This window comes from Chiroxiphia lanceolata, chromosome 1 (assembly GCF_009829145.1).
Source record: "Chiroxiphia lanceolata isolate bChiLan1 chromosome 1, bChiLan1.pri, whole genome shotgun sequence".
NCBI lineage: Eukaryota > Metazoa > Chordata > Aves > Passeriformes > Pipridae > Chiroxiphia > Chiroxiphia lanceolata.
The window spans coordinates 16,226,012-16,298,100 of NC_045637.1; the positions used below are offsets into that span (position 1 = coordinate 16,226,012).

At 36.6% G+C, this 72,089-nt stretch overlaps 1 non-coding gene across 1 annotated transcript; it reads right to left on the reverse strand.

Moving 5' to 3' along the window:
* Nucleotides 1–36,916: 36,916 nt before the first annotated feature.
* On the reverse strand, nt 36,917–36,988 carry TRNAE-UUC. The gene has a single exon. It is a non-coding gene; the product is annotated as a tRNA-Glu (tRNA).
* Nucleotides 36,989–72,089: the final 35,101 nt, after the last annotated feature.

Here is a 72,089-nt window from a genome sequence, read left to right on the forward strand (position 1 = left end):
GCAAAGATGGGAAACCGTGTCCAGTCAGGAGAGATGACAGAAGAATATGCAAGAACAAGTTTACAGTCTCACACTGAGGAAACTGAGGACAATGGCAAGAGCTTTTAATGCCGTAAACAATGGCATAATACATTTTTACTTAAGCATAGGTGAGTAGACTCACTAAAGGAAACTCAGCCCAGAGCAGTCATCTTTGCAGAAGGCAAACAAAATCAAAAATCAACATTAAGAGACACCTATCTCCATCTAGTTTCTAAACAGTGAGAAAACAGTCAAGGAAACCCAGGGAACTCATAGCAAAAACAAGACAAAGAGGAAGGAACCTTCCTGTACCCTAAGTTGCAAACTCAATGGTAGTCTGTTGCTATCTATCAGAAGAACACAGGGAAAACAATCATTTAAGAAAATGTGAGAACACATGAAAAAAGAAGCCAAAGATCAGGCCACGTACACACAAATAAGTAGGTCTGATTCAGATGAGTACCACACGAAATATGAACCAACAGAACAGTAAGCATTGCAGTGGAACCTAAGCCTTATGAGGTATTAACAGGCTCAAGATAGCAGAAACACAAAGACCCTGTAGACCAATAGCCATTAATTAAGACACAGCTACAGGTGAGATGGGGTAAAAGGTAACTTCCAGTAGAATAGTATAATGGAGTTTGCTTAAGAACCGAGGGTATAAGAGCTTTTTCCTTACTGGATTATGTCTCACACTTAGTTCCCCAACAGTGCTCTCAGTAGATCTTTGCTTTCTTGCACGTCTCCTGGTGTGTGAATACTGGCACAAAGTCATGTTTGGTAACTTTCCTCCAGCCAGAATCTTCACCTTCTTTTTTCCAAGACTGACTTTTGTTTCCACAGCCTTCCAAGAACTCTTCTTTTAGGACCCAAGCCCTCAGTTTTCCTAGGCTAAATAGTCTACATGCAGAAGTCCAACATATGATCACCTTCCTAATTTTTGCTTCTATCTCATTGTCCTTCATTGACTGGAGGATTCAGGATGTGCCACTTTTGTTTCCTCCAAGTTTTATCAGAATTAAGTGCAGCCTATATTGGTTGCAGATAGGAAGTAGCAGTCTTCTCCTTAAGGGTTCAATAGTTCATTTCCAGTCATTTACCCACACACATACTCAACATTATCTGCTATCTGTTTGGATTTGCAATTTAAGCGATTTTGTCACCTACAAAGTACACCCAATCAGATTTAAGGTGATAAGCATCAGCCATAAGCTGATTTCATGCAGGGAAAAAGCTTAACAATATATTCAAGATGAAGAAGTTATTACTCCAAGGAAAGAAAACAGCAGTAGTAATACAATAAGTTCTCTACTGTTAGACAAAGTATACTGAAGTGCAATACTGGGTTGGAAGCCAATACACACATTTCTTGTTTGGATAACCACCATATTTATAAGGAAAAAACCCAAACATGGTCTGCTGAAAAGACTACTTCTCTAGTGCTGACTACATATTAACAATGTCTACTGCAAGCAAGCTGGTAAATACTCACTAAAGCAACCTAAAAAGTACTACAAAAAGACAGTTGTTACCTAAATGGGGAACCTCGGAGAACAGAAATATTTGGAGTCAGATCGTCCAGTGTGCTAACCTTCTGTAAATAAACATGCATTTTTTTGGTTTTAATGATTCTTATGACGTGAAACAATAAGAAGTTGAAGTTGCTAACAGAGATATGTTCAATTCTCCCCAATTAGATGGTGAGAGGTAACTAAGATATTGTTTATGATGCACTGAAATTTTGTCAAGGGTACATAGATCATGTCGATAGAGATTCAATTTTATTCTGCATTTTAATAAATCAAAATTATAGAGGTAGGCTTTTTTATTTTTGAAATTTCTGGAGATCTGACATTACTCTTGCTGAATTCAATCTTGTCCCTGAAAAGGATAAAACCATTATATTATATTATGTGTGTATATAATTACTTATACTCATAATTTCATATCATCAGAATATAATCCTACTTATGTTTTGCATTTTATCGTGGCTTCAGCATTCCAAAGACCAAACATTTTATACAAAGAAAATTTGCCAACATAGACAGGAAAGATGCTCATGTGAGAGAGGGAGAGAAAGAGAAGACAAAGAGTGAGCTGTCTTCAATAAAATTTTTTTAACCAATTTCACTGACAGAATGGTATATAGCTATTAGCAATCTTCATGTGAGCTTTTATCTCTGGTTCCATGCCTCAAGGAGTGATAGCACCGTAGCAGTTCTCATTAGTTTTGAAAATGGATTTTGTTTTATTCCCTCAGTAACTTCACAGAGTGCCTGTCTCTGGCTTATTTCAGGTTTTACATTCCTTTCTCTGTTGTACATGACCCTCTCTTCTCATTTCTTCTGTTTGCCAGGATTCAATTGTACTATTTTTTCTGTAGCTGTCTAACATTACACTAATGGGAAAGGTGCTGACAAGGTACGGTAGTATAACAAAGCCCAATATTTTTTTTAACAATGTATACAATTTTTAAGAACATTGAAAAGCATCAGGTAGAGGTAATAACTAAATCTCAGACAGCTGTTGATGGTGAAGTTTCTTTATTTCGTACAGAAAATTACAGAAAGCCAATTTACCTGACATGGAGATAGATGAGATAGGAGTAGTAGTAAGTCTGGGACTCTCATTAAAAACTCCATTGGAGAGTTTCGTGTCTGCTTGTAACACACTTCATTTTGATAAGGAGTAACATTATTATAGACATTTTATTCTGTGCTCAAGTGTAAAGATGTATACACAGAAATAAGAAAATACAAATACAATAAAGCCAGGTTTTTGTAGATTTTATAGATTTGACTTGAATATTTAAGAGAGATCGGAGTAAAATTACAGGGGATGATACTAAACTTGATTAAAATTTCTATATTCAAAATTATTTAAAATTACTTTGCAAAGGATGACCTCACACGTAATTTTTCTGAGTTCCCTCATACACAGTTAAACACATGATGTAATTCTGTAAGACTGGGTCACTTCTCGTTTCAGTTCAGGCATTTGTTGTTTCAACCTCTCCCTTAATTCCTAGGTCAATTCCATGAGTTTTTAACATTCAGACCAGAAATATTTACATTTATAAATGTCTGAATCATGAATAAGAATGGGTCTAAAGTACAGCCTAAGCCTATAATTAAGCATATCCACATTTTTAATTTGGCAGAAGTTCAGAAGAAGTATTATGTCTGTTCCCCAAACAAATATCTGAAATTTCTCCCAAATTTGTCTTAGGTTTGCCATCCATTCAGGATGCTTCTGCTACCTGCTTTTTGCTTAGGTGCTTAACGAACCCTTGATTATAATTTTTGTAGTTTAAGTTTGAATCAAACCATTATCGAATGCCTTCCACATTCACTGGATAACTTTAGGAAGAAAGAAGGCAGGAAAGATGGCAGAGTCACTGGCCTCTTACTAGATGTTCTGCCACTGATGGTCCCCCTCCAAGCCTGACTGTTCAGGCAGTTTTCAGACCATTACTGTTCACTCACCTGGCTCATTTGTCATCATTTTCTCTATAAGGATCTTCTGGGAGACAGTGTCAAAAGCCTTAGTGAATTCCAGGTAGACAATATCCACTGCTCCCCTCTCATCTTCCAGGTCAGTCATTTCATTGTAGAAGTTTATCAAGTTGGTCAAGCATGAGTTCCCCTTGATGAATCCATTATGACTTTTTTTTCTTCTTCTTCTTCTGCATGTGTTTGGAAAAGTTTCCCAGGATTAGTTGTTCTATCACCTTCCCAGGAACACAGGTGAGATTGACCGGCCTGTAGTTCCCTGCATACTTCTTCTTGCCCTTCTTGATGGGAGGAGTGACATTCACTTTCCTCTGGTCCTCAGATACCTCTCCCAGTTGCCAAATCATTCAAAGATTATTGAGAGTGGTCTCAAAGTTATATGAGTCTGATCTCTCAGAAATTGTGGGTGTGTTCTACCAGGATCCACGGACTTACCTAAGTCCAGTTTGTTTAAGTAGTCCCTGTCCTGATCCTCTTCTGTCATGGGTCAGTCCTTCTCGCTCCAGAACTTTCACATGTTCTCTGGGGCCTGCTAGTAAAGACTGAGGTAAAGAATGGACCCAGCACTTCAGCTTTCTCCAAGTCCTGTGTCACCACGTCCCCTACCTGTTCAGCAGTGGGCCCACATTTTCCCTAGTCTTCCTTTTGTCCTGTATGGAATTATAGAATACTTTCTTGTCCTTCACTTCACTGGACAGATTCAATTCCATTTGGCTTTGTCTTTGCAAACCTTATCTCTCTATGTTCAGGCAGCATCTCTGTATTCTTTCCAGGATACTTGTCCACACTTCTGCCTTCTGTTCACTTCCTTTTTATGGTTAAGTTTGGCCAGGATCATCTTATTCTTCTGTGAAGATCACCTGTCATTTTTACTTGATTTCCTAGCTGATGGGATGGAATGCCCTTGATTTGAGGATGATCCTTGAATCATTCCAGTTTTCTTGGGTCTCTCTTCCCTACAGGACCTTTTTCTATGGGCCTCTTTCAAGCCAATCTTTAAAGTGACCAAAGCCTGTTCTCCTGCAGTCCAGTGCTGCCAACCTTCGACTCTCATGCTCACTGCAGCCAAGGCTGCCTTCAGTCTTCTCATTTTCAATAAGTTCTTCCTGTGTGAGGAAATTCAGCCTCACACAGCTGCTCACTCCTTCTCTACAGTAGGAATAGAGGAGAGAATTGGAAGTGTGAAAGTGAGAAAATTCACATGTTGAAATAAAGACAGCACAATAGGTAAAGCAAAACTGCACACAAGCAAAGGGAAAATAAGGAATTCCTTTACTACTCACCATTGGAGGCAGATGTTCAGTCATCTCTAGGAAAACAGGACTTTATGCCTGAAAGTTTCTTGGGAAGACAAACACCATCACACCAAAGTTCCCTCTTCCTTCTTCTTTACATCAGTTTTATCACTGACCACAGTGCCTAGTTATGATATATAGCTTCAGTCACTGCTGGAGCAGCTTGAGAGACTGGGAAGACCTTGATAGTGTGTAGGCACTGATCAGCAATAACTAAATCACTGGTATATTATCAACACTGTTTTGATCACATATCCAAAACATAATACACTTAATACCATACAAACCATGAAAAAAAAGCAACTCTCAGCCAAAATTAGTGCAGAATATTACCATATCCATATGCTTATTTTGTACTTATCCACTGGTCAGTGTAGTGGACTTCTAGTGCACATTATATACACTATTTGTGTGGAAACATGCTATTACTTCTAGCTACAGTGAACAACATGTAAGTGAAGTCTTTGTGCAGGGCTTAGCACAGTAGTGCCTAAATTCTAACTGATTTTAGGTGGATAAACAGAAATATCATCTCCTAATTTTTACCTTTTTTCCAATAAACACAAGTACTCCAGAACAGAGATTTATTTTTAGAGGTGTTTGAAATGTTTTTTTTAACCACATTACCAATTTTTTGGACAGTACCGTGAAGCTGAGTATCAAAGTGACAATAGTCCATATGAAATCTATTGGCAAAGAATATGGGCTGCTGACAACAGTTATCATTTACAACGAATCACAGTTTCAGAAGCAAAATTAAAAGATTTCCATCAACTTTTTAATTAATATATGGCACTGTTACTTCCAAACAAATGGCAGCACGCACACATACACACACAAAAAAAAATATAAGGGGGAAAAGGAGGCTGGAAAAAAGTGATCAGCAAAAACTCAAACTCACAATTTACTGAATTACTGAGAACTTTTTTCATCGAAAATGGTAACATGCCAACCTATTCATGAAATGCATATTTTTCAAAAGATTTTCCACAGTTGTAAACAATAATGTCAAGTTCAGCAATGTCATGTTGCATGCAAACATGAAGTTAAAAATTTGATCTTTACACAAAAAACTACAACAAATAAATTGAAAAACAGAAGAAGAAATCTATTGTAAATGAGGGAAGTGGAATTTTGGAGCCAAAAGCTACAACTTTGACTAAAATAGCATCTAGATTATGTAATGTCAGCGGTGCAAATTGACAAAATTATGTAAGTAATGGAGACATCTTGGGAAACGAATGGAACACTTGAACTGCATCCAAGATAGGACATAATTATGGTATAATTAACTGGTTTTGAAAACTAGTTTATTACATAGGGAATCATACCAGGATAGAAGGTGACAGCAAAATATTCTACAAATGTAAAGGCATGTAAATTAAAATAGATATACTATATTGGATATATACTTCTGCAAACACTTTGGTGAAATTATAGGATCCTTAAAATTCTTCGGATTTGTACAGCCAAATGGGGATATGCATGACTGGTACTATTCACAATGTAACCAATTATTTTCAAGGTGCTTCAAATTATGCTTTAGGATCTAGATTCTCAATTATGAAATGCAAATATTCTAAATACATATGCATTATCTCTGCCTCACACCTTCACAACTTGCTCATGGCTAATCTCTTATAGGAATCAAGGAAACAGTCACTCTAATAAAGACAATAAAAGTAGTATCTTATAGATAGATTTGCCTAAAAATGGGAATTCCTGACATTTCAACAGGTCCAATATTTGCTTGTTTCTTTCCATCTAGAGTGAGAAGGCTTTTGGAATATTAAAGGCTTTTTGTGGATAAAAATTGTAAAAGTGTACATGAAATAAAGAGTTCGACATTTTAGATGGAAACGAAATGTTTTGGCTGCTGAATTTAAACTCTTTACCTCTGATAATTGAAAAAGAAATTTCTCTTGTTTTAAGCTACAAAGCCACTCCTAACCATTGTAACTTATCTTACAATGATTTTCTCTCTTTTCGTTGATAATAGCATTTCTTAGGATTTCTTTGAAATTATCAACCACTCAATAGTCAAAGAATATTAAATTAGTTAATTCTAATTGATGTCATGTATCACTCTGGTGTATCAGTACTTTCCAACTATTTTGTTTGCATGCTTTTCTCCTTTTTACACTCTAAGTAAGTCAGTACCTAGAAGTTTGATTTTTAGGTGACTATAATCTGACAGTGAATCCTTTCAGCACTAAGCAGACCACAATATACTTTATATAACCCCATAAACAAAGCTATACAGAATATTGGTATTGTTTTCAGAAGCAGGACTATATGCCTTTTTAGGCATCCTCATGAGAGTTTGTTCACTGTTGCAACTCAGTTATCTCTGCAGGCAATATGGCTTGGCAGTAATGCATGATAGAGCTTTCAGTGAAGTTTGAGGTAATAAAAAAATATTTAAATAGAGGAAATTGATGGATTGATGGAAATCAGTGCAGAGCCAGCTGTGAATATTTAGATTAAGGGTGTTTAAAACTGTATTTACAAAAATGATTGCATGGAAATGTAACTTTTTTCTCAATACATCTTTAAGTATATGCACATAGAAGGACATTTCCATCAATAAGTGACAGAGAGAACACAGCTAATAGCTCAGTGACTAGGGCACTCACCTACAAAGAACAACAACGATATTCAAATCCTTGAAGTGACTCCCACGGAGCAGTAATTTAAAAGCCTAATTTCCTCTTTCCTAGGGGAGTGACCTAACTATAACAGCCTTCATTATTCTAGGAGCTTCTATTCTGCCCAAGTGTATTCTGTCTACTTTTGTTTTTAAAATCCAGCCTAGTCTGAAATATTTTTCTATATGAAAACTTACTCGAAACTGGGAGATTAAAAAAAAAAAAAGAAAAAGGATGTTTTAGTTTGCTGTTGTTTCCCCACTGGGTTGGTATTTTGTGTTGAGAAGTATTACACACCCATTTCTATAAAGAAAGTTGTCAACAGCAATATGAAAAGCTATTCAAACTTCTACTTACAAAATATAAACAAATCTAGATTTAGTCTAAATCTAAATCTTCCTGGGGATAATTTCTGAAAGAATGGCAAAGAGCCAATTCCTATAACTTTTGGTACTGTTTCTATGTCCTATTGATCTTCTATTTTCATCATAGGAGGGAAATGATTGGAACACATCAGTTAATGATTATTTTGATATTATGAGAAGTAAGAGAATATCTTTGCTTATGCTCTCTTATTTTCCCTCAAAATCCACGTAATCAAAATCAATATAATGGGTATGTATTCAATGATAGGATGTGCCAGTTAGTGAAAGAGTTATGTCACATTAGTGTAACTTATTTGGATTCTGAGCTAACCTAAACATCACCTAGACTGACATAATTAAGGCAACAAAAATCCACTTTTACTCTCCTCTTCAGGGAATAAATATTATTACTTTTTTTTCCTACTCATAGAATTTGTGATTTGGGTGGAAAAAACTTGATCTTCAGATATAAAGACTATGAACATACACGTATAAACCTATTAGTGTACTCAGTGTTAATGCTTTAAAACATCATACCGTATTTATCCTAGAGAGGATGTTCTTGCCAAAAAGCAGCATGAGTAATGCTGTGATAAAACTGGAATACAGGACTAAGAAGGATGCTGTAGAACTGTAAGACTGTAATTCTGTTCTCTTAGAAGCTCCTTGAACTGCTGATGACCTAGTCTATCTTGGCTCTTCCCCTAGGCTAGTGCCCAAGAATGCAATCTTAGGTCTGTATGTCTTTCAGTCTGTTCTCCCAACAGGTTTTGATCCACCTGACCACTTTTAGTCATACTTTAAAGAAAGGCAGAGTCTAAAATGATAAAAACTTTAGATGCTATGAAAACGTAAGGACGAGCCAGGGACTTGCCCACAGCTGAAACCACTGAGGTAACAGTAGGTAGAATTCAGCCAACAAATATGCAGCCAATTGGCATATAGTTTAGGCTAGAAATAGTCTAGTAGACTGTTTAGTAGAAGTAGTCTAGTAGAGGCAAGATAATGTGTAGAGTTAGAGCTACTCAAGTGATAGAATCAAGATAGAAAGAATTTATATCCGAATGAAAGTTACTTTCACTGGTTTCATTCCACTGAAGCAACAATTTGTTTCTGTGTGTGGTGCAGCTTCTGTAGGGATTGTAGTTGTTCCTGGTAGATGTGCACTGCACTTTGGTGATCATTTCCTGTCTGGTTTAACCTTAACCACTGTATGAGATGCTGCTTTCACTTTAACTATCTAAATTTAACTCTTTGGAGTAAGGGCAGGTCATGTTGTACCAAACTTCATATTGTGCAATATCTGACAGCATGTTATAAAGTTTTGTTGATAAATAGTAGCCATATCTATTTCCCAATCCCTGAATGAAGTAATGAAGGTTATGTTCCATTTTTCTTGTCTAGTCTTTCTCTATACCAAACCCACCAATTTGGAATTAACTTTGAACTCGTTGACTTAAAAGTTTGTGGGAATGGAGAATTCTTGTCATTAAAGTGTTAATATTTTAGAAGAAAAAAATGTAACAAATCAGGTTTTGATAGCCTTAAAGACCGTAGTTAATTAATCTGCAAAATTTATCTATTGCTTGATGGCATTTTTGGTCTATGATCTACAAAATTCATAAGCAATAAATCTACCTTCCAGACAACATTAATTCATCCTCACTAAAAAAAGAAGTAGACTGGTCTGATCACTGAAATTTACTAAGATTTTTTAGAAAAATTCTTGATAAATTGCAGACTGAGATTCTGCTGAAAGTAATAACATTTACATTTCGTAACTTTCAGATCTTAAAGGGTTGGCTTGGAAAAGAGATCCATAAGAGTGATATACCTCAGTGGGGTAGATACGCTTCCTGGCTCATTCCTGGGAAGAAACATGACTACTCGATCCTTTCTTTATCCCCATGGTAGTTCTGACTGATCTCATGATATCATCGATGTTAAATATCTTGTCCAAAGAAGGACTAGGAGGTCAGAGTGGGATCCTCAGGACTTTTTCTATCTAGACTTGAAAATCAAGGATGGATGAAACTCACACTTTAAACATTTTTTTTTTCCCTCTCACACTAGGATGTAGGCAAAGACATAGATCTTATATGGCATCGCAGGAAATTGAAACTGGTCCCAGAGGGGACTTAAGAAGATTAAGAATTCTGTTCTTAGTAAGAACAGAAGAGGTCTCTTCACTTCTTTTGTCTAAATATTTCTCCTTTAAAATCTTAAATTCTTCTTCATGTAATTTCTCTGACTGTCTGTTGTCTATTATATCTTGCATAAATATTTTATGTTCAGCTTTGAGATCTTTCTTTTCCGACCCCATGTTGCCTATCATCTCTCTCCTACCATTGAGAATCTGGCCTCTCTTCCACTGTGACATTTCTCCACTGGCAAAAATCTATTTTTTTTCCCCAAAAAAAGACTTTGTACTTTGTTTCTTGCTACCTCTGGATGCCTAGGAAGTGTTCCCACAGTGCCACTTCATTATTCACTTCCAAAACACCACTTAAAATTCTCCTTTTCCATGATGCCTACAAAAAATGTAACTGTGGTTAGACCACTGATGTTCCTAGATGCCAGACTGAGTGCAGTCTCATTTTCTTGAAGTCTCATACTGTCTGAAGTGCTGCAGGATGCCAGTAAAAATATTTAACTTCATCAAGCTTTTAGATCAAGATGAAGTTTGTACAGTCTAAGTAAAAGAAGGCTTTAGCTGTTAATTTTAACTGCATAACAGTTCTTTCTTTAGCTATATTGTCAAACAAGGTTGAATTCCTTCGTTTCTCCAGTCTGGCATTTCCACCGACTTAATGGCAACAGAAAGCACCGATACAGTTCAGACATTTCATGGCTTTACAGCACATAGGAAGATTTAGATTTATTGTTGATAGGATCCTTTCAAATGGCAGTTCAACCAGAATGAAAACAGAGATCCGAAGTTTGTTCATTGTTCCAAAAAGGATTATTTTAATAATTTATTTTAAAATAAACAGAAATCCCTGCAATTTTCTATTCAGGTGTTGTGCAAGCAACATGGAAGACCAAGAGGTGAATCAATTTGCAACAGGAAAAGGTAGAATGAAATAACATCAGAAATTACCTTACTGACAGCTTCCCATACGAATTTCAAAAGGTTTTGGGCTTAAAGAAGAAAGCATAAATCCTCAAACCCTAACATTTACACTTTAACCTATGGTTGTGATCATTAAAAACCCAGTGGATATCTTAACACCTACAGAAGCAAACAAAAAAGCAAAATTCTAGAGGTTAAATTCAGTGCTTTATATCAAATCCACTACAACATTCAGGTTTGCCATGGTTTTTCAAAATATTCATGAAAAGTTTCCAGTGAAGAAAACAGCTAATTCTGGTGGGCATACTGTAACATCATTCCCAGTAGTGTCCTATTTATATTACAGTCAATCTTTGGCCTTTCACAAGACGCCATTATTGCAGGAAGTATCAAATACTGCTTATAATTCTGAATTTCATGTATGTATAAAAATAAAGATTTTGGTAATAAGCATGAATGTTATAATGGGAAAATGTCATGTTAATTTTGAGCTGAAAAAACCCCCAGACTTGCCAATCTTCAAACTATTGTTGGCTTACTATTATATGAGCCATTTTGAGGGACGACTGAGCCTGCAATCTTGAACTAAGATGGGATTTGCTTCTGTGTTCCATACTCTTTAGCACAATCCACCAAATACATTAATTGGTAGCATTTGGAAGTGCTTAGTGACCAACAACCTTTCACTCTTCTGAGCACTAAAATTCGATTGTTTATTCCCCCTGAGAATAAGGCTTTGACTTTCACACACTTTGTGGCCCCAGGGAACAGCAGTAGCAGAGGGATCCACAGGAAAAGCAGCAGAGAAAAATCAGGCAGAAACTTTGTCACAGCAGAAACACGACATTCAAAAAAAGCAATACATCCCTTGAAAGCCTAAAATTTTATTGTGGAATTTATAGTTTTATTCTCCTTTAACTTTTACCTGAAGCACGTAAGTACTGCTTATATGGTTAAATGTACAGGATGTGAATAGAGTTACTAAATTTTCATAGGCAATTGCAAGCTTGATCTCTGGGTTTTATTCAAATCACCTTATACCTGTTATGTTCATCCCTTGTCTAATATCTTTTCATGATTTAGAAACAAGCAGTTACATTCTACTTCATTAAGGTGAACATTAAAATTGATTAATTATTAACTTTTTTTCATGAGATGAGATCAAGGAGAAGGATAAAATCACTAATACTTTGTAGCTCTTTTTTATTTTGTAATATTATGACTGGTTATTTTGAGTCAAAACATATTTTAAAGATAAGAAACCTGTTTTCTTTTTTAATTAGTGTATTCTTTAGTAAATGTCTTGTTAAATTTGTAATTGCTAAGCAGAAATACTAATTGCACTTTTTACTTGCCTTGGTAAGAACTCTTCCAGTGATCTTCCACTGTAAGTTACTTTTGTCAAGCCTTCATGGCTTTCAGGAATGTTCTTATCAAAGATCTGCTTTGTCAGCCACTGGTAGATACTGGGGTAGCTATATCTATCTTTCTACTTGAAATTTACAAAAGAGATAGAAGAGAAGAAAAGATGCCTAGCCAAAATAGTCCGAAGCTAATGGAAAGTTTCTCAGCAGATGGAATTTCACTGCTTTGCCACTCATGAATTTCTACATTGAAACAACTTTCACAAGGAAAGTAGATTTAATGATCTCTCTTTTGAATCACAAGATTAAGAAAACCAAACCAAAACTAAAACAAAATCAAAAAATCTCAAACAAACCAAAACAGCAAGTGAGAGTCTCATTACTTGACATTATATTTTCCAATTAATATTTGTATATTATTTGTATTTGATGGATTGAGAACTGACTGAACAGCAGATCCCAGAGGGTCATAATCAGTGGCGTGGGATCTACTTGGAGGCCTGTCACTAATGGTGTCCCCTGGGGTTCAATATTGAGCCCAGTATTGTTTAAATTATTCATCACTGACTTGGATGAAGGGACAGATGCTTCCTCAGCAAGTTCACTGTCAGCACAAAGCTGGGAGGAGCGGCTGATACTGCAGTGTGCTGTGCAGTCCTTCAGAGGGACCTCAGCAGGTTGGAGAGATGGGCACTCTGAAAGTGTCTGAAATTCAACAAAGGCAAATGGAAGGTCCTGCATCTGGGTAGGAATAACCCCATGCACCAGTACAGGTTGAAGGCTGACCTGTTGGAAAGCAGCTCTGCAGAGAAGGACCTATTCATGACCTAGCAGCACCCTCATGGCCAAGAAGGCCAATGGTATCCTGGGGAGCATTAGGAAAAGTATTGCCAGCAGTTTGAGATAAGTGATCCCGCCCTTCTACTCAGCCCTTGTGAGGCTCATCTGGAGTACTGTGTCCGGTTCTGGGCTCCTCAATACAAGAGAGACATGGCGCTCCTGGAGCAGGTCTGGTGGAGGGTGACAAAGACAACTAAGGAACTGGAGCATCTCTCTTACAAAGAAAGGCTGAGGGAGCTAGGCCTGTTCAGCCTCAAGAAGTAGTGACTGAGAAGGGACCTCATCAACGTCTATCAGTATCTGAAGGGAGGATGTCAAGAGGATGGAGCCAGGCTTTTCTTGATGGTGCCAAGCACAGAAGTTCCTTCTGAATACAAAGAACTTCTTTGTTGTGTGGGTGATGGTGCATTGGAGCAGACTGCCTAGAGAAGTTGTGGAGTCTCCCTCACTGGAGATATCCAAGAACTGTCTGAATGTAATCCTGAGTAATATGCTATAAGATGACTCTTCTTGACTCTTCCAACCTTACCCATTCTGTGATTCTGTGATTCTGCTACGTAAATTTATGTAAAATCTCAGCCTGTAAGAAAAAGCAAAGCAGATGCTATTGAGTCAGTTACACCACTTTTTGTTTCAAATATATTTTCTTATTAATAGAATTATATATATATAAATTGAGAAGTTCTGCCAGTGCAGAGAATCTTTGTAACTTCACAAAGGATGATGCTAGAAAATGAGTAAAGCTGTTTGTAAGTCAGAGGATCAGAAAACTTGTTAGTATGTGAGGTGATTTCCAACTCAGTAGATTAATGATAATTGGCTCTTACTGAATGGAAAATGAGGACGCTTGTAACATACTCAATGAAGCTGATCATTGCAGATGAGGGATGAGGTTTGTTTTTGTCAGGTTTTTTTTTTAATTTTCCTGGACCTGAATAGTTCAGTGTGACAAAACTTTATGCATGACCTCTGTGACTTAGAAATACTGCAGGTAAAATACTTCCTCAGAGATAGGGAACTAAAACCATTTGTGATTCCAAGAACGGACACACGCAGTAGTGCTCTTTTCACCAAAATGTCTTCAGGCTATTTGAAATAATAAACAGTGTGGAAATGTAGTAATGAAGAGGGAGATTACCTAAGTGGACTCTGAATGAACACTCTAGTAGAACGCAAAAGAGAAGGGAAGACTTAAAGCAGTAGCTTGCATTAGCTGGATTGCCAAGAGAGGAATGCTTTTTGAATCCTGTGGTTTTCATGTCCAAGATTATCTTCAGATGTATAGTCAATCATTTGACTCAATTATAACACCTTGCAAAGTGTGAATAAGAGTTAGATGAGTTAGCTGTGCAGTAAAGTTTAAAAAAAAAAAAAAGGATATTCTTTCTGAGAATTGTTCCTACCCTGCCATTACAATAACTATGACTACCAAGCTGTGAAACATAAACAAAACTATATTATTCTTTCCATACACACTGTAACAATGAGATCAGTGATACCAGAAGAATATAACAGCAAGAACTGTGAATATAACTAGAAATTTAGCAGTGTTGGACCAGCGCTGAATACAACATAAATAGAGTTGGCAAATCTGATCAAATGCAATCCAAGACATATTAAAGGCAGGGAAGCTAATCACTGTCAGTACACAACTGCTATTTTCAAGTTGGTTTAGAGTTATTTACATCTTCAGACATTGTTATTATAGTATGCTGCTGAAATGCAAGATAAATGTTACCTATATTGCAAAAGCAAATGCCCCCATACTAACTCCAAATAGCTGCAAATCAGCCCTCTGCTCATCAGTGATCTGTTTTGCAACTCCTTATCCTTGCATCATTTATACAGCATTTCTTAAGATTATGAGTCAAATAGTCCTTATATAATGATGTTAGGGTCTAGGTTATGATGCTTGACAATTTTCACAGGAGATGGGAAAAAACAAGATAGTATAAGATTTTTACATTGCAATTCCTATGTGGCAGGAGAAGAGACCAGGTAAATAAGAGAATGGGCAGTAGTTTCTTTCCATTGGCTACTCAAATAATCTGTGATCCAAAAAACCAATTCCCTGTTCTGCAAGAGCTACTCATGTTGTCCCTGTGAGCAGTGGTGAAATCATGGCTATTTTTTTTTCCATTCAACCCCATATAGAGGCTGCAGCAGCTGCCTGCAGCCTCTTTCTTCAGGTCCCTCAATCTCAGGAGCAGAATTTGCCACTTCTGTCCCCTTTTACATCTCTTTCTTTTCTGCTCAGTTAGAGTAGATTTTACTCTTGCTTTCTACATGTGGTCTTTTTGTGTTATGTAGAAAGTAAAGGAAGGTGTGGTGAATAAAAGGCTATTTCCAAGAGAGAGAGAAAGAAAACTCTACATTTTCCTTGAAAGTCCTTTTGTTGTTTGCTAGTTTTCCCTCACCTTACTAGAAACACAAATAACTCCTTTCAGCTCTCTGTCAGGACTCCTGATTTGTGTATGAATTCTCACAATCCTATGGTCTTCCGTTTCTTTCAGTCCTTGCTCTACTATTTCCACAAAATTTAATTTTGTCTGTACTTCTGAGAAGCTGAGAACTCTGATCCTGGAGCAGCTTCCAAAGTCCTGGAAGATTCAGAGAGATTTACAAGAACATATCTGCACCTCAGGGATATTACCTGGAAGTTAATTTTTCCTTCAGGGATCAAGCATTCATCATTCTTTTTCTCCGGCAGACAAAGCTAAGCTTAAAAACTGCAGATAGTACACAACAAAGTCAAGATTCATGAGTGTGTTTTAGGACTGATTACACTAATAGTTATTGTCAGGGCTGCTTCGGCTAAGATCGTATTATGCCTTAAGTGAGTTAGGTTGCACTTAAGGTCTTTGCCAGACATCTCAAGGCCATAAGAGTCGACTGAACGGACCAGAAATTCTACACGTAGAGTGAGGCTCAATTGGACTGTCAAAAAAATATACCAGAGATACTCTATGTACTATGCATGAATAAAACAATATGTTTCTTAAAAAGAAAACAAACGGGTAACATTACATAAAATGAGTCATGAAGTCTGTTAAAAATCAACTGACTATTGCTTAATGGGATGAAACAAAAACACAGCAAAATTTAAGTAGAAGAAATGATTGAAATTTGGGGCTAGTAGTTACAGGGCTTGGTAAGTACTTATTCTGTAGGGAGAAGCAGAGTACATAGCCCTATATCTGGACCTAATTCCACTGTGGCAACTGGATACAACTGAGCAATCTGTGCACTCAAAGTGTTGAGCACAAACTGAAAGAAAGCATTTTAAAGCATGCCAAACTTAGACCTCATTCATCAAGAGTCATATCTCTGGTGCTGTTTCAGCATGGCTACTTTATACCATACACACATCAAGATGGGCCCCAGGTTTATGAATTCACATGTTCCCTGCCTTAGAAAAAATTCAAGTGAGAGCATAAATAAATGATGTTTTATAGCATTATACCTGTGAGGTATACCTTTTCCAAACCACAGTTATTCTAGGGAAATAGAAATTCAGAAGGAATGTATACTTAAAAATATTCCTTGGAATTTTAATTCCAGGGACAAGGTCAGAATATGCAAATGGCAGCTAAAAAAATTGTAGGGTCTATTATGTTAACAGTGGCATCAAATCAACAGCAGAGAGAGGAAAGTTCCATTCTACATTACCAAGCAGTGACTGTATCTGGACTACCACTTCTCATTCTGGTCTTGTCCTTACCTAGAAAACAAAATCAAAACCAACCAACCAACCAACCAAAACCCAACCAACAAAACCCAACAAATAAAACTCAACAGAAATTAAACTAAACAAAAATGAAATTAAAAAAAAAGTTAGAAATATTAAAACCATCAGGAAAATAGCTGCAAGAGGACAGAGATCTGTAGAGACTAAGCTGTGTGGAAAAATTTAAAACAATTGATTTAGTAGACATAAAGAGTCAGATACTCATCTGGTTTAAATCAGCCTGGCTTCCGTGAGGATTTGATCTAAGCAATCTAGATATTTGCCAAATATGTACAAAAAAGAGAAGGTATACTGTGGAGGGATGTATCCAACAGCAATAGGATCAAATTAATTAAAAATGTATAGGTTGGATATTAGGAAAATTTTAAGAGTGCAATATGTATTGGTTTAGGAATGTGTCTCCTGAAGGAAATGAGAAAACTCTATTTCAGGAGCTATTTCATATAAGACAGACATAAAGAACTAAATGTATATCATGGAAAACAGTCCTACATTAGCTAAAATGAGTTAGCTATGTTGTCTCTATTATCTACTCAGTGTGATTTTCTGAAATATTTGCAATCTGTGTACTTATAGGATTGGTGGCATACTAGGAAGACATCTGGACATATTTTTTATATACTGTTTGAAATAGAACTGAGCTAAACCAGAAAGAAGCAATGAGGAAAAAGAAAGGCTGTGACTAATGGATAAGGCTGTCTACGGGCAAACAAAGTTAGAGCTGAGAAAACTCTGCAAAACCATTCTTTTAAACACACTTGTCCTTCTTTTATTTACTTTACAGACAACTCAGATATGTGAGAAGGTGATTAAAGAAAGGCAACAATTTTGGACCTTCAAGAAAAACTTGATCATGTTTCAAAAGCAACTAGACAGAGCTGATGGAAACTATGGACTGTGTAAAAGGTGGTTGACTGAGAGGAACGACCTTCAGCAACAAAGAATTACTACAAGAGCCACCCACATCTCACACTGGAAATTTTCACACTATATGTTGCAATTCTTCCAAGTGATAAGTTTACTGATAACAAAAAAAGCTACTGGTTATAATTCATATTGTTAGTCTGACGGGTCTTCCAGTTTTTGGCTTGAAAACTAAAAAGACCTGACTCACACGCTAATGAGAGGAAACAGATGAAGCAATAGGTGTGCCTTTTTACAAATCAGACTCGATGCACATCACAGGGTAGGCCTTCAACTGGTATTTTAAATATTTCAGTACACTGAGGTCAGTGACTTGCATACACATAAACAGAGATTTCTGTCCCAGTGACTTGAAATTTCGGCTAACTGCTGACCTCTCTCCATACTCCAGATTACACTAAAAGGAGATATTTGATTTTCAGAAATATTTGTATGACACCCAGGGATCTGTTATTTCAGCCTGTAGCACTCAGGAGAACTGGTGTTCTATTAGGTACAAAGAAAGAATATGCTTACATGCTCAATGTGCTTGCCAATTCACATAGTTGGGTTTATTTTTATGTATGGAAGAGGAGAAACAATGAAAGATGAGGGCACTTCTTCATGTCATTCCCTGCCTCTTGTTCAGTTTTAGTCAACACCCCGTAAGTAATGTGTTCTATGATGCTGTGAGATTCCTTTGTTTTGACTTTCACTCTATTCATTTTGAGCTGATACTTTATGTTACTCATTACTGTCACTATTGGAAAGAATAATAAGCATTTGGACATCATTATTTGAACATCAGCCCACTTAATAATTTTCCCTTATCATGCTTAATAAAAAATATATTGTTTTATGTTTCTTATGTTCTACCTAGCTTACTGTTTTAACAGCTACAAAGAAAATGTGTTTTGTTTCAGTAAATCAGTTTCCAATTAAAAAAACAAGGAGGTACCTGAATAAGTGGGTTGACATTATCAACACAAGTAAAAATGGACTGAATCTCATTTTGATCTTGATCTGCAGGGTCTGTAATTTGAGTAATTTCAATACTGTTGCATTTAATTATATCAAAGTATGTGGGATTAAGAATCATCCTATGAGATTTTTTTTCTTTTATTTCCCTTGGAGGAAAAGTATGAAACACCTCCTGAATGGCTTTTATTTTGTCATCTTCTCTAGGAATTTCCCTTGAAAGGGAATACTAGAGAGTGGGTTGTAAAGATAGTTTATATACTGTCAAGATAATGTTTCTTAAGTAAAGCCCAGATCATAGTATATTTGATGTTTGCCAGCTGCTTACCTCCTCTTAAGGAGGCATGAATTCTCCTGATATAGTGTCCAACGTTCCCCTGTGGGTTTTTGCCAGCCATGAAAATCATGACTCTAACCTGCCAATTGTATACACTTGCAAAACAGCTGGAATTAACTCTATTTTGAAGCAAGAATATAGTTTGCACGGTGAACATGACACGATGCCTGTTCTTCCTTTATTATCTGTTCTTCTAAACACACTGAAAATGTTGTGTGGCAAGGAAACTTTGAAAAAAGTTGTTGGTCAGGAATGACCAGGGATTTCGCTTAACAGGCCATTTGCCATATTTGGGATTCCCACAGGTACTGTGTGAAAAGGGAAGAAACACCACTTCAATCCTATTTGCCTCTTAGATACATAATTAATTTCTATTATATACCTGGATCATGAAAATTTGTGAATATTATAATAAAATTGAAATTCTAAAAAAGAAGGACTATTCATTTGTTCAAAGGTTACCAATCAGACTAGAAATCCTTATTTTAGATTTTTATTTTTTTCACACCTAATCTTTCATTTTATGACTAAAAATGGGGTAAAAGAAATAATCAAGACATAAAGGAGAGAAGTAGAAGAAAACAACCAATAAATCTAAGTTAATCACAATCTTTCATATATCATTTTCTTAACAAAAAAATCAAGAATGTGGAAATTAAACCCTGATAATTTGTTACTCTGGTTTTGACATATAAATTTCAGAAACAGCACCTCTCCTGCTGAACACTATTTTAATCAATATAGGTCTTATGGGCCTTGAATTTTAGGAGTTATTTATTGATTAAGTAAGTAAAGAAATAGTTAAAATAAGTAGCTAATTTTCTCTGGAGAAGGGGTTAAGGAAACGTATTTCTTAGCTCAATTAATCCCATAATTTGTAGTCTGAGATGGAGTTGAGATTTGGAAGACATCTTTCTGTTGCTATTCCTGTAATACCTGACCTCCTCAAATTAATTTGCTTATTTGGCATAACACTGTATATAGTGACTAAACCTAACTCTAATTCCTCTTTGACTATTAAAATGTCAGACTGCATCTCTGTATTACAAGTGAGTGCTTGTTACTGGTTAAACTATGAGGTACAATTGCTGAACAATATTTACTTCAAAGATGCTCATGGACCAGGAAACCTTTCAGAAGGAATAAGTATGTCTATTGCTCAAGGTATAATTGTCTTCTTTCAAGGTAACTTATTTTTTAATTTGAAATAAGTACTTCAAAGAGATTCAAAGTGGACTATCAATCCTTTGAAGCTGTCAAGAGGTAATGATTTAGGATTTCCATTTCAAAGAATTTTACATCTCAGATAAAATGGAACAATTCCATTGAAAACCAGAAGATCCAGGCCTGAAATGACGACAACAAGACAGCTTCTAAAAGACCAGCTAACAGAAGTGACATGCTTTTATTGCTCCTTGGTGAGTATTTTGACCTACATATGCCTGGATTATATGAATCTATGGGTTTATGACTAAGTAAACTCAACTACCCTTTAGAAGTTAGGCTAAATAAAATTATTTCTACTGGTCCTTAACACAAACTGCTTCCTTTGAATATTATGTTTGGGGAAAAATATTTTTTTTCATTCCTTTTGGCCTATTTTTTTAAGAAAGGTCAGATTAAAACATCTATCTGTTTGAATGTATATATGGACATGTACTACATAAACAATGAATAACTTCTAGGTAGTGAAAAAAGACTGAGATTATGACAATTACTTTGAAATGCATTTGCTTGTTTGAAAATGGAGGAAATTTAAATTTTATTTGGCCAAGGTTAATTCCAGGCAGAAACAAAGAGACAGCTTCCCCAGGAAGCAGATTGCTGGTAGCAGTGAAGCTGCTCTGGTCAAACAGCCTACTTCACCTGCATCAAGGCTCTGAGGCATCAAGTTAAGTATTACTCCTGCCATTAAATGAGGAGTTGTGAGGTACTGGCTAATATTTGTCACAGTTATCCTTCCCAGCAGCAGCACTGGTTGTGACTTTCAATGTTTCCCAGCCTCTGGATGTTAAAAAGAAAAGACCTGTTCTCCATGGTCTTCCAAGCAACTGAATACCTTTTCATATCTACAGCAGAAATTACATAACCAAAGCCTAGCATAGTTTCTTGGTCTTGAGGTTCCTCTGTAATAATGAGAAGGCTTAAACTGTTTTTAGATCCAGAAGAAGAGTGAATTTAATTAACATAGAGGATACCAAATCTAATTAAAATTACGATTGCATTTATAGAGATGTAAAAACATAGAAATACTTCAATCGTATTTAGAAATCTAAAGTTTAACTGGGTCATTGTCTCCTGTTATATTATATATATAATATAATGTATATATATGTATATATAATATACATATTTCAGAAAACTTTTCTGGCACAGAAATCTTACCAGTAGGATAGACTGTGAGCAGGATTTGTAGAGACAAATTACCCCAGAGGAATGTGCTTTGATGTAGAAAACAGGATCAATCCCCTCACTCTGTAGTATACTAAAAGAAAATTTACTTAAGATATAGTTTCACTTCGCAAAACTCAGTCTTATACATAAAGAAGAATACTAGAGAAATTGAGGTGACAAGAAGATTTTATGGATTTTGCAGACATAACTAAATGCAAAGAGACTGAGATAGTGTCTGAAAACAAGCAGTAGAGATTGTTGCATGTTGTTCTTTCTAGCAAAACGGTCACACTTGACTCTAGATTTATTTTTCATTTGTTAGTAACCACTAAAGTACTGGACAGTTTCTCATTAAGAATGAAGAAAAATAATCTCACGCAGGAATAGCTCCAGAAAATAGGGGACACAGTAAATATTTAAACTCATCAAATATATATTTAGAAATGTACAAGAAATAACATGAATCTAATTTTTTGCAGTGTAGCTTTAGCTTAATAAACATGAACATGTACATTTAAATCACTTAAGCAGCCAACAGCATATATGATGTAAGAGACTTATCAAGTCAAATTACCAAATCTTGAGAGCATAATATATTACTAACTATTTTTCAATCAAAAGAAAGCAAAATAAAAAGTTTCTGTGATTATTTTGTTGTTGATATTCATGTGACAGTGATCTACAACTTCATTTGATATTCTAGATGGTTATTAAAATTTCCTTTATCTTTAGGAAACAATAATTAATTGTTAAATAAAATGTTGTCATTTCTCTGGTTTAATCTCTTTTCTAAGATGAAAATTTACCTGATCAAATTCTTTCAGTGGTTGAAAAGTCAAATCACTGAAAAAGAAAAAAAGATTGGAAAGCCTGTAAGAGTACACAGTAAACAAAGAGAAGAATAAGAGGAACAAAACACAAAGAAGATCATCCTAGAATCATAGAATGATTTGGGCTGCAAGAGACCTTAAAGGTCATTTAGTTTGAACCTCCCTGTTGTGGGCAGGGACACCTTCCACTAGACCGTGTTGCTCAGAGCTCCATAATATGTGGTCTTGAACACCATTGTTACTGATGTTCTTGGATTCTGTATTTCTCTAGTATTTGAACTTTTGATTTAGTATTTATTAGGAAGCTGACACCTAGGGAAGATTGTACATGGTCAATTAACAATAGCTTAGTAAGTAAGTTCTGTATTTATTTATTTTGTGTCAAATCTCTTCCATGCTACATCAGTGCCCATGTGAAGAAATATGTTTTAATTTCAGTGGTGTTATATTTGATTGATGAGGGTATATAATTTTATTCAAGATTTTTATGAGTTGGTATTGGATATAAATGGTAGCAGATTTGGCCAACAGCCTTTTATTTTTGATATAATATGCTGACTTTATACCAGACATTCAACTGTAATACATAGCTAAACAGAAAGCACTGCAAGACTCTTTTCCCTTTGCCTAAATTCCCTGCTGTCCTGAATCTACTTATTTTAGACCCTAGCCAGTATTTTTCATGTGATTCTCATGTTTAAATGGAAAGCAAAAAATAACATCCCAGACCACAAGCTATTTTCATTTCTTATGAAAGATGAACACTTAATACTTTTTAACATGGTGAAATTAATTTCATAGAGACAAAGAAAATTATAGACTCAAAATCAGTTGAAGTGATTGAGGCTGATTCTGTAAACTTCTATTAAATCTGCTGAGAGCTATGGCAAGGGGAGACAGAGGTGAAAATACAAACACCAATATTCTGGAAACGCTTTGAACATTGGCCACTGCCAGCAGGAGTATGATGCCAGAGCAGCATTTCTGTAGAGAGTAAACTCTAAGCTAATTTGTGATTTTTACTCCAGCGTGGTTTACCTTCCCTGACTGCTGCACTTTTTCAAAAACAGAGTTTGATTATTAGCTTTTGATAGTGGCAGTCTTTACTGAGCAAGGGCTCAAACCATGACTCTTGTTCCAAAGAGCAGGAGGGACCGAAAGCAAGCTTACAAGTAGAAACCATTAAATTTGGAGACAACTCAAACAGTGGTAGTTCCAGCTCCATGTCTAGTTTGGCAGCTGGAGTAGATGCTATGATGCGCAACATTCATATGAGTATGTCAAAGAAATCACTTTAGAAGACAGTTGAAGAAGGGAGGGCAAAACAAGCAAAAAGTAGTATTTCTTTTCCCAAAGAAAAGAAGTTGCAGGAAAGACTGGAAGAAATTGCTTTTTCCCTGGGTAACTGTGTACTATCTCTTCCTGACAGCACAACACATTGCTAAGGTTACAGTTTAGTCTGTGGAGTTTGTTCCTGTTTCCTAGAATTTTTAATGGGTGTGGGCAGCCCTAGTTTGTCTTGTTTAGGAGTGGTGGTTTTCCACTACATCCCCCAGTTTTATACTGCCTGTGTCATCATTTCAGGCACAAGAAATAATTAGCCCTGGAAAACATTTTTTTTCTGTGTTTTTTCGGTTTGCTATTTTTTTTTCTTCACAGGAGCTGAGCTAATTCATTTTAAAATGAAAATGTCTCCATTTAGGTTCCCATATTGAAAGTGTCACAAATTATGTCGATTCACCAAATTGGTGGCTGCCAGCAAACGGCTGAGAATTGCCAGATTCAGTTAAACACTTTGGCTCTGTTAACATCCTCCCATGGAAAAAAGTCATGGGGTGGCCAAAAATCAGGCAGAACGATCTGCAGGCTCGAGCCACAGTTTCCACTGCATCATGTGCTGAGGAATGTTGGGGGGTTGGGTCCGGACACCCACAGAGCCAGCAGGGATCGCAGTCCTGCGAACCAACAGGGACTTCTGGGGGATGTTTTTCCCGTGGATTCTTTGACCTTGAGATATGCTTGAAAAACCATCTCACCCGCATATAGGCCCTGACTGTGCCCATGTGTAGTCCCTGGATGTTCATCCCCTAAGGTTTCAAATGTGCCTTGGGGGAATTTACAGGTGTGGAGTGGGAATTGTGCAAGGCACGTCTGCCAGTGTCAACAGTAACCACGTAAAGAAAATGCCTGTGGCTTTTAGTGAGGAGGAACATTTCTCCATTCTAGCAATGCCCTCTCCTCTCTTTCAAAACCTAAAGACATCTGTTTGCAGGCAGCTTGCATACAGTGCCTTTCATGGCACTAAAGGGATAGATAAGACAACGTTACTTCATCCCTTCCTCCTGTCAACATTTGGACCTAAAGTTTGGATTTTTTTCTTCCTTTCAGCCCCACTATGGGAGGAGTTGGAGAAGATTATGCAGTTATTTATCATGTGTAATTCACAGTCCTCTATGACTAGAAATTCTTCTCACAGCATGAGTTTTCCAAAGGCTGCACGGAAATGAAAGGATGCAGCTTTCTTTTAATTATTCTGGATCATTCCTCCCAGCTTAATGTAGAATTTTATTCTTGTGTTGTCAAGGACATCAATATGCAGTTCAAGGTTTGGGGGAGGGAGGGTGGTGAGGAAAGTAATGAAAGATGTTTGTTCCCTTCTTTTGAAGATAAAATAGACATCTACAAATGAAAGTTTATCAGAGTTAATGCACAAAAATAATTTTACATTGAATAAGAAAGTATAGCTTCTCAACAGTGATGTATTGGACATGCATATTCTGAAAGAAAAATAGATCTGCAATATCACCAGATCGTTGCTAACACTTTTAAACATTATTTTGTGTTTGCAATGTGTGACTGTGATTGATCGCCCAGTTGCAGATGTGCTGTTACATCCCTCTCTTTCTGATTCTCCTGTCTACAGCAGGCAGATTCGGACAGCCAAAATAAACAAGGATGTTTCTTTAAACTAGCTACCCAAAAAAGAAAGAAGTTGCCAGGGAGAGAGATTCTCAACCCATTTCCCAGCCAGAAAAAAACATTACCAGCAAAAATGATTCCCGGTCCAACCAAGTACAAAGTTCTTCATATAACAAGCCAAGGACAACCAGATTCTCTCTCTCCTTTTCTCAATTCCATATCCCTTTCTCCTTTTTCTTTTCTCCCCCCCCCTCCTTTTATCTGGTAAAATGTTTGGAGTCCTGTTTCTTTTTTTTTTTCCATTTTAGTATGTCTAATTCATTAATGTTGAGAATTGTTAAGTATGTCGCCACTGTAATATAAAGCTTAACAAAATTAACATTTTTTTCAGGAGAAATTTTCTCTTCTGTCTATATTTTTTAATCTGTAACTATGAGCCTAAACCAATTCCTATAGAAGTTCATGGGAGCAGGATCCAGCCCTTATAGGACAGTGCAGTAAACAGTATTGATTTCTGTTGATTCACCCCTATTTTATAGAACAGTAACAGACAAAATCCAGCCCCTTGTCTGAACATTTTCTAAAAATTAAGCTAATTGAAAAAGCCAAATAAAGTTAACAATCAACAATTATCCAGTTAAAGCAGGCAAGATCAAATAAATAAATAAGATTAAAGCTCTAGTGTCTATTATTAGCAGACTAGCAGAACGGAATTGAAAAATTCATCAGCCTCAGACAGTAGGTTGACAAGGTCTTCTTGCAGCTAGGAATTCAGTTGTTGCTTTGCATCAACAAAGTCATAGGAATAGAAGTTCCTTCCTGTCCAAGTATATCTGAATTTCTGTAGTTTAAAGAGGTATACATTTCAACATCAATTGGACAGAAATCATTCCTGTCATTGGCTCTGAATGACAGTCTGCATGCGTGACAGTGGGAAGACTAGCTCTGTCTGAAGTTTACAAGCAATTACAAGCTGTACTACTGTGAAGCCACAGCCACTGCAAAGCATTTTCAGCTAACAATTAAAGAAGTGTAAGACTCTAAAATGTACATAGTTTTATGTTGTTCTTCCTGTAACACAGATGATGCAGAATTCATAACAGATGTTGAATATGATATCAAAGTCATATGAAAGGGAAGAGACATTGATCTTTGACCTCAGTAGTGTTTGAGAAAATGTCACTACTTTCCCATTGGTTTTTTTTACAATCTACTCTTCTATTCCATATAGGTTTGTTACGTGAATAGATGCCATACTATAAAAATGACAGTGAGAAACATAGGAGGGACTACAGTGATGAGAATATAAAACATTCATAAGGTAGTGCCTGGAATGAAAAACATTTACACAAGTCTAAACCTGTCAGTCTGTGTCAAAGTTTTACACAGTTAATAAAAATCCTTCTGCAACCTTCTTCTGGAGTCTCAGATCGTGGACCATTACAGTCAATAGGAACTTTGCCATTTGTTTCTTTAAGCCTAAGACCAAGGTCTGAATGCTGGTGTCATATTTTCCATATCATCTCTTTTCTTCTGAGCTAAAAAGCTCAGGATATAATTAGTGTTTTAATTTAATCACATTTAGGTGAGAATTAGACCCTATTTATGTATAAGTAACACTGCAGTATCCAAGATATTAACGTGCAGCGTGTACCCTCTTTTTAAGGCAGAAGTTATAACTGAAAAAATATTACTGAAAACAATTTTCTTCTATTTTTAGAAAAACTTTGGAATGACTATGACCTTCCAAACTTAATCAAAACAATAAAGAGAGCTTCTTTATGGAAGGAAAACTGATCATGAACATTGTTTAGTTCCTCAGTTTTAGCCAAACTTGATAGCAGAAGATCTAAGCAGTGGTCGGGGAGAATAAAAACCTTAAGCACCATCAAAGAATATTTCTGAAAACTGAAAGTAAAGAAGGAAATTGTGAATAAAACTTATCCCTCAAGCTGTTGATGGTGAAAGAAAAACTGTGAAGGCTACTGGCACTAACACTGTAGCTGATGAGACAGAATCGTGACGCATGATTTTATGAAAGCATTTACTGGTAGCCTGGGAAAATTTAATTTTACAAATGATATCCAAACCCATCATGTCTGTTAATTTAATTAAATTTCAGAACTGTAATCAGCTTTGGAATTTCAACACTGAGTTTAGCGATTTCACAGTAACACCACATGAAGGAGATTCTGCATATAATAATTGGAATTTTCAAATTTTAAGCCAGGAAAATTAATTTTACTTCACAGAATAAATTATTTTCTAAAATTTCAGGAAAAAGAATTATGAACTTTCCGTTAGTAATCTAGTGACATTCTATAAATCTTTCTCAGGTTTATAGTTTCTTGCAAGAAACTCGGTATAAATTCCTGAGCACTTTTAAGACCCTTGAAAAAATATCCAGCAAATGAATCTCACAAGCTAATTTATGACTAGAGTGCTGTTTAGAACTTTTTAAAGTTTGGGAAAATATGAGGCATTGAATTTTCAAATGCGCCATGGATACTGAAATTTTATTCCAAATAACAAAGCAGTAAAATCCTCAGAAAGCTGAAGATCTTTAACCTCCCTGAAGAACGATCTTTCAGTCTTGATCCCAAGCATGTCACCTGCAGCCTGAATATCACAAGAGTCCTTGTACGCTTGGTAGCTGTAGGTCCAGCAAGTGACTTGTCATGAAGTAGCCTGAAATCTGAAAGCTATCCCTGTGCTTGTTATAAGATTGGATTGTATCAATAGTCCTATGAAACAAGCCTTGGTGGGGTTCTTTTGTTTGTTTGTTTTTTTGGTGGTTGTTGGTTTTGAAAGTTACCATGTTTGCAGTGAAAACTTTAATAGTTGAAAAGTGCAGTAGGAGCTATAGTAACAACAGACTGCTGATTGTAATAGAAAAACACTGCTGAGGTACATATTTTATATCTGATATTCCTTTTGGCATTGCTGTAAATTCTACCAGTCTTCATAAACCCACCTCACTCAAACCAAAATTAATTATGAAATGTTGACGTTTGACTAAATGTTGATCACTTTAAAACAGCATCTGAATTAGAAATGTACTCTATTTTACAGTCAATGAAAAGAAAAAAAGAAAGAAAGAAAGAAACAAAGAAAGAAAGAAAGAAAAGAAAGAAAGGGAGAAAGAAAAAGAAAGAGAGAAAGGCAGAAAGAAAGAAAGAAAGAAAAATGTCAAGAACTTTTATGGCACATTTAATCTTACCTAAGAGTTGACATCTAAAATAGATCAGCCATTCTTGCCCTAAAAATGCTGATTTCTCAGTACTAAATAAAAGAGGAATCTGGGGTATCTATGTAAGCGTTTACAATGTAGATGTCTACTTTTTAGTAGTATGAACTGCATTATTCTTTTTGGATGTTCCATCTTTTTCATTAATGTTTTTGCAGATCCTTCAAAGAACATTTTTTTTTTATTTTATTAGAGAAGATGTTGAACACCTCATGTCTTATTTTTGGAAGACATAGAGGAAGTTACAGATAGAGATGTAAAGAACCCACACCTGAACTTCTCCACAAGTACTCAGCATTCTCCGAATGTATAAGGAAAAAGACACTAAAATTCACTGAGGTCTGAGGTTCCTGTGTTGTCCTCCTATTCTCATTGAAAAAGATAAACTGCACCTTATTAAACATCACCTCTGTTTTTAAAAGCAATCTGAGTCTGCATTTTCTTGTTTAGTGTCTAATTTTTACTCTCCTCTTTGCATAGAGAATTCTTCATAGAGGAGTCTAATACTACAGTGCTATCAGTAATTAGCCTGAGCAGAGTAGAATAGGAATGATACAAGCACAGAAAATTGTAGCTTACAGTAAGAAACAAAATTATTATTATATTCAAAATGGATCCAGGAAAGCAATCTGAATTCCACGAAGGCCACTTGGGATAAAAATGCAAGTCCAATATATTGTAATAACATTTTAAAGTTTCATTTTAAATAGATTATGTTCTTACTGGTATTGTAAGTAGCTATTAGGCAATATGGTCCAAATTCTACTGATGCAACTCTATAACTCACTACATCACAGAAATATAAAGAACATTTGGTCAGTTCAACTCTCTTCAACATGGACTAGTTTCCCTCTATTAGTTTCTGACTAACTGTCTCTTAAAACTGCTAATCTTTCTATTCATATTTTGCATTCACTCTCTCTGCATCTGCATCTGTTTTCTTTTACTGAACTTTAATAAACAACAAGTCTCTTTCCATCTCTACACAAGCAAAAAAGGCTCTTCCAACCCCTCCCTCCTGCCAAACTTCTGCAGGACCCTGGTTGTCTGTGAGTCTCCTTTCCCTTCTGTGCTATGAAGGGCATATGTGCCAGCAGCAGCCCTGCAACGGCACACCAGAGCAGGGTACACACCACAGCTGGAAGGAAACTGCACTCTCTCAGTTCTTTTACTATGTTTGTGGGGTAATCTCCAGCTGCTAACCAGCACTTGGGATGCCCCTGCATGTTTTTGTCCTTTCTGCTTTCTTGTACCTTTTTGAAATACTACCTACAATACAGCAACAAAAATAGTATGCTTGATATATAATTCCAAGAATCCAGTGTATCTGCTCTTGAAAACAGATTAATCTCTTCACAGTTCCTTACTTTCTGTGTATAATAAGTTTTAGAGGGGACAGACTTGCAGGTTTCCAACTGCTCCTCAAAGTTAAATATTTAGAATAAAAAGGATTTAATTTTTCATCTTGTTTAAATTTTTTGCGGTAAATGCTAAAGAAGTCTCAGACAAATCTCTGACCTGTGCGGGTGTTCTTCTGTCTGTTTTTTAACCAGTTCTCCTGTGATCTTAAGCTTCATGGTTTTGCAAAGATAGACGTAAAATATGAAGTGAACACATATTTGGTTTAAAATAATTGCTTACCCTAGGCACAATATAGCATAGAAGAACACTTCCTGCTAGTGGTAACACAGCTCCTCTCGGTAACTGGAGAGTGTGGAGACTCAGAGTGTGAACTGAGCTCTTCTGTAAGAAAATGTACATGAAAGGAGTCAGAGGACATCAGAGAGAGAGAATGTGAGAAAACTCTATACTTAATTTCAGAGAAAAAGTTGTACAGGCAGATCATCTGGGAGTAAAATATACTCTTTTTAAGATTCAGCATCTTGCCCTGTATTGTCATTAAATCACCAACACATTCAAAAACAATAGACTTGGGAGTCTAAAAATAGATTGAGATTGCTGACACTTCTTTTTCTAAGTATTCCAATTCAGATACATAAATATAAGTCCTTCATGTTCAAATACTATAATTTTTAGCAAAATTGAAATTGTATTAAAATAAAAATGTGCTATATTCATCCAATAAAACAATTCCTAGGCTTTAGAAATGGGACCAGACATGCCAAAAAGGAAGTCTGCTGACTCTTTTCTTTGTCATGATATTTTTGTGGCATAATACTATTAATGTTCACGCTTAATTAATATTATGCAAGACAGCTTAAGTTGAAAGCTCACTATGACATTTACAACCCACTTTTCCGAATACATTTGCTTAAGAATGCCCTCGCTAACGAGAGACTTTTCAGAAAGTGAAGTGTCATATTAAATATATTAGAAGCTTTGAAAAGTATAACATCACTACTCTGCTGAAAACCTCCCTTGCTCTTTTTTCAAAGGCAGATTATTCATGTGCAATAGTACGACCTTTCATGTAAGTTTTTCATAATAAATGCAGTAGTTTTGAAATAAAATTACTTCTTTCACAGTAATGTTTTACTGAATATGTATTCATAACTGCATGCATTCATGAAAGATAGAACAAAATGTTCTAGTATCTGGTTGTGACACAATTGAAATTCTCATTTTAAATTAGGTCAAAACATATAAGAAAAGGCTTCAGTGTGTGTAAGTTGATGCAGTAATTGCTATATGACTCATTCAAATCCTACCTTGAAGGGTAATTGTTATAACCATTCATGATGAGAAAGTCTATCATCTGCTTTTCAATAGTTTAAGAGGTTTGTGAAAATTATTTTTCTTAATAAGTTCTTTTTTATTTCTGTAGAATATCAATTAAGGACAAAGAACTACTTAAAAAGAGTAATGTTGTTATCCTTAGACTGCAAAAGACACTTTTTCTCCATTTTTACTCCAATTCATCACTAAAAATAATTAAGATATTTATTTATTCCCACATTTTTTCAGTGTTATAATAATGATGTGCAATCACAATATTTCAAAATGTCAAATAGGATACTTTAAATTGTTACTATAAATTTGTTCAAATACTGGCATACAGTTTAAAAATATTTTTATTCCCTCTTTAAAAAAGAAAGAAAAATGCTAAAGATCTTAAAAATCCTCTGAAGTGAAATGTGCACTTGTGGCTGTAGCTGCACTACCTGCAGATATTTTTTGCCTCCAGCCTGTATCTCAACTCTCAGGGTAATTTCCCTGTTGCTTTGCAGGATAGAGAAAGTGTGTGGGGGCTTTCAAGCCTGTACCAGATAAAGTCAGCCGGGTGCACTCCAAACACCTTTGTCCTCTGTGTAACCTGCCTGCCTGACTGCAAAGGGTTTGAAAGAGCACATACCTGATCTCTTTTGCAGGGAGAGGTGAAGAGATGGTAACCTGTGACTGAAAAGAAGCAACAAATTGCTGTGGGGAGGAGGGGAGGGAAAACAACAGCAGTATGCACATCAGGCAGGAGCACTAGTGAAGGGAAAGCCGTGCCCCGACCATAGGCTCCCAGGTCTAAAGCTGAATAACCAAAAACAAATGTGCAGTAATTGGTTTCAGTGAGAATTGTTTAGCACGGTGCACTTTAAAATAGACTATGTGTAAGTAGGGTGGAAATAATATAATCCAACATCAGCTGTCTAAATCTAGTCAATGTAACATACAGCCTAAACTGCACATGATCCAAGTTACTCAACTAGGCTTCTCCTACTGTCCATGAAGAGAAAGGGACACCTTGAGAAGTGCAATTCATCCTTGTGACAGGTTTCTAACATAGGTGATTCAACCTTTGGAGCTACCTTTCTCTCCAGAGACCTCAAAGTCAGCACAGAATTCTTAATATTTGAAGGACTTAAGTTTGATGAAAGGAATCCCCCACAAATTTGTCATGAGTAGCTGCTATTTCAGTTTTGAATAACATATTTACCAGGTAAATGTATCTTGGATGAAAATGGCAAGTTATTTTCCATATTGCTGCGTATCTCAAAATCAAGTGCATATTTTAAGAAAAAAAGTTCTGAAAAACTTTCTTTGGATAATCTCTTTAAGAAGCCTTACAAAGACATCTAAGAACTTGAGTACTAAAACTTACTTTTTAAAAAAAACATAGGCAGGACTTTTGGTAAATTCTTGACCTGAGGATGGAGTTTTTCCTTTCTTTTTCTCTAGCACAATTGTGTATGTCAATAAGACTTTGATCGTTCAGCTAAGGATTTTGCCTTACTCAACCCAGTTCTCTACTATAGTGTAATAATTTAAATCTTGGCAAAGATGATATAATGCACAGATAGTACTGTGAAGATCTGATCAAGAATTCACTGCCAGTAATGAGAGATTTTTTGGGCAGTAATACAAGCCCTGTGTAAGCACATAGTGTCTGATTCCATTTTACACTTGATGTGGATGTGCATACAGAAGAAAGAGAAAAAGAAGCCTACCTGTGATGGACTGTGGCCCTGAGAGAAGCAGCAGAAGAACAGGATTGGATTTAAAACAATGGACTTTACTTATTTGAAGAGTTAACTGAGTACAACTATGAGTTAATGTTAATGTTAATGTTTGCAAGTTGAATGGTAAATTCCTATCCCTGTCCTCGTAATGGTTTGTTCCTAGACAAGAGTTTCACCTCTTCTCTCTCATCCATATTGCATTGTAATTCTATTGTGTTCTGTGTCCAATTGCAACCCTTTCATTAACAAACTCCTCCCACTGTTTGTAATACCCTAGGAAGTTCTCTGAGCTCCCTTATATAAGGGAGAACCATTTTAATAAAGTGGTTCACTCCCTCACTACCTACAACCTGTGTCAAACCCAGAGTGGACTTTCCCTTCTTCCCAAGCCAGACTGCGTTAACCTGTGAATGATTTTCTAAGGTACAGAAAACCAGTGAACAGTCAGCCTCTCCATGGCATGTTTTAGCATTGTCAGCTGCACAACTTCTTTGTCTAATTAATGTCTACAGATGACTCTTTTACAGATTTACTTGATAGTTTCAGAGCGATCTGATTAAATACTAGGCACTGAGATAAGATTTGATATATTAGTTTAAGTAGCCACTGCATCTTCCTAAATCACCTACAGTTTTGACTGATGACTGCATACCTACCCCCTTGATGAAAAAACTTCATGCTCTGGTCATGTGATGAATTTTTGTAATCTGTAAAATTCAACACATCAATTAATCACTTAAATAGCTCTTTTGTATCAACATCCAGGAGTGTTTTCTACAAAGTATGGATAATGTGCTTTTAAGTGAGACTAAGACATAAGCCATGGCAACTTCTGGGGAAAAAAAAGACTTTTAGCAGATTCTTGCTCAGTTAGTTTTCTACAAAGTTTAAGTAAGAATGTTCAGAAGAATGGATGACCTCTGAACTGAGGATGCAAACTATTTTCCATTGTCTGCTTGAGCACTTCTCTTTACCTCACTGAAAGAATGGTCTAGAAAGACACTTAGAATTAGTGAAAGCAATTCTTAGATGTCTTTCAACATATACTCGCATAGAACCATGGCCCTATTGAAGTAAATACCAAATATCCATCAACTGCAAGAAACCCAGGCTTCCATCTCAGCAATTTTAAACTAAATTTTTCTTTATGAGACTCTCAGGGGCCATTTATATTGTATGGGTCTTGATCTACACATCAAATAGCTCAATAGCTGTCAGATAGATTATGCTTATGATACTCCTCTTCAAACTGAAAAGAAAAAAGAGAGGGACTTTTCTAGAGGAGTTAAAAAGCAAATAACTCTTCCATGATGCAGAAAGAACCCATACAAAAAGTAGTGCCTTGAAAAAAACCATCATTATGTGAAATGATGGGTCCCTCCAACTCAACATATTCTGTAATTCTGTGATTCTGTGATGGCAAATTGATGGCAAAGCAAAAGAGAAAATTGGACTGTTGACTAGTGACATCTTAGATCCAGTAGCAAAGTGCAGAACTCAAGGGTATCACGAGAGGGAGATCCAAGATGCAAAAGATTTATACTTTCACTTGCCAGGTTCTTATCAACATTTGAGAGATGATAAACTAGTCTACTTTCACTATTACTGTCAGTTATATTCTCTGTAGGTAATTTGAAATGTTTGTGAACTTTTCTGCAAGTAGTTCAAAGATTATGATGGGGAAGATGCTGATGAGAGCCTAGTTTTGTTTCTCTTATTTAACTAAATTATTGAAATATGTTCACTTGGAGGTTTCTTCCACATAGGCTAATAGACTCGTATTAATAAAGAAGACCATGGTTTACAGGGAAAAGTGATATTCTTTATTAGTACTATTCTTTATTCTAATACAGTAGGAGGGGGAAAGAAAAAGAGCTCTTTCATTTTTTCTTGAGCTACCAAGTGGTCCAATAAAAGTTATTCCTTACTCTAACACCATCAAAAATTTAGCCACAATCATAAAGAAGTATGTTTCATTCCTGAGACAGGAATATAAAAGAAAAATTAAAAATAAATTCTTAGTTTCTCAAGTACTTTCGGAAACAACCGAGTTATTTTTAAAATGTTTTGTTTAGTTGCAAAAATGTAAAAAAATGAAAATATTTGCTGCCCATGTAGGATTATATTTCCCTGTTTTCGCTACACTATTTCAATTCTGCATTGCCAAGTGTATTAAAAAATACAGAGCATTATTTATCTCTTTTCAATAAAGTCTGATTCAGCAGTACTCACTCATGGCTGAGCTTCGCAAACGAAGATTTGGGAAGGCTTTATCCACATTTGTTACAGGCACGTTGGTGACTTATGAGGCCAATACGTGACAGACATATCCGATTGCAAAAGGCACAACAGAAAGACTCCTTAGATGGTGTATTCCACAAGACACGGTTCTTCCTGCGTTGCCTTTTCTCCTCGAGAGTGATCCTGCGTGTGTTCTCAAAGGCTTCCGCAGCGTTATAGATGCTGTGCCCCCAGGCCTCCCAATTTGAGGCCAGAGTGGACCAATTATGGTGATCAATAAGGCCAAGGCTGAGATGTTGTTTCAGGGAGTCCTTGAATCTTTTCTTCGGGGCTCCTCTCTTGCGGCAGCCAGTGGCAAGTTCACCATAGAGCAAGATCTTGCTCTATGGTGAACTTGCCACTGATTCAGCAGTACACACAAGCATAAAAGTGTATACCAGACTTTGTTAGGGTATTACATTAAAGTATGACAGCATTATTTCACTATTAATGAGGTAAATAAACCTTTACTAGTTTCTCTCCAAATCAAGTTACCTTCTTCAGCAATGGCCAAGGACTGGCAGTTGTATAGCTGCTTATGCTAAATGTCTTATCGGTCAAGTTCTTTCAAAAGTTTCTATTTATTTTCCTGCTACTGTTTTTAAAATTTATATATTTAAGTGTGTCTGTAACAGCATTTGAACACTTTTGTTTGCATTGATCAATTTTTGTTTAAGGAATTTGCAATTCATCAGCTTCATTTTTCTATGTCATAACTGGGATGAAATTTCTGAAACGTCTGAAATATAGCAAATTTCAAAAAGTAAGTTAAATATAATTTACAGCTCTCAGCCTGACCTAGAATCCAAACTTGTCTTTTTTTCACTTATGAAAGGACTTCTCTCTTTTTCCTGTTGCTATAAAAATTCACACAAAACAGGGATAAAATGCCTGGACTTTGATCCTGCCATTCAGCCCATGTGGGCACCACTGATCCAATTGCCGGATCATGGCCCAACCGAATAAGCACAGGAAACAATGAACTAACTGAACACAAAAGGCTGTCACTGATCTCTGTGGGTGTTTTGCCTCAATAAAAATAGGTCCTTAAGTAATAGAATCAGAGAGCTAAAGCTGCAATAAAGATGCATGTCTGAGGTTGTTAATTGTTTTCTGTTTTCAATATTTGAAAAGTATAATTTTTTTTTTTTTAAGCTACAGAAAGGAAAGAACAAAGGAGAAGCAAAAACTTTTGTTCCAAGAGGAGGAGACCATTTAATTTGTTGATGAATCATTTTTCCCATCTAGACTCATTATTTTCAATGTCTTGTGCAATACTAATTTTAAGACTCAAAGAAAAAGCATAGGGTATAATACTGCGTAGGGGTAGAATAGTATTAAACAATAACAAAATTACAAATTATAATGGCTAGGGCTAAGATTAAAGAGTTTGGGCTTCCTTATGATTTTTGATTGCTCAATCTGCTAGCAATGTGTTTTGCAACTTTTTGTCCAGTATAACTTCCATGCTTCACTTTACTGATTTGTTTGTATAAAAAGTGGTATGGCCAGTCTTCGCGAACGAAGATTTGGGAAAGGTCTTTGCCCTTCGAGCCTGCGCAGTGGATTTTTTAGGTGAGACACAGCGTGCGCTGAGCTGAGCCCACCCTTTAATCCTAAGGTTCATCTGCCGGGGCCGAGCAAGCTTGGACGGTGGCAGTGAGGTCCTCAGGACGTAGGTTTGTTTAGAGTGACCTTCTCTTAGATGGATGGCCTTACAGGGCTAACGAGCTCCATCTGCCCGGGGGACTCCTCTGACCGGGACTCGAACCCGGGCCGCGGCGGTGAAAGCGCCGCATCCTAACCACTAGACCACCAGAGGGCCCCATAAAAAGTGGTATCAATGCAATTAATGGAAACCTGTACACCCATAAGTTTGATGGTAATATTTACAGAGTGTTCTGAGACCATTTCATTGAAAGAGTTCTTTTACACATGATTTCAATGGCCAACCAATAGGGCTGTTTACTTGGAAAGAATTACTTTCAGCAGTATTATTGATTTCACTCCTTTAGAGGTGGTTAAGAAGCACACAAAGTAAATTCCTCGGGACATTTGATTTTTTTGGTGATATAACACATTCAAACCCAGGAACTGAAACTTCCTGTTACTTCAAAGAAAGAAAAAAGACTTTCCACAGAAAATTCCATCCCCTTTCAGAAAAGCTGACTTCTTTCTTCTGACTCTGATTAAAGATTATGGCCTCAATCATCCTTAGTAATGTTTTCGGCACTTCTGCTTACCTTCTCCTTTTTCCAATTTTGTAATGTAATGGGTCCCATTATGACAGCTTTGCCATCAGCCTTGGACAACTCTGCTCATGTAAAAACATGGTTGTTTGTGTGGATTTGTATTATTATAATTTTTAATACAGTAGTAGAATTTACAGTGGAATTGTAAAGGAATTTTGCAATCGGATATGTCTGTCATGTATTGACCTCATAAGCCACCAGCGTGCCTGTAACAAACGTGGATAGAGCCTTCCCACATCTTTGTTCACGAAGCCCAGCCATGATGTAAAGGAATTTATAGAAGGTTATAGAGGAAGCCTAAGCATGCATTTTGGATTGCATGCTTAACTTGAAGATGTGTAATGTTTGTCCAGCTTCTGCTTGGAAAGCAGCCTGTTTCAAGTGAAATATGTATGAATGAAACATTGTTTATGTAGCAACAGCTTGTTTAGACTGGGTGTAAAAAAAATTAGATATGAAAGAGAAAAAACTCATCGTTGTGAATTCCGGCTGAGATCCACTACTATGTATGTGGGAATGAAGGAATCCTTATTGAAGAAAGCATCTAGAAATCCACAATCCATGGAAAAAAAGATAACACAAGCAATAATCTTCAGTTCTGCTTGTGCTATTACATACTATTAAGTCATGCAAACAACTTTATGTTCTACCTCATCACAGCAGCATTTCTTTTATAACCTCACTGCAGATGAATAATTCTCATCATTGCTGATGCCTCAGAGCTTTTTGGGTTTTTTAACTTTTGTAGATTTTAGAAGTAGTTGTGTAGTGAATGTAGATTTTAATGTAGATGTGTTATACCCCTTACCTTTAGCATAGTTGTTACACATACCCAACCCTATTACCCCCTTTCGTATCTAACTTTCTAAATTCCTTAGCTTGTTTAGACTTCCCTCAAGATGGGCCTTCTTTCTGTTTAAGAACATTTGCACTCTGGCTTGAACAACAACATACATCATAGTCAAAGCATCCTTCAAAACCCAGAACTTTGGAGGAGCTCCAGGGACTGGATGTGCTGTGACGAAGAGGAAGATGAGGAAGAAGGGGTACCAAAGCCCCCAAACCCAATTCCCTAAGGGGTGTATCGAGGGGTAGAACTGGTGGTGGACAAATCTGGGGTTGGATGAACCTTATTATAAAATCACAGAACCACTGTCTGAATGGGGAGGTGGCATGTGTATTCCCTGGGCCTCAGGCCTGAGATTAAAGGACCTACTCTCTTTACCTTATCTCCTAAACTAAGTTGGCCTGGAGTTTTTTTTCTCTGGGGTCTCTTAAGGCAACAAGGCCAAGATGCAAATGAGCAGGTTCAGTGGTTAGTAATATGACAAAAATAAAGAAACTCGAGAGTCGTTTCTGTGGTGGTCTTACTCCATCACAAATGGAAGTGGCAATCTCACTTTTCTAATTGCTCCTGTTGTGTTTTCCCAGTTTTTCTTCACTATTCCTATTTGTAACTCTGAGGCAGACAGAAGAACCCTTTATGTTGAGAATGAATCTTACAAAAGAAAAAAAAAGGGGTTTCATATGTTCCTCAGGTACCTCTGTAAATGTTAGTGCCAAGAAGGTGACAGGACTTTCAGCTGCACTCTCTGTTTCCATCTATTTAAGGTAAGAGCAAAATCCTTTAAAAGTGTCCTTTTAGTGAATTTACTGCAGGTGTCTGTGGGACAACAGATGCAAAAACTATGGCTTAGTGAGTAATCACACATTTGGAAATACTGCAGGTATATAATTTACTTGTTTGCCCATTAGAAGTTGTTTTGATATTTAGGCATACTATATTGTTGTATCACATGTGATGATGTGTTCATTTTGTTACCAAGGTTGCTTCCTTGAGGGTAAATCACTGGAAAAGTTAAAAAATGCAGAATTGCTTTAATTTTCTTTGACTCACTTTCATCTGAGCTTTATCAAGTTTGCTAATTAGCAAAAAGCTTTTTTTCCTTCTTGCATACAGTAATAAAAGCTGAATTCTTCACCTGCTGTCTTCTCTTTTAATATGGACTTTCCTCTTGTAGTTTTAGAAATTTATTTTAAGCTAATCTGTTTATGTGTGTTTCATTGTATGCATGGACTGTTAACAGTTTCTGACATGGTAAGGCCATCAGACAGGAGAAAAGGCTGACACACTCATGGACAAGAATTCCCTAACTTGACAAAATTAATGAATTACGTCAAAGTTCATACAGCACTTTGATTTTGTAAAGCATCACATATCTCTCTATGCTTGATATATAGACACTCTGTCCATATATCTATAGAAAGTTCTTACAAACTAAAAATAAAAAAGCTGGAAAATGTTGCTGGTATATGTGATGCAAAAAAAAAAAAATAATAGGGGCTTGGCCTTTAGTTGTAATTCTGAGCCAGTTGCTGTACCCTATGGAGAACTCTGAAAGACTGTGCAACACAGACACTATCCAAACCATAACAGAGAAACATAATTCTAAAATTGCCCTTATTAACCTGGTTATCAGTTTTAGAAAACCTGAAGGAGGAAATCTCACTTCAGTGAAGGTTAAAGGAACTCTGTGTTGATGCTGTCATCTGAAACAAATGCATGGGTTGCCATCAGATGACTCATAGAAGCTAGTTTTTCACATAACGTGGCATTGAACCATTTGCCATCGTCAGTGAAATGTTAGAAACATTAACACTATACTTATAAAAAATTGGTTTAGATTTTAAATAGATGTTTGCTCTTTTTGCAGTCTCCATTATGTGATAGTAATGCTTCTCAATAACATTTTAAGCAGCTACCAAGTAGTTCAATTGAAAAAATAGGGGATCTATCTCATTGTTCTGAATAACTGGTTTTTTCATCCTTCTACAAAGAAAAAGCAGCAAAGATATGGAAAGAAACTGATTTTCTTAACTCTTTTTTACTTCAAGTTTTATAGATATGCATAGAATTTTCAAGTTCAAATTCATTTTATACTACTCTTACCCACATACAGTGTCCAAGTGCATAAGCATAAATATGAATCCTTGTCCATTTATTCTATTCATAAAAATAGTCTGCAAAAAGCCTTGGACAAAATAAGAGAGCCAGCCACAAAATTACTGTTTATTAGACTTTATTTAGCAATAAATGACTGCTACTTGTGAGTTAAGAGAAACCAGTAGAGTAAATCCAGGGAGGACTTTGAGGTGCATTTCTTTCTTGACTATTGCACATTCCTCCCTCGAAGGTAAAATAGAGTGGAATCCAGTTTCTTACTGAAAACATAGGTTAGACCACAAAAGAAGGAAAAGGTGGAAGGTAATTGAGTAATAAGGTGAGAACAGAATAGAAAAATGAAAACTGGAAATTAATGATAGATAAAAACACTAATAATAAACAAAGAAACATCCTTTGGGAAGAAATCAAGTTGTACTGCATGTCTAGCAAGGACACAAAAGTGTTACGTCAATAACATCTTTTTATGACTCTATGTTTTCATTTAACAGCAGCTGGCAATTCAGCCCCACACAGCTTCTTGTTCACTTCCTCCATTGGGATGGGGATGAGAATTGAAAGGCTAAAAGGGAAAAAACGCATGGGTTGAGTTAAAGGCAGTTTAATAGGTGAATTGAAAGCCACACACACGAGCAAAGCAAAACAAGGAGTTAATTTACCACTTCCCATGGGCAGGCAGGTTTTCAGCCATCCCCAGGAAAGGAGGGCTCCAGTACCCGTAACAGTGACTTGGGAAGATAAACACCATCACCCTAATGTCCCCCACCTCGCACTTCTTCCCTCATTTTATATGCTGAGAATGATGCTATATGGTGTGGAATATCCCTTGGGTCAGCTGGGATCAGCTGTCCTGGCTGTATCCCCTTCCAACTCCTTGTGCACTCCCAGCCTCCCCGCTGGTGGGGTGGGGTAAGAAGAAGAAAAGGCCTTGACTCTGTGTAAGCACTGCTCAACAATAACAAAAATATCCCTGTGATATCAACACTGCTTCCAGCACCAATCCAAAACATATTATCCCGTTCTACCTACTGTAAAGAAACCCTGTAAAGATCTCTTCAGATAAGTGCATGAAAGACTGTACATTCATTCTCCTTTAAAGAAAATCATCTGGGACGTGTAAAAAGATGTTTTTGGGAGGCAAAACAAATATTGTTAGAGTTGTCATCTGGTAGAATAACAGCTGATCAAAAAAAGGTAGCAAACAGCATGAAGAAGTAGCACTGATTTACAGGCAAAGGCAACTCTCAGAGTTGCAGGACAATATTGCTCTTGTTGGAAGTGAAAACTTTATCCCACAAAGTGAATTGAATTTCAAAGATTTCACATCCCTTTTTCAATAAGCATTAACAGTTGCCTACAATAAATGATAATCACTTCGATTTTCCTTCACTGTTAAAAAGTCATGTTCAAAAGGCATGGTTTTACTCTATGTCAAAACACATAGCTTGCTAGCATACAGAAGATTTAAGAGGTCTTTTTAGCTTGGTTAACATTACTGTGAATCCCTGCACATAAATTTTACAACTGATGAATAACGAATCAGTGAAAATATTTGAAACCCCAACACATTAGGGGGTTACGAATCATTAAAACTCTGGATCCAGATTAACTCCTGTAAGTATGTTACCATCAGTGGAGTTAATGTTGATGAATTTGCACTTCTGCTGCAAGAGCTAAGAACTGCTAGAAATGTTGGAAAGGAAGGGATTGGAGGCCATGTTTATCCTATTGCTCTCATTAGTACATCTGTGATGGTCAAGATACAAATAGGGATCAAGACACGCTGAGAACAGGTGATAAGTGGCCAAAATATTAGTGCTATAAAAACATACATCAGGGAGAGAAATTTACACTGCAAAACTGCATTTACCACAAATGGTTCTCCTAATGCATGAGGAATGGATTAAACCCTATGGCTTTCCCATGTCAACATCAGCATTACATGAGAGCATCAATAGTAGTAGGACAAGAATAACCTTACATTTACGGATGAAAAGAATCCTTTTTGCAGAGGAAAATTGAAAGAGCTATTTGTCATTTAAATGTTCAAAATATATAGTAACAAATGCATTTCATTCTCTTAGCATAACTATGATGGTTCACTAACATTTCATTTTAAAACCCTTTTTCCATTTTACTGGGAAAGAACCCTTTTTTTGACTATCTTACTGTTTTGTAGCTGTTAGAACAAAAGAATGGACGAATACAGAATGAAGAGTTACAGAATTTAAGGTTATTTTACACATGCTGCATTTAGAGTAACAATTTGTCATTTTATGAAATGTTTTTTGAAACATCTAAGTACCACAAATGTATGGCTTATTGATCATAAAATTGATAAATGTGTTAATATTTTAAAGGAGAAAGCTAATGTATCTTGCAAATGACAACAGGACAGGCTGTCAGCTGAGGCTTTTATAGTTGCAGTGGAGCATTGGTTTTGCTGTTGGACCCTGCTGTTTGAAAGATTAAATGTTTTACAGGCACACAACGCAGCTTCTTTCAGATTGTGCTATCACTGATCATATTTAACACTCCTTCAGCATGTTCTGGATGAAGCTCACAATATATATTTGATTGCTGTTGTCATATGTTGAATGTTTGTGGAAAATCTTAGCTCAGATACTTGTGAAGATGCCAGGTAAAAACTACTGAAGGAAATCCAAGACATTTCAAGTGGAATAAACAAAAAGCATGAGGGTAATTAAAGTGCATCTAACAATTAATTTATGAATCAGAATGTAGAGATACAGAAAACAATGTAAATCATTTATCACCCTATTATTATAGTAAGCACACGAAAGGCAATAGAGACATGAATCAAGATTTCTGACTGAAAAAGCTTATAGTATAAATTTTAAAAGAGGTATTTTAAGTGATGACGAACAGCTTGGAGGGGTTGAGTAAGGGTTACACTCGATCAATCACATGTTCATCCTATTTAGACTTTTCAAGACTGTGAATATTCTTTTTATAAAATATAAAATACGAGGGATATAAAGAAGCTAATACCTACTCTTAACTTCTCTGTTGTGAAACATTGAGGATAAGTAAATTTCCCATGGACTTAAACAAAAAGACCAGAGCAGCAACTCTGTGGACACAAATGAATACTGGTGAAAGCATTTTCCCTTTGAAACAAAGCAGACTATGAGAATATATTACACTTGAAGTAAGAGCACTCATAAAGTGATTAAACAACATTTTACTTAGTTTGATTTCTATTTATTTTTTACCTTTTTTTTTCTTTTTTTTTTTTTTTATTGTGAGACTCCTGGTGAGGGGGAATTTTTAGTGCAGCTGGAAGCAAAGACAAAACTCCTCTTGTTTTCCATAAGGCCACACATAACCACTCTGACCTTGTTTTAGTTATAAAAATATCCTTCAAAAATGAGAAGAAATCTGACTAGGAGGCCATTATGTTTACAGGACTGTCGTACAAGATCTCTTTCAAAAACTTTGGCAGACATTTCCTTTTTTAGCTGTCCTGGGGTTGTCATTGCCTCCCAGTTCCCTGACCCCATGGTGGAGCACCTGCGTCTTGCTACTCCTTGGTTCTCCTCCTGAAAGGAGCACATAAAACTCTGCAGACAGAACCAGGCAGAGGTGTGCAGCAGAAAGCAAAGAGACAACAGTCAAGGAGAAAAAAAAAAAAACAAAACCAAAACCTTTAGAGTTAGCAAGCATCAGAACAGACTGCTCTGAGAGTATCCATCTGTAGCAGCACCCAAAACTTTAGGAACTGTCTCTTATGCTTAAGATAGCCATTCTTTTGAACAGGACATTGGGCTAGGTGACCTTCAGAGGACAGCAACCTATATTTTTTCTCTTTGTATGATCATTAAATGGGGTAGATATTCCTGACTAGAGAGACTTAAATAAGATATGCACCAGACCTTCAGCTGGGAAATAGTTCATATGATGAGTGCTAATATGCAATAGGCTTTCTTGACAAACTTAAATTTAGTTTAGTAACCAAATATTCTTCAAAAATATGAATACCCCCAAATATTCTTCAAAAATATGAATTTTAAATGTACAGTCTAATCTCTCTATGTGTGGTTAATTGTGTTATGAAGTTTTCTTGGCTTCATGAATCTAATTACTAGTAGAAAGTATTAAGTCCATTTTATCTCTAAAAACTGAGTTTATATTAATATTAGTCCCTAGAAGGCCTCTTGCACTGAGTTTGATCAAGAACTCAGAGAGAATCCATACAAAATAAAATTAAAAATAAACACTCATTCAATTTTAAACAAAGTTTCATATCACGGTTTTATAAAGAAATTGGCTTAAACTTTCTCACTAATTGAGTCAAGGAGTTGGTGTGTTTGTGAATAAATATCAGTGTAAAACTTGCACCACTTTTCCTAGTATTTAAGGCCAACTAAATGTTGAAAACTGCCATGCAGAAATAAGAATCACAGAAGGTCTGATAAATCCTATTAAATCTATTTAAAAAATTCAATAATAAAATTTAAGATGTTATTTTCTTCTCTATATAAATAAAGGTACAAAGTGAAGCTCCAAAGTATGAAAACTGTTCAATTATTAAATATGACCCCAAGCAACTATGAGGAAAAAGCCAAATTTTTGTTTTCATATTTTTAATAGACTTTTGATGTTTTATTCCTAAGGCAGAAAATGATTGCAAATTATTAGAGATAATAATGTGTCAAACTCAAAAATCTGCATTTTAGAGAAATGTTGCAAACTCTAATGCTATTTTCAAAGCTAATTTTCTGAACAGACATAACTCCTAAAGTTTCAGTTGAGGTATTTGATTTATAATATTGAGAATTCTGTAAGTTTGAAATCCAGTTAAACCCAAAGAATTTCCAGATTTTTTCTCTGAAAAGATATATCAAAACAATTTTATAGTTCCACATAGTTCATTTTAGAATGCATGTTAACCAAGAATATCTCTATTTTATTGCTTAATGAAAGAAAACTTTCAAGCCAGCTGACCAAAGCAGTCATTACAAACAGGGACTAAAGCTTGAAATTAGCAGGGACTTAATCGATGACACTCATTTGAACTAGTATTACATTACAGGAGACATAGCTGCACTTCAAAATGCTGTCAGACATACTTAATCTGTTCCACCACCTAGCATCACGTAGAGACATTAGCTCTGTTAGCTGCTACAGCCCTGCTGTTTTAACTTGATAGCTTCCAAGGGCTCAGCTGGTGTTACCATGTGACACTGCACCACTCTACCTTGCTGCACTGGGAGCTCAAACATATCTGTTACAATGCTTATTTTAAAAATAATCTTTGAATACTATTTATTCCTCAGTACAGAAGAATTAAGAAAACGCAGTTGACATCATCCCTATGACTTTGCCCAAGTGGAAACTTGTCAGATGCTAAAAATATGAAGAATAAAAATTATACTTTTAAAATAGATGTAAGAAATATCATAGCTTTGTCAATTTTAATGCTGATTATATAAATTTTATATATCATATTATTATATGTCATTTTTATATATAATTATTGGAATCTGTCATTTCACTCATGTTTTCCTCCTTTGATGAGAATGCAATAGCCTTCAGACTAAAGGCTATCTGGATGATGACTGTTTGACATTTTATCCCTGGGCACTTTCACTTCTTGTCTGAAGGGTTCTAGCAACCAACTGGAAACATGGAGCTGTGGGACTGAGCTCTCTGAGGGTCTGCAAGATGCTAAAGCCAGTTTACTGATCTTAGACCCCATAACGAAGTCATTCTTTTCTGATCCAAAAGCAAGAAAGGATGAAAGGATCTGAGTCCTACTCTCACCAAATAGTCTAATCTCAAGAGATGTACTTTACCACTAGATGTGCCACTAGTGTGGCAAGAACACACTTCTTATCACAAACTATTTACAAGCCCTTCTGCTCAGCTTTGTCAATGTATCAGATCATCTCTTATACAGTTTTTTTATTTCAGTGTAAAAGATATGTGATCATCTAAAAGAGCAGTGAAAATCTGCAAGGAGATAGCTATTTTTTTATGTATTACAGTACTGTACATGTCAAGACACTAAGTCTAATTCCTATGTTTAGAAAATGTGAAAATATAAATCAAGTTTGGAAGGCAAACCATGTAACAGTAGGTCCAGGACAGCATGACAACATGCACAGCTAGAAAATAACCTGTAGAAATTGTACATGAACAGGGAAAAATGAATAATAGTTCATCTTTAAAAGCAAAATGTGGTTTGTAAAAGCATTATCAGCTGGCAGCTAGAGAAGTCCTTCAATCAACCTTTAATATCCAGTTGATTTCTGAATCAAGATTTGTAAACTTACTAGAGGAAGAAGGTCTGTTCAGCAAATGAATGGACCCTTTCGTTCTCATCCTGTCATTGAAGAAAGGAGAAAGACACTTATCCCACTGAGCTAAGGAAAAGCTCAGTAAGTAGCTCCATATCTTACTGAAGGAATTATGTGGAATACTATGGAAATGCTCTGTTCCATTTATCCTCTTATTTTACTGTGTGGTAGATTTGAAGGCAAAATTTCTGAATGTCAGGAGATGTTTCACATTCCTGCAATGATTTGAAAAAGTACACCTTAAAACACCTTTTGAATAAATTTAACATGTCAATAGTCCATCAATTGAATTCAGATATTAAATAGGTCTGTGCAAGCTTTTTCTTTTATTTACAGTAGCTTTTCCTGTTGATACAGTGAATGAAATTTGGCCTCCAAATAAAATTTGCATTCAAAGTTGAAAACTTCAGCAAGAAATATATTTCCACGTTTCATCCTTATATTTCTTTCCTACAACCTCTCATTTCAGCCCTTCAAGTTTTAATATCCAAGCTTGATCCAAAACTTAACAAACTAAGAAGTGCTACATTACAGGTTATAGTCACAGTGAATGACAACACAATTTCCTTCTTTGTGTGACAGATCTGGACAAATGATTCTAATACTTTTACTATTTGATTTGATTCCTTTAGTTAACAGGGAAAAAAAAAAAAAGAAACAAAAATGTCCAGTTTGAGGAGACATATGGCTAAGATTTCTAAACCACATTTTTATGCTGCTGCTTTGTTCAAGGAGAGGAGAGGAAAGTAAGCTGTCTCAAACCAATTTACATGAGCAAAGAATTAATGAAAATGCTAGTAAATTATATAATGTCTTCAGGCCTGAAGAATGCAACAACACTCTTGTTTCATAATTGTTCTCTTGAAGCCAGATTTGTGTAATATTCACATTTTATTCAATGTTACATCAAGTGGAATTCTTGTATTTGACTTCTGAAGATAGCAAGGGTAACATTGGAATAGTCTTGATTTTTACTTTTTGCTTTCCACTATAGCAAAGTCATAAGGACAATGACACATACCATATAAAAATTTTACCCTTAAGAAAATATTTTTTAAAAAACATTTCTGTGGAAGACAGCAAACCAGTTTAAAACTAAGTGTCAAATATAAAGTAAGAAGGAAAGAAAGCCTTAGTATTAAAACCAGTTTACTTTCTTGACATAAACCTGTTTTTTACAATATATATAGTTGAAAGAGATTTTTTTTATCAGGATTTTTTTTTTTAGGGTAGAAAAAATAATTCAGCTATGTAAAAGATCCTATCTTGACACCGATAGTTAATTCTTTATTACTTATGTAGAAAGTAAACATATTAACAACCATTCAACAGCTAGTACATCACTGTACTAATATGATTCCACCATTTGTGATTCCTGGGATAAGGATGCAGTGTTCTCGGAGCTCAGGTACCTGTCACCCTCACACATCCTTGAAAGAATTTAGATTGTTCTGTTTTAGCTGGTAGAAAACATTGGCTGAAGTGATGGTCTTGCTTTTTCCTTGCATTCTCTGAAGTTCCATGAAATTCAAAGCAATGAGGATGGATCAACACAATATATTCACAGAGTCACAATTATTTTTTGTCTTTGTTTCACAAAAATATATTGACAAGCAATATTTTAATTTATGCTGTGCTGCTACATTATGCTATAAAACCAGTTAAATCAAATTCCAGAGAAATTAGGGAGAACACAGACATCAGAAGGAAAAGTTTGAAGAGGTACCAGGAAGTCAACCTGATTAAAAGGCTTCCCACATTACCCCTGCCAACATACAATTTAATAAATAGTCTCAGTTTTACAAACATCTACTTTCTAGTTTTCCAGTATAGATAGCTCAGCACTTAGACTACTAGGAAAAAAAAAGTTTGAAGTAGATCTTGCAAAAGCATAGAACACTCTGCAAACTTAAATAACTCTACAAGATGAGAAAGACAAAAATAAAAGAAAATAAGAGCAGAAGGTAAAAGGAAGAGTTGAGATAAGCCAACAATTCAGGGAAGTCAGAAGCACCTGTGTTTGTTTAGCATTGTGACTGTTGAAGGAGGCTCCCCTCCCCTCCCCTCCCCTCCCCTCCCCTCCCCTCCCCTCCCCTCCCCTCCCCTCCCCTCCCCTCCCCTCTCTGAACCTCTCCTTCTCTTTGTTTTCTTGAAACTCAAAATCAAGAATGAATAGAAAAGAGAGAGTACAGCTGTTGCAAAACTAGGGATATACACATGACACAAAAAACTGTCATGTAACTTATGATGTATTCCATAATTAGAAACAGAACAGTTTGGGGGACAAACATTCAGTTTCTAGGAGCAAGAGTGTTGAGTGAGAGGAATAAAATTGAGGACAGGCTATTTGAAAGACCTAGACCAGTATAAGCAAATGCAGCTGTTCATAAAAGGAACAGAGCAGTAGAGCAATGACAGCCAGCAATGCAGAACTACCAGAGAAACTCAAGCTAAAATACCCAAGAAAAGAGACAGATCAGCTGAGAAAATGGTGTTGCACAGGTCACCGTTCATTGTATTCTGCAGAAAGCAACAGAAAAAGCAACGGCATAGAGGGCACGGGAACCAGAATAATTTGATTTTACTAGGTAATATCGGAAAAGCGAAAAAAGAGAAAAGAATTATAATGAGGGAATACGGAGAATTCCAGTAAAGATAAATATATCATTTATATAATAGCACATAAAAAAACCCTTAATAGATATGAGTGACCATTGTTTGCTGGAGACAGTCCAGCACAGGGCGACAAAGGGAACTGGAACATATTTTGTATGAGAAAAGGCTGAGAGAGCTAGGGCTATTCAACCCAGTGAAGAGAAGGCAAAGGGGCAGCTTATCAGTCTGTTGAAATATCTGATCGGAGGAAATGAAGAAGAAGGAGATAGAGACTTCTCAGTAGTACTCTCTGACAGGACAAGAAGCAATGGTTACACATTAAAACACATGGAATTCTATCTGACCACAAGAAAACTTTTTTTGTTGTTGTTGTTGGTTAAGGATTGCACTTGATGATCTCAGAGGTCCTTTTCAACCCAGGTGATTCTATGATTCTATGATTCTATGAAATAATGGAATTGGTTGTTGAGAGAGGCTGTGGAGTCCCTTTGAAATCTGTAAGGAAATATTCAAACCTTGATTGGACTAAGTCAAGTAACCGTCTCTAGATGATTAGACTAGATGATCACAGGAGGTGCCCTTCCAATCTAAATGATTCTGTGATTCTGTGAAGTAGTCACCCAGTTGTGTGATCAAATTGACTGCTGGTCTGATTTCAACTGAATTGTGTCATCATCAGCAATGGGAGGTACTCAGACATCAGACCTGTAGGTCTGGTGAAGGAGGAAACGCTTCAGAACACTGACTGAGAAGAAACTATTAAGGAGGTGTTGAAATAAAACTAAGAAGCGATTTCATACAAATCAAATGTGTCCTGATAACAAAAGGACTCTGGCCAAGAGTGGAGGAAAGTGAGTATCTCTCTCCTGCGGTGTATGCCATCCATACCCATGCCACTCATAGGGGCCACTTGTCTAACCTGCTACAGCAGAGGGTACTCTGTAGTCTCTCAGGCATCCCATGCCAGGACAATGGCAACTGATCTTTCATCCTGTAGCATGTTTAATTTGAAAATGTTAGTCCTTTGCCTTCTAGTTTAATGTTTACTATAGGTTTTGGGGAGCTAAGTATTGATCTGTGATATAGGAGGCTGGTAGAGATGTTTCATGCATACAATTAGACATAAAGCTTGATTGTGTCACTTATATTCAGATATCCACTGCCATCTAAAACAGCTCAGCCATTTTCTATTTCTGAAAAGTGTTGGTATCCTATAGAACTTGTGTCATATTACCATATTTCCTTTTTTTTTTCTTTATAGAAAGGTAAAAGAAAACATCACATAAGACACTGTGCCAAGAATGAAGCATCTTTTGATGACATGGAACATGAGCTATAGTCTACCAACATGTGTTAACATCTTTTCTGCTGGAAAGCTTCTAGTTTGGTTTCTACAGAAGGTAAAGGTATTCATTCTTCATCATCTTAAGAAATTTATTATACCAGTTTCTGTAAAATGAATTCTCTGAAATACAGTGAGACAAAATTTTAATAAAAAACCTGACTGCACTGTGTGCCACATTACAACATTCAGATAACTCTATCAATTAGCAGTTTGAGGATGAAGTTTCCTTCCAAGTACACCAAATTCAGAAAAAAACCTGTATACTCATGGATTTACCTCTGGAACTTGTTCCTACTGCACAAGTCAATTTTAGACAGTGACTACTGGTTCTTCTTTTTAAGTATTTAACTCTGGCACTCAGTTACTCCGGACTTTGTCAACTGCATTGTCATGTCTACATTTCACTTTTTCCCCAAAGTATGAGGCTTGGCTTCACTCTGGGCCATCATACTCTAGATAGACATCGGACTTTTTAAGTATTAAATTCATGCCATCATTGTCAACACAAACCACTGTATTTCTTTGTCTACCATTCTTAGCACTCCCATAAATAAGACAGTGTTGAGTCAGCCACACCTACTAACCAAACCATTACACCCTAGAGCAACATGATCACCTATGTGTGCTTACTGAATCACTCATACTGTCTCTGGGTTCTTTGGAGGTAGCTTGAGATAGTCTGAGCACTGTTCCAGGCATTTATCTGTCTTTTATGCCTCCAATTGACATGTTGCACACTAGTATTTGGAAAACTGGATATAACTTCCATGTCTTCCCACGATGTTTTTAGGAAAACATTGTAAAACAATATAATCTTCCATTTTATTTCAAAGTATCATTAACTTCTACTGAAATATTCTGGTTACAGATCATGCTCTGTTAAGTCCTGCGATCTGCTTTGAATTCCCTCCCAAATTTCCATTCAGTTGCCTTTCCAGATGGTGAACATTTTCCCTATAGGTTTTACTCCAGACACCATCTAGGAAAACAGATTTAGTCTGTCCAATATTGCTAGCACAGTTGTTCTTGCATCTATCCTAAGTTGTCCTTGAAGCAAGCAGAGACTAGGGAATAGTTGTCATTGTTGCAACCACCATAACTGAACACTGCAATGAAATCTAATGAAACCCTTTTTGTGGGGACCAATTTTATGTCTAGAAGCAGCCTTGAGGTAAAATCCCAGATACAGCAGCATGTTTTTGACTATTCCTTGACAGACGTTTGTTTACACTAGACTTCTTAACCTTCATAAACATTTTTGGCACCCTAGACATAAATATTCCTTCATTTGATGTTCTACAATGTGAATTAATATGCCTGGTATTAGGATGTTCCCTCTGAGCCCTTCTTCATACTACAGCATCACCTGCAGGTATATGAAATTTTGAGTTTTTCCTCCTTGGTTTCCGGCAGGCAACTGGTACTGACTGGTTTCCTCAGTACAGAAGAATCTTTGCAGGATCTTTGGCTGTAGATGGCTCCCACAGCTTTCTGTGTGAGACATCAGGGATCTCTGCATCTACATAGAGCTCAGAAATTGTTTGCCTTTTAGCAGAAAGAGCCAAAACTATCTGGCTCCAGTGGCTGTATTTGTAAATGTGGAGGTTTTAACTCTGGTGCACCCTGTACATTTAGAAATAAGGATGTTGTACTTAAGAGATTTTCTGGGTATGCACAAATCAGCTTTATATACATTACACATTACCTCCTGACATGCGAAATGAGCCTAATGTGTCCAGGAAATTTGACAGAACAGTGCAAGAGGACATTAGTTCATTTTTGAAAGAACTATTAATTACTAGGTAGCAAATGCACTTCCTCAAACTCATAGCACATTTGTGCTGAGACTATGCCAAAGAATTACACTAATTAGACTGAAAGTTATTAAACATGTTCTTCATAATATTTAACATAATTTCCTACAACCGCATGCTGCACCTTTTCTTGTTCTAGACGTAGAATTTATGTGCTGATTTCCTCAGTTCCTCATTCATTTAATTCAAGCAGTGCTGTTTGTATCAGGTATTGTTGCAAAGCCTGTAAAGAGATTTTGAAGCTTTTGTTTATTGCAGAGTCATTTCTCAGTAGTTTTTCTTTCACACTCTGAAAGATTAAGTGATTCAGTGACCATATCCCTCATTTGTGATAAATGCAGCTTCTGTTAAAACAGAAGTTGATTTTTTTTCATGTTAGCCTGTGAATATTTAAAGCATTGCCTTTGACCAGGAGTTAACAGCGAAGGTGACAAAGGGTGTGATCATGGCCTTTGGGGCAGCTGAAATTGCAGATTACAGAGCATCACTACCAGCAGAATGTGGTCTTGTGTTCTTCTATAACGTTAATGCCATTAGATGAAACAATGGCATGTACTTGTCTTGAGCTGTATGCTTGATTTTGGTCATTCCACCTCCAGGAAGATAGAGCAGAAACGGCACAAAAATGGAGATAATTTGAAGTTAAGAGATGAAAAATTATTTAAAGCTTTGATATGGAAAAATATTTGAAAATATTAGAGCTATATTTTTTACAGAAACAATTAATAAGGAGCGTGTTAAGAGGTTATTTATGAAATAATGAACTGTATGAAAAAAGAACAGAATTCTCTTTGTCTTCCTGTATATTACAAAACTAAGGGACATGTGCTGGAACTAGAAGAAATTTAAAATGTAAAATAAATGTATGTTTAAACAACATATAATTAAGATATAGAACTCAAACATTTTCAGAACCTACTGTTTCGATAAAAAAACCCATATGTGGGATAAAGTAAATTTTCATATCAAAAAAGCTGTCTGAACTGTGGTTCATATTTGTTCAAGAATAAAACTTGTCTAAGTATTTAAGTATTCATGCATAATTGAAAGCTGTGAAAGGTTCCATCCTGACTGTAGTGTGATCAGGCTTGGACTTTTATGCCTAATTAGTACTATTACTAGACAAAAATAGTTACATATAAAATGGGAACCTGGTACATTTTCAGTGAGAGAACATGATAAGGATATTATTTGGGACTGGGAACTAGATTTGCTGACACAAAGATTCTCTTCCAGCCTTTTATGTCCATATTTCATTTTAAGAAGTGCATTAAGGTGAAATAAATGAGTAATCTTTATATTTTTCTAATGTAATTTTTAGCATCAAATGGTATCTCAAGAGGTCATGTAGCACATTCAAGGCAGGTTTAAATGTATCTATGTAATTTTTGCCTCTCTTGTACTAGTACACCAAAAAACGATCATAATTCCACACTGTCAAGTCATTGTAAAAAAGCAGATGTTGTACTCAAAACCAGAAAGGACTAGCAAGGCCTTTTTTAAGAATGTTGTCCAGTTTGGTCTGCATTTATGAATGCATTTATGAATGAATCCTTTCCAGAGACACTGGTAGAAGGCAAGGGAAATCATTAGTGCACTAGAAAACGCAACATATATGGAAAAATAGTTGAGTGAATTACTGGTATTTAGTTTGAAAATCAGAAATATGTCAGAGTCTATAGTAGATATTTTTAAATAGTGAACAGGTTGGTTTGAAAAAGAAGAGAACATTAGAATTCCAATTCAAATTATTTATTTTTTTAATTTATGTAATTTATATATATATGTGTGTTTTATAATGTTCATTGTCAGACAAGTCAGAAAATACTCTACCTTACTAATCTATGAAAATCACTGAGATTTCAAAGCAAAACAATGTAATATCATATTTGTTAATTGAATTGTCTTTTTGTGTGGTTAAATAATAATGTTATAAACCACAGACAAAACAGTCAAGATAGGCAGACTAATTACTTTCCATGGACAAATAAGTATTGGAATTGGATAGCACACAATGAAAATAATATATAAAAACTTTTTAAAAATAATAATCAAAACAAATTGAATTTCCAAACTTGTGTTTTTTAAGCTGATGAAGTATGCTGATGTTAAAACATATTTCTGTATCGTGTTTCATATTCTGGGAATAAAAATTATTCCACTGAAACCAAAATGTCTACTCCTAAATCAAGCTGAGAAACCTTTTGCATTTCCACTGGTGTATGTTAGAGTGCTGGTTATCACTGTTTAATTATAAAATAGCTCTAACAATGATCACAGTACCAAATGTCTCATGTTGACAGAATTTAAACAGAACTGCCTCTTAACTAGTTTTTTGTGGTCATTATCCTTAAAAACTGTTAGTTCCAATTCTGACATAATTGTACACTCATGAATATGGTAGCAAATATTATCTAAAGAAATTTAAAAAATATTAAAGTTAACATATGAAATCACTATTTTCTCCACAAAAGACAATTCTACAACAGTTTTGCAAAATATACTATCAGCTACTTAATCCCAGCCTTTAATGTGAAGAGAAGGTAAACTACTTTGGATCTGAATATAGCAATTCAATACCTTCTGTGAGCTTATTTTCTAACTGTAAAGCTAATGAGGCAAAAATAACTTGCTCAACAGAGTGGTTTGCAAAGGCCTCACTCCACAGTTCTAAAAGGTGGGTGTTTTGTTTAAGGTAGAAATGATCCACAGATTACAATGGTCTATGATCCACAGATTACAGCGAAGGGTAGCACCAGTGGAAACTTCTGTATGAAGCCCTCTTTAATGAGACAATCGGTTACTGGTTTGTAGCTACTTTTTATCCCATGGAACATATTAGTAAATGGACAGTTAACTTTAGAAGATTACAGTTGGTGAAAGGAAAGATGAATCTTCCACTGCATGTACTAACCCTGAAAATAAAATTTTCACAATTATCTTTCTTAGCTTTCCTATCTAAGCTCAATCATTAGCTTTCACCACTCTGAACTGACTCTACTACTTTGTCATGGTTTGAGATAGCCCCAAAATCCAATTCCCTAGCTCCATTCCCCCTCCCACATCTCAAACCAATGTGAGATGGGTTTTTTCAGACAAAACACACCACACTCAAAGTGGGGGAAAGGGAATATATTACAATGACTGCACAAATAAATACTATAACACATTATACACACAATCACAACTATCTCTACCATGACATATAGTATTTACAATGGATCAGATCTCTTCTCCCCTCCAAATAAAAGTCCAGGAGGGAAAGAAGGACAGATCCCTTCCAGTCTCTCAGGGCAGCAGCTTCTTCTAAGGCAGCAGGTTCTCCTCATCTCATGCATGCAGCTGATAGCTGGATCTCTGACAGAACTCACGAGGGAGGTATCCAAGCTCCCTCGGCCTCTTGATGCAGGCAAAGGGGTCTTCCGTGGGCTTCGTAACCCCAGACAAGGTCATTTCATCACGTCATATCACGAAGACTCAGGGGGTCTTCGTGACAGTCTGGTATCTCCAGGAGATTCAAGCTCCTTGCAGGGCCTCTGTGCCCTGTCTCAGGCTGCGAGCTTCTTTGTAGCTTGCAGCAAGGGAGGGCCCCCAAGGCTAACCTCCCACACCGTCCTGGCTCAGCTCTCAGGATGACCGAGCTTCTCAGCTCCTCTCTCTCTCCGCTGCTGCATGTACTCCAGGGCTCCTCTCAATTAGGAGTCCATCTATTCCTCCTGCTCAGAGGTCTCAAAGGAGTTTTGGGGGGTCTGGAATCAGTTCTTACCCCCAAGAACTCTGTCTGTAGAGCTAGTTCTGCTCTCATCTGCTGCTGTTGGCTCTCTCTTGGCTCTCTGTCTCCTTCTCTTTCCAGGAGTTCCCTCCTGCTTGGCTGTAATGCCTCTACCACATCTTATCTTTTCTGGCTCTCTGCCACCACTCCGGTCAGTGCAGTTCTGCCACTGCCACTCACAATGAAGAAACATCTCCAGGTTCAGCTACAGACACTTAGTCCAGTCTAACACTGTTCCAAGTCTCTGCAGTCCCCAACTGGGGCTGGGGGAAGCAGAGGCCCCCCCCAGAGGGCTCCTGCCCTCTCCTTGTGGCTTTCACAACATGACCACACTTCTAACACCAAAACTACAACTCTTCTCTTCCGGTCTGGTTGTGGTATGTTTACGTTTTTGCAGGAGCGCCCATTGGACAAAACTTCAAAACTTCCAGGGGTTTCCACCCCTTGGGGTCTACCACTTTCCTAACCTCTGGGGGAAAACAAAATCTAAACCACTACATACTTCAAGCTACTTCTGTTACAGCATTTTGCTTTTTATGCTCATTCTATATTTTTTGCTTAAAGAAATTAAAAGTATATTCATGCAAAACTTGTAGAAGATAAATTTGTTTGAATTCAAATTAACAAATGCTCTCTAAATTCAGAAATTCACATTGCTCCTGGCTAAGGAAATATTCTTGGATATCTGTTTAAACTACTATGTGTTACAAATTTCTCTTCATCAGCTGAGTCAGGATACCTGATCAACACACATCCTCAATGCCCTTGGCAAATAAAGAACTATGTGGCCGAGCTCATGACCTACATCAAGCAAGTAGAAAGAGATTAAATGTCCATGTGTATCTGGGCATAAACTGAGTGCATATCCTGGGATATTAAACCACCAGCCTCGTTACAAGCTACTATGTAGCTGCTATGTCCCAGGTAAGGGATGGGGCATGGCACTGATGCTCACAGGTCTATTGGCGACCTGTTCTGAAGACAGAACTTAGCAAAACTTTAATTTTCATTTTTTGTCTCTCAGGCTTCCCACCACACATCATACCTTCCCAAGGAAAAACTCTTTTAGAGCTTCCCAGTTGAGAAGGAAGTCTGATGGTTTTGTCATCCATACCACCATACTGTCCTGTCCTCAGAATGCAGTTCATGAATCTACGGCTCATTCCTCAACATGACCAGTTGATGGTAACCTCATTACCTTCAGTGAAAACTGAAAAGTTCGTATCTTTGACCCTCATTTTCCTACAACAGCAACACATAACAAGGACAATAGGTAATAAATTATGTTGGAACCAAAGGAAGACAAAAAGAAGAAAAATTATGTGTTGTGTAGGTATAAGGAGGCATGGAAAATCATAGTGATGGGAACTGTATGACTGAGGTTATAGCAAATAAACTCTCTCTGCCCTGCTTTTTTTCTCAAGCTGGAACAACTATTGTCTTTCAACTTACTCTGCAGCTAAAGGTACCTGAATTATTTTTACCTACCTGCAGTGCTCGGCTTCTATGATCTGTTTGCACATTTTCTTTTCTAAATCTCACTTTAATACCTTCTACTTCTCTGTAGCTGGTGATTGACTTAGCCTTAAAATGTTTTGTGATAGTAATAAGAGAATGCTGCATAAAATGAAACTGTTTTGCACCACACCATGGAATTATAATTTAGATCAAAAGCAGATGACTGGGTTTTATTTTCAAATTGATTTATCTGTTGTAAACAAGATGCATATGCTGAAGAATGAATTAATTTGGGACAGTAATAAAAGAAGTTCGTATTGTTCCAAGAAAATTCACGTGTATGCCAGTAGAAGTACAAGCCTAAGTCCTTTCTATATACTAGTAAGAGAATCCACATGCTTTGAGACCTGTGTTGAGAAGCCCTACTGAGTTGAGAAAATCAAAGAAAAACAGGAAAGCAAATTTTAGATTTTTGAATTTGAATCTTCAAAGCAATGTTCAAATCCAAATTGCTACACAAAACTGATAAAAATACAATATAGTTCAGGAATTTATAATCTACTGAAACCCTCCTGAAAGTTTCATATATTCTAGTAGGGACTGGTTTGCTTAAAAAGCCCTCCACATTTAAGCCCTGTCTATATCCTACTGTAAGTGCTTATCAAGTCATGATTTTTTTAGTCCCTTAAACATACAGTTATCTATTGACAAAGCTGAGGATATCTGAAGTTATGAGGAATTCAGTCTAAGGAAACATAAGGATAAGTTAGAAGAAGGAAAAATCAGCATTATGCTGCCCATGTTGATGGGTAGGTCTAGCTCTAGGTGTCTCAGACCTCACTAGATGGAACTGACAGACTCCTACAAGCTTAAAATGTGAGGAAGTGTTCAAGATCTCTCGGCCGCTCAGAAGTCCATGTGCATGCAACACTTCAGGAAGCAAGCTGTGAATTCCAACAGAAGTCAAGTGTTTATTTTTCTTTTGATCAGATTCATCTCTAGTTGTAAAGTTGCCTTATGTGATCTGAGTTTAGGAGTACTTTAAGATTGCTGACATAAACCACTGATCATGTTTCTTTTCCACATTAAACAGTATGCACTTTCTGTGTGATCCATGGAACATTATTACATGCTGTCTTGCACTGCTGTACATAGTCCACTTTCTGGTCAGTCATTGTCAACAGCTCCTGTGCTGTTCTCCACACATATGTCTGTGTGAAGGATTGGATTTGGGAGCTCAGATAACAAATTCTGTTCATCTAACAGAATGACAGAGCTAACACCAGATAACACCAGATCTAACACCAGATAACAAAGACAATGCTCCTGTTTGTGTTTAAGGCATTTCCCTAGGAAATGCCAAAATTCAATGCTGCTTTGTTGTGTAAACTCTTTTGAAGAAGGTAAAGCAAAATTAATAAGAATGACTGAAAAAGAGTGAAGCCCTGAAACTGCCCTGGGAACAGCAATCTTCTGAGTGTAGGAGGTCTTGGGACAAACCTCCGCTGTGAATCAGACAGACAGAAATTATGCTTCATGAATATGCATAATTTTAAAACTTATCTTTTCAGTGAGACTAATTTCCTTTCAGTGCACATAATCTTTTTCTGAAAGTGTAAAAACATAATTGTATTGAGCTTATGAGGCAAACCAGGGGTGATGGGAGGAAGCTACAGGGGTGGTTTCTGCAAGAAGCTGCTGGAAGTCTGACAGAGCCAATGCCAGCTAGCTCCAAGACAGACCTGCTGCTAGTCAAGGCTGAGCCCATCAGCCATGGTGGTGGCATCTCTCAGATTATGTATTTAAGAAAGGGAAAAAAATCATGGGCAATGGCAGCCAGAGGACAGAATTAAGACTATGTGAGAGAAACAGCTCTGTACACACTAAGGTCAGTGAGGAAGAAGAAGGAGGAGGTGCTCCAGGTACCAGAGCAGATTCCCCTGCGGCCCATGGTGCAGACTATGGTGAAAGAGGCTTTCCCACTGCAGCCCACGGAGGTCCACGATGGAGTGGAGATCCACCAGCAACCTTTGGAAGACCCCATGCTGGAGCAAGAGGATGCCTGAAGGAGTCTGTGATTCTTTGAGAAAACTGCGCTGGAGCAGGTTCCTTGTAGGGCCCTTAGAGAGAGGGGCCCACGCTGGAGCAGTCTGTTCCTGAAGGACTGCACCTTGTGGAAGGAACCCACACTGCAGCAGTTCATGAACAAATTCAGACTGTGGGAAGGACCCACGTTGGAGAAGTTCATGGAGAACTGCCTCCCATGGGAGGGATCCCATACTAGAGCAGGGCAAGAGTGTGAGGAGTCCTTCCCCTGAGGAGAAAGGAGTGGCAGAGACAATATATGATGAACTGTCCGCAGTCCCCATTCCCTGTCTCCTTGTGCTGCTGAAAGGGAGGAGGTAGAGAAAATGGTAAGTGAAGTTGAGACCAGGAAGAAGGGAGGTGTGGATGTAAGGTGTTTTAAGATTTACTTTTATTTCTCATTTCCCTACCCTGATTTGTTTGGCAATAAATTATATTAATTTCCCCAGGTCAAGTCTGTTTTGCCCATAACAGTTATCTGAATGATCTCTCCCTGTCCTTATCTGGATCCTAAAGCCTTTTTTCATATTTTTTCTCCCCTGTCCAGCTGAGAAGGACAGCAATAGAATAGCTTTGGTAGGCACCTGGCATCCAACCAGGATCGACCCACCACAATAATGTTGCAGTATTTCATGTGCCTCCTTCATTTGTATTTATGGAAACTATTTGCTGAATTTAACCTAAGTACATAGGTAATTTCACACTTAAGATAACTATAGATGTTCTGACTAAGGTACAGAGTATAGTGTTCCCAAGGAATGGATAATGTGGCTGAAATATACCAAATTTCACCCTCTGGGGTGTGAGTAATAATGTTTGGAGTCATAAAAAGCTAGCTACAGCTCAGAGCTATCTCTGATATGAATCTGATCAAGGAGCAGTCAGAAAACCCTGCTGTCAATTGAATAATTCTGCAGTGGAAGATGAAAACACCCTAAAACAGACAGAAAAAAAAAGCGCATCATTAATCATAACAATCAGTAAATCTGATAAATATTTTGAAAAAAATTTCATTAACACTAGTATCTGTGCCAACAGAAAATAGTTCCATGTTATGCAGATTAACCTATGTTCTCCTAGGCATCATCATATTTTTATATTCACTGTAAAATATTTTTTATATAATAGTCTGATCATTGGCTACATCTACGCATTTGAAACTATTGGAAAACACTTGAATCTGGTTGACTAATAGATTTCAGATGACATTATGGTTATTATAGTAATTAAATTATTTTTTTTCAGTGTAGTGCCTGAAGAAGAACAACCTCTCATAGCAGAAGACAGCAAAAATCTTTAATACCAGTTGTAAAACTGAACAGGATTTGAACATTAAAATGATTCTCAAAAGAAGCTAAAAGATGTCTCTGCTTTATACACTGGATACAAGGATGACAGTGTGACACAGCAGGCCAAATCACCTTAGAAATCAACCAAGCCTTTTTTTTTTTGCATCCTACATTTGTCATTGAACATAATATTATCCTGCTGCAGTCTCTATGTCTCAAGTAATAAAAGACGAAAGCTGCTATTCTGTTTTCCAAGTAGTTTCCCATTTTCCTGCTGATACCAGAAATATAAATACCACAATCCTTCTTGTCCAGAACATGATAGATTTGACTGCAGTGATAAAGTTCATATTGCTGAAATTCAATCTGCTTGTGTTTTACAGATATTAACAGATTGGAAGTTTGGAAGATTTATTTAAACGCATGTAAGTGCAATCCTTCCCTTTTCATTTGAACCACTGTAAGATTAATGTTTGACACAAGACAAATACACTTTCAGAAAAATAACTTATTTTGTAGAATTTAAAGTAACAGTTGCTTTCCTAATGTAATACAATTATAATTTCATGGGCTAAATCTCCTAATTATGATTTCATTGAAATGAAACTAATAAAACCAACAAAAACCCTAGAATACCCCACAAAAAACCAAAAAACAAATCCCACCAACATCATCCAAAACATGAAAAAAATATCCCATCCATAAACCACCAAAACCAGAGGAAGGATGAAAGAACTGAAAATATTGGAATAACACCAAAGAAGTTAACACTCAGTTATATCTACCTGAGACTGAAGGAAAAGTTTATCAGCGAAAAAAATCTTTAAATAATAGATCAAAGAGAAAGGATAAACATACTGAAGGAGATAGGCTTGCATACAAACACACTAAAGAAATATAAGCCAGTGGAGGACATACAAAATATACAATATAAATTGAGAATTCCATGTAAGCATTATATACCATAGATGTCTGAGATACAACACACTACAGAATTTATACCCTAACCACCCCACCCCTTAGTGGAATCCATGGGCAAAAACTGAGTTAATCAGGGCCTTTACACACCCATTGCACATATACACATGAACAAACATAAAGCCACACATACACAGGACTTCACTTTCTGTCTTTCTACATATACACAGTATCTGTTTGGGTTCCATGTGTGATGGAAATTGCTCAATGTAGAGTACAGATAATATTGAAACAGGGTAACCAAAGGAACAGAAAGTGTTCTTCTGGACGGAGCGGGTGGCAGTGCTCTCTAAGATTTCAGCATGTTTTGAGGATTTCCAAACATTCTTCTGTCTCAATCTGAATTCATATCACTGACCTTTCTGCTGGAGTGTGGTTCGTGCTGTTCTCTTTTGCAAAACCACATTATCAGCTCTGGGTGAGATGGCATGGTAAACAGGATAAAGGATTAGACTGTTACATTCTTAATTAGAATTTTGGCAGTTGTTCAAAACTGAATGAAATTGCAAAAGATACACAAAAATTGGAGCTGTGGAGATCAAAGTAATCAAATATGGAAAAATGAACTTGTCATAAACTGTATGTGTTGATCTAGTCCTGGATTTCTCATTATTTGAAATGCCAGGCAATGTCAAAGACAATAGAATCCAGGTATCATTAACATGTTTTAAGGTAACTATTTTGATACAACAACAATAAAATCCCACCAACAATAATTAGAATAATAGAAAAATAAAATAAGACCAAAACAAAACCTCAAAGATAAACTACTTGGCCTTAATTCACACACAAAACACATTTTTGTTTGGTTTGACTTGGTTTGGTTTTCTTATGTAGTAGTTGAGATCTCAAAATTCTCTTGAAAGCTTTATTCAGTTTCATTTGTTCAGTTTCATTTGTGGGGTCACTGTGTGTCAGCCTATCTTAAAGCCAGCAAGCTCACAGCTCCCAAATTCATCTCAAATGAGTTGAGGGGAAACATGACAGTGTGCAAGCCCTGGCTCACCTTGTATATTAGCTTAACTAAGAAACCCATTCATAGAGACTAGACAAAAACATCCCAGCATTCCTCAACAATAATTTGGATTACATTTGAAAACTGAAGAGATTCTTTGCCATAACCAAAAACATCTTGTCAGGTTCATGAAGTGTCTGTGAGAAAAGAATTGTTGTTTCTTAACACATTTAGTGTTGGTTTTTTTCATGCATTTCTGTGTTGAGCCACTAGGACACTCTCTTTGCTTCAGTGTTGCTGAAAAAAAGAGGGTTTAATTTCTCTGTGTTTCTGTGCCTTGAGACATCACAGAATCACAGAATTAATGAGGTTGGAAAAGACCTCTGAGTTCATTGAGTCCAACCTATGACTGAACACCACCATGTCAACTAGACCATGGCACCAAGTGCCATGTCCAGTCTTTCCTAAAACAACTCCAGGGACAGTGAATCCATCACCTCCCTGAGCAGCCCATTCCAATGTTTAACAACCATTTCTGTTAAGACATTTCTCCGAATGTCCAACCTAAACCTCCCCTGGCGCAACTTAAGACTATGTCCTCTCATCCTGTCACTGGTTGCCTGGGAGAAGAGGCCGACCTCCATCTGGCTACAACCCCTTTTCAGATATTTGTAGAGAGTGATAGGTCACCCCTGAGCCTCCTCAAGCACTACAGATAGCAGAAAGAACACATGAAACATATGATGGGAACTTGAGATGTCAGCTTTAGTAACTCTTCTCTGTGTTACAACTCATCAGTTTGAATGTTCCTTCCATTCTTCCAAGAACCCCTTTCCCTTCTGTGCAATGTCAGCATCACCTAACATGTTCAATCTTACCATCTGAAAGGGAAGACAAAAAGACATTGTCCATTCCTAGTTTTATATTTGGTTTATATTTTATGTGCATAGAACTGGAGGAGAGATGTATTTTTTTATTCGTGAGTAACATCACTAACTTCTTGCGTATTCATCTGTCTATGGTGATCCATGAATGGTGACATATTTCCTAACATGATGCAGCTATATAATGGCCAAAAGGAATTTTTCTGCCTGTTGTACGTTATTAGCTATTCCTGGGAAAAGATTCTTGATAACTTAAGCCTTCCCTACAAGGCTGTTATGGAAAAGGTGATTTTATAAATATCTTTTATTCATATATGTAAATATTCTTCTTTTAAATATATCTCAGTTTCTCTGTTAAAATTGTAACAACCTTGTTAGCACACCTTCACTAAACCAGGACTGTGTTGTTTTCCATTTGTGAAAAATCATGTCATTAAGAGGAAAAGAATAATCAAATAAATTGAAAAGTACTGTGGAAAATGAAGTACTCAGCTTTATTTATAGCCTAATACTATAGCTGTTGGCAAACATCGTTTCATTTCTCTCATGTTGGGGATGCAGTGAAATGCAATCAGACATGACTGGATAGAAATTTGTAAATGCCTATGTTTAATGGTTATCAAATTTGAACAGAAGGTTTTCTATAAAACTATTTAAGAGTGTCACCCTGAAGCTAAGGATTACAGATAAGCTGCTGTCTGTGAGACTATATTTGATATAAAGAGTATAAATATGAATCCAAGAAAAATATCATAGGAAATTCCAAGCTTTGGGATTAACCGTGCATTTGATAAATGCATGCTATTTGAATTCCAAATTATATTTTCATAACAGACCACATGCTCTATGTATTAGCTTATGCAATATAGATTTGATCAATAGATTTATTTCACATGCTGGTTTAGTTTATAATTATAGAATTATGTACAAAATCTATGCGTCTTATACTTTGAAATTGAAATTTATAGATTTACTTATCTTTTATGAAAATATGACAGAGCTGCATTCTGGAGGAGGAAGATATTCAATATATGAAGCAGTGTGATTTTTAAAATAGAAGATTGTTGTGGCATTTTTGTCTTTTTTAAATTTGTATCTCTGTTTGCATTTGCAGGTCCCACTGAGGGTAACAAGTCAGATAGACAGATCTACTCTAAGGAACATTTGTAATAAATTCCTTATGTGAACTTTTTAAGGCAACAGTGAAAACTGGCATATTACAAGTCCACTCTTGCACAACTCTTGGAGAAGCCAAGGTCTTAGGGTATCTGGCATTTTTTCTGTTTGTTCGTAAGCTTAATTTCAAATGGAATTCCAGCTCCGAATTCTTCCATTTCACAACAGTACAAGAGAAATAAAAATGACAAAGCAGGGCTTAGCAGGTTTGCAGAGCCAAAGGTATTGAAACCTCAGTGTTAATTTAAAATGAAAGGTGGCATCAAAGGTGACGAATTTGTGTGTGTCACTACTTAGCAGTATATCATTTGTATTTTTTCACACTCACCAGTCATATAAAACTCCTTTGTAGAACTACTGCAACACATTTTGCTATTTCTGCCATTACCATCTCTCTGAAGAAATAAACCCCCTAAGTCAGCCCATGACTATCCAACCATTACACATAGAATGTTTTAAAGACTCATAAGTCATCAGTGGTTTGAAAGGGAAGTCTCCATGATAAAATAGATCTGCTGCTTCTTCAGCATTCAGCATAACAAAGTTTCAATGTGCATTTAAGTTTGTGGCTTCAGAAGCATTAGAGGTCAAAGTCTTTATTGTTCCTTAACGTAAATGTTCTGTCTTTCTTTGGCCCCGTCTCCACTGTCCTTTATATCATATTCCCAATTCTTGCCATTCTAACAAACACTCATGGGATCAATCAAGGTCAGCATTTTGGAAGAAAGCATTTTTATAGGGTTAATTTTCAGATATGTGTGAAATGTTAAAGGTTAATGACTCAAACAACTGGGCAAAAGCAACAGGGTGCTCTGCTGAGGCCAGGTTTGCACCTCCCCAAACAAAGAGGAAGAGGAGAATTTTTGGGTGTGCAGAAACCTCTGATCACATAAGAACATTGGAGGATGATCAGGACCAGGTTGAGCCCTGTGACTGACTGTGTCCCTGATAACCCATGTCTGATGTCATAAGGAAAAGCCCGTAAGAAGTAGATCCTGGGAGGTGGGATAGTGCTTTTTGTCATGGCACACTAATATTCAATGTGCTTTCACTCTAATCTGCCCCAAGGGTTCTATTAAGAACCTTAGTTACCCTACCTCAAGGGTGGGTTGTAACAATGTGCTAAAGAGCTTCTTGTGTTTGCCGTGCCTGAGATCATTACCTCACATCAGAAAAGCCACCCATGCGGCCACGCTCTGTAGTTCTTCAGGAAAAGTACTTTAAGGAAAGGAGTAAAATATGTATCTAGACAACTTCAGTGTAACATACGACTCATTAGCAAATTCTTAAAATACTCATCAGTAAAGTTAAATGCAACCTTTATACCAATTCTACAGTTATACCATTACTATCTTTATATCATTACAAGCATTAGCTTCATATCATAATTTGTGGCAACATATATTGAAAGGTTTTTTTAATCTTTTCCTAAATTAACTGCTGTAATGACTCAATAATTCCTACATAGGCATGTTTATATTGCCAGCTCTAAGAAAGTAAAATCTGCCTGTGCAATGACTTTGCAGGTTTTTTTTCTCTTCTCTTTGTTAGCCCTTGTTCCCCTAAAGACATGAAATGATATATATCATTTTAGTTGGAAGTGAAAACACCAGAAAAAACCCACGTGAAAACATTTCAAGAATTTCAAATCACTGTACTGTTTTCAGATTCAGGACTGAAAGGCCCACCATTACATGTAACCCAGATCAAATTAAAACTGTAATCCAGATATTTGAGTTAGATGTGTCAGTTCAGGCTTTGCTTCTTCCTCCCTGGCAGTCTGTGGAGACACAGGCTGCTGGAATGGACATAGTTTATCATGAAGCCAAGTAAATACCTCCATGCAAAACAGCTCTACCACTGCTAACTCAGGCTGCATCCATTGCCAACTTGACAACATTACCGTAGAAGTCCTAGTGCTACAGCCAAAACCTTCTCACCCAGAAGTTGTTAAGTTATTTGAAAATCAGGATCCTCCATCTATTAAAAATTGTCTCCTCAACAGTTCCAACATGCTTTCATAAATGTAGGAATAATAAAAATTTACTTTTACAATTAAAATACATATAAATTCCAAGTGAAACACGTAAAACTCAGTTTGAGGTATCATTCAATGCATACCACAGCTGGTGATAGCAATCATTTCTTGTTCTCCACAGTATAGGAAGCAGAAATGGTATTGAATTATAGAATTTTAAGACTCGGCAGGAACTGGTTATCATACATCAGTAAGATTCCAAAAAGATTTTGCCTGAAAATAGCCTCTTTTAGATGTGCCCTAACATTCAATACAACTAAGCAATGCATATAGTATCAGAATGGTTTGGGTTGGAATGGACCTTGAAGATCATCTAGTTCCAACCCCATTGCCATGGCAGGGACACCTTTCACCAGACCAGGCTGCTCAGAGCTCCATCGAGCCTGGCCTTCAACTGCTCCAGGGATGGGGCATCCACAACCTCTCTGGGCAACATGTTCCAGTGCCTCACCACTGTCATAGCCAAAGGTTTCCTCCCAATATCTAATTAAACCTACTCTCTTTTAGTTTGAACCCATGCCTCCTTGTCTTGTCACTATATATTCTTGTAAACAGTCCCTGTCTTTCTTGAAGGCTGCAATTAGGTCACCCTGAAGCCTTCTCTTTTCCAGGCTAAACAAATCCAATTCTCTCAGCCTTTCCTCGTACAAGAAGTACTCCATCCCTCTAATCATCTTGATGGCCTCCTCTGGACTCACTCCAACAAGTCCATGTCTTTTTTGTGCTGGAAGCCCCAGAGCTGGATGCAGTACTCCAGGTGGGGTCTCATCAGAGTGCAGTAGAGGGGAGAATCACCTCCTGTGATCATCCAGCCATGCTGCTTTTGATGTAGCCCTGGATACAGTTCATGTTCTGGGCTGCAGGTGCACATTGCCAGCTTAGTTCCAGCCTGCACCCACATCCTTCTCAGCGGGGCTGCTCTCAATCAGTTCATCCCCAGCCTGTATTGATACCAGGATTTGCCCTGACCCAGGTGCAGCAACTTGTACTTGGTCTTATTAAACCTCACAAGCTTCCTGTTGACCCACTTCTCGAACTTGTCCAGATCCCTCTGGATGGTATCCTCTCCTTCGGGTGTGTATGCAATATAGAGACTCTACAAAATATTTCCAATAAAAAGCTGAGACTAGGAAGCACTTCTATGTACATAAGAGTGTGATTAAGGCCTGTAGCAGCAGAAAAGCAGCCCAATGAAAATGGAAAGAAAACAAGAGACTAGCCAAACAAGAAGTAGGGGACTGGAGGATTTGTTGGGCAAGGAGACAGGATGTCTACATGGGTGGGGGAAACACTGGAGAGATTGAGACAGTGGAAAGAGATCTCTCAGTATTCAACTTCTAAGGATTAATCAAAAATTCTAAAAAGTTGGATGAAAGCTTCATAGATTTGTCTCAAGGTCCCTTTTATTTGAAACTGAACTAATTTCTTAGCTTCCAGTTCCCCCAAGTTAATGTGCCAAGTTTCTGTCCCTGGAGAGAATCTATTTTCCATCTGAAGCAATATATGGTGTTTGGCTACAAGAATTGCTTTAGAGAATCTGGCTTTCCACAACTTAGAGACCTTCCAAAATGCTGGGATATATCCCAAAACATAATTCTAGGAAGTATTATCATATTCATCTACTTATCATTATCAGATTTATATTTTACCTTATTTCAGCCAAGACAGTTGAAGTCTGGTACCGTCCCAAAACATCCTGGTAATCCACAACTCCAACATGTCTGCTTTGGCAGAATGTGTGTGGGACAAGTGCTTGGGCCAGCCTTAATCATAATCAATAATAAAGTTTTTTATGTCTTTCAATATGTTTTTCCACAGGCTAGGGTTCAAGATTGTACACAGGCCTTCGTCTGAGGACTGGCACTAAGCTGCTTGCAGCTGACTGCCTGAACACTTAATACACTCTTTCACATCAAAAGCAATATAACTTATGGTATTCTCTGTCCTAATTAAACAAAAACTGAATGTAACAAAAAGGAAAAAAAAACAAACAAAACCAAATGTTTAAGGATATTTTTTTTCTTCAGGTTCAACGGGTTATATAATGAATATATCTGTACAGTCTATACACATTGATGGGTGTTAATATTACAGTGGCTGAAATGGAGCCTCTGAAATTAAGAAGCGAATATACGTTGATGCCAAAATGGTGTTTATTCTCTCCTAACCCATATTGCAGGAGACATCCTGCAGTTTAAGTTGCAGTAGGCTAACCCCACTCTCTGAATGAGGGACAAAAACCTCATTGTTGCAGTGATAGCAGCAGCTCTGCATTATGGTTTTCCAGAAAAAAAGAAAAAAGGGTTGTCTGAAAGAGCTGTGAGATAGACACACAAAGGTTTTCAGATCAGACAAATGCTGCAAATGTCAACAAATTATATTTATTCTTTCATCTGCCTGCAAAAGAATATTTAAAAACCAATTTAATTTTCCCACAGTCATATAGATGAACAATAAACAGGAGACCTCTTAGGACATACAGAAGGCATGTTCATTTTGATAACATTAATTTTTTCCTAGAGGCTGATGGCAAGGTCCCTCCATCTGCCAAGATCTCTGAGATGTGCTCTAAATTAATTTTGAACAGATTTTCCATCTCACTGAAGATAAGCATTAAAGGAATGTCATTAAGACTCTAAAACCAATTATACAAAAGGTAGAAAATGCCAAAATCTTACACTGCATATCCAGAAGTGGCTGGAATAGAGAACAACCTTAATTCAGTCCATTGTGTAATCCTGAATTTCTACCTGCCTTAATCAGAATAGTGAAAGATTTGTATCTTTAAGACACAGAAAACTGAGCACAGTATCTGAAACAAAGATTTATTATTCATATCTCAATTTCTAAGAAGTAAAAGAGTTTTTGCTTACCATAGACTGTAACAACAGGTTTGCTGAAGAGGGTTTCAAGTATCTATCTTTTCAGCTTTGCTCCTAGTTTTTGCTACACAACACCTCAAAATCCTTTCCTGTTTTGTTTTCACTGACATATTTTTGCTTTAAATTAAGGAGTTACTGTATCAAACCTTATTTCTTTCTTGAGGACTGGTAAAAAAAAAACACAACAAACAACCTAAGAGAAAAAGTAATACTCTGTTCAGATTTCTCAGCTGGTTACTAAATTAAGTTTAAAACCTTGCTTATACCTGTCATGTCCTCTGGGAGAGTTCCAAGATTATTTAATTTATAAATATCTCCTCTCTTCACTTAGTAATTCTAATATATCTAAGAATAAAAGAAGTTTAAATCTTATTTTAAGTTTTTTTTCTGACCAGAAGCGCTGCTGTTTAAATCAAGTAAATGATTAGAACATATAACAAGATACAAACTACCTCAGTTGGGTTCTCAGAAATTACAATACATGTATATATACAGCTTTGACATATACATCAAGATTTTTGGTTAAGCAGTTATATGTTAAATTTTCTGACCAGTTAATCTTTTAATAGGCTTTCACTGGTTTATTCTTAGCTTTTCCTAATACTGCTCAGTTAGGTAGGAGCTATTCAGTATTTTTCTGTTTTTGGTAAATGAAGGTACAGAGATTAATCCAGAGGTATCCAAAAGTATGTAGCTATTCCGAGATTCTTAAAATTTGAGTCTTCAATAAAGTTATGTTGAATGTAAACTTAAAGATCAACACCCATTGATTTCCTTCAATGATTTTTCTCAGTTATGGTACTCAATGCTAAGTCATAGTGTATTCTCATTTTCATGTGGAAAATCAGAAATAAACAGTTAGCCAAAGACAGTGGTATATGAAATCAGTCTGGAAAATTTCTGATCTCTTTCAATGGACACTAGAAAAAAATAAAAAGCAGCTAATTACACTTCTAAATCTGTATATCTCAGTGAGATACCTGCATTTAGTATGAAAAAATCAGGCCTCAATATTATTACCAAAAGGTTTGTATCCTTTATAAAGGAAAATAAACCATGTGGAACCTCATACCTAGTGAGGATACTTTGACACCTGTTCTGTGCCTTCTAGTCCCTGGTGTGGTTTTTTGTTTGGTTTGGTTTGGTTTTCAACAAGATTTATTGTATTAACCAATTTTGGACTTTGTTTACACTGCAAGCTACTGCCTGAGCAGGTTCAACCCATCCTCAATTAGAACATATCTGTCTAGAGTTTCAAACCATTAATTGAAGAGATTCAAATTCAAGCTGATATCTGTCATGTTTAGAAGAGGTGTTAAGTAAAAAAGTGATGTTCTGATAAACCAACAACCACACAGTTGATTGGGACCTACAAATACAGGACTGAGGCTGGGATGGGGGCTGCAGGATTAGATACCCAGTTCATGTGAGAGAACTGTCCCAGAGGACCCTCTAAACTGAGTGGGGCCAGTGCTCTCTCTGCTCTTTAGAGAGGAGGTGAGGAATTAGAGCTCTTTGTGACTTTGACATCTTCTACTGCACAGGAATGGACTGGGTCCATCACATTTCACTCTTAATCTTCTGATCCATGAGACTAAAAGCAAACAGTCAGCTACAGATTAACCATTGAAATATGTGTCATGGAGAGGAAAGATTAACTATATATGTTTAATAAGAAGTAACTGAGGTATTTAGTGGACAGTGATTTGAAAAATCTGCAGTCCTTTGTCTGTATCAATTCTGGATCTATTCTCATGGAGAAGATAAAAGAAAAAATTCTAGTCACAATTTGTGTGACTGAGACATTCAGGTAAGGTCAGAATAATAGGGATCACATGTTGCACAGTTTGATAAATAGAGCTTTTTTGGGGGAGGCGAGGAATGTGACTTGAGCCTGACTCAAGCAGAGTAGCCATTCAGATCTCATAATACTGGCCATTATCCAAAGCAGAAGGCTGTGATTCAGGGCTCTTTGTCTGGCTTTTAGCACCCTGCTCATCCTGACACAGAATAAATCTAACTGTTGAAATCTCTGCATATTTCAAAAATTAGATTTTTTTTTCCTTTAACTAAATGTATATTTTAATATTCTTC